Source organism: Rosa rugosa, chromosome 5, assembly GCF_958449725.1.
Source record: "Rosa rugosa chromosome 5, drRosRugo1.1, whole genome shotgun sequence".
NCBI lineage: Eukaryota > Viridiplantae > Streptophyta > Magnoliopsida > Rosales > Rosaceae > Rosa > Rosa rugosa.
Genome location: NC_084824.1, coordinates 13,100,789 through 13,153,794, shown reverse-complemented (window position 1 = coordinate 13,153,794; position 53,006 = coordinate 13,100,789). Strand labels below are relative to the sequence as shown.

Genomic DNA, 53,006 nt, shown 5'->3' with positions numbered 1-53,006 from the left:
ATTTGGAAAAGGAGTGAGGTTCTAACCAGAGATGACGGGATTACTTGAGTCATGTTCAAGGTGTCTGTGGAGATTGGTGACGAATTGGTTAAGATTGCAAGTGGTATACAGGTGAAGCTTTGCAAATTGGTTGAGTTGGACGTCAACTCTGTCGCCACCGAGTTGTCAATCGAAATCTTTCCTAGCCACGATATAACAACCAACAATGAGTAGGATGAGTAGGGATATGGTTCGCATCAGGTCGGGTTGGGAGTTTATATACTTGTTGTTGTCAATTGTAATGGAAAAAACGAAAAGGAAGTTCATATAGATTGAGTGGTCTAGTTGTGGGTCAGTTTATAGGTTAGATAGTCGGCTCAATACGAAAGACCCAAAAAAAAATTATAAAAAAAAAAAAAATTATAAAAAAAAAAAAATGATGTAAAAACAAAAACACAAATATTCAATAAACAAACCAGTGTTACAACATATATATTTAAGCAGGGGTCAATGCCCCTTGATTACTAGCCAAATCCTCTGGTCCAATTTCAATCGTTGGAGGAACACCAACCAGGTGAGTAGTCATCCCTCAAATCTGCCTCAACTCGTAAACCAGCTTCACCGAAAGTATCAACAAGTTTTGAGCTGGAAATATGGTTTATGTATCAACATCCTTGCAAAGCACTGGAATCATAATGGCAAATCGGTTGTCCTAATCCACCTTGAGTGAGTAATAAGGACACACAGCAGTCTCACTCATTGGATTGATTGCAATAATTTAGATTTTAGACTCTGTGACCGAAGCAACCTAATAAGGATAGAGTCCATGAAAAAAGAGGGTATTATGAAACGAATGACATACACCAACAGTAATTAAACTAGTGGAAATTATGAATTTCAACAAATGATCATTAAGATCCGATTTTGATAAAATCAAAGCATATCCAACTCACTCCCCGTACTAGAATTCTAGTTCTTAGAGTACTTACACAATAGGTATATTCTTTAACATGTACAAGACATGCAGTTTTCAAATAATTCAGAGCATGTACAAGATGCAAAATTGCAACTTGAACTTCCATCATGGAAAACCTAAGCAAGCAAAACCATATAACCCAGAAACCAGAAAAAAATAAGGTCAGCCCAGCTCATTATATTGCTCTGAGCAACATGCCATTTTGTCCAAAACACCCAACAAATTAATGCGACAGGTGATGAAAGCCTAGTCTCCAAATTCTATCATTTGAGGTCAAAAGCTAAGAACTTGGACAGCAAACACAGAAATCTATGCTTTTAATGGCCACACAAAGATAATGTTCAACTTTTTCATGATTATCAAAGGGATAGGGGGATTCACTTTAGGACAGTCCATATTTACTTTTTTAGTGCAACCTGGCTCCTTATTAAAAGTTTAGATTAGTCATGTCCATAATACAAAGTACAAACTAGTGGCTCAAAGATTACCTGTTGTGCCCTGTACAGAAACTTCAGGCCTTGAAGCAGGAGAGGTTCTTGACTTGATTATCTATCTGAAAATTGAATGGATTCAAGCTCCAATGTAATTCTCTCCCCGTAAACTTTAGCCAAGTTCATGTAAGCCTCTTTTATCTGCACAATATTGGGAATAACTTCATTCCACCTCAATCATAATGTAAGATAAGAGTCACTAAACAAACTGAGTGACAGAGTCTTGTAAACTCTGATAGCAGCTAAAAATGTGGTTTAGGACGGCAGTAGATAAGACTAAATAGGGATAGAGGATAGCATGACAAGGGTGAGAAGCAATCCCTTAAAAAACGCTATACAAAAGCCACCTAAAAGCGTGGCAAAAAATTGGATGGAACTTCCTGCATGCAATTCAATCATACTGCAATTGCAATAGTATCACCTGACATCCTCCCAACAATTTCCCCAGAGTTGATGTCTTGATAAAAAAGGGAAGGTGGCTTGGAATTCATGAGGCGGCTCAAAGAAAGTCTTGATTACACTTGACAAAAAACAACCATAAACCGGGAAGATTACCCCATTGACTGCTGCAACTATAGTACCGAGGTTGTTCTAGTAAGTCAGGCGGCGAAGAGAGACGTCTGGAGGCGCTTTCGATAGAGTGGAAGCACGAATATCAAGTTTCCCAGGTGTTGTTTCAAGGATACCGATTGACCATATATATGAGATTGAGAATGAGTGACAACTACTACTTGTTGTTGGAGATGAGATGATTCCTCAACATTTAGAGCAGTAATTAAAGTTATAAGCTAGCTGACTATACGCTCCATATCAGGATCCTTAATTAGCTCAAAATGTTGCCCTGCTTAGTTGAAGGGCACAACCTCTCATTACGATAAGCCACTCGGGTTGGGAATTTGATCGAACACTTGGAGGGCATAACCACATCGCTGTTTCTGGAGACGACACAGGTCTGATGACATGGGCCATGGTATAGTCGTCGGCAGCAAGGATGAACCAGGTGTTTTAGGCGTGCAAGTGTTTGAGCTCGGCCGTGGTTTTTTGGTCTGAGCTCGGCCATGGTGGATTTGAATTTGTGGGTCTTGGGCGAAAGCTTAGAGGAGACGAGGTTTTGAGGTGAAAGGAGGAAGCGACGTCGTTTTTTGGGTCTGACCTTATAGATTTGGCGGGCTAAACAAATAGCAATATCATATTCAAAAAAATAAAAGTTTTATGCTTAGAGTCAAAAGTCAAGAAAACTTTTATCTCACGATAAATACTGATGTAGGACGAGAATGGACCCGATTTAGCCAGAAAACGAACAATTCTTGGGTTCACCCCCTGTGTGAACCTGCAGGTTCACCTCTCTCCCAACCTACCAATCAGAAATAGCCACATATCTTTTGAGTGAAAAAAAATAAAACTCTAACTTAACTATTAATAAAAGAAATAATAAAAAATAAAAAATGAGTTCTAACTCAATTAGGAACGACGTTAGTTAACGCCGTTCCCAAATCCATATGGTTTTTTTTTGCGAGGACGAAGAACAGAGAAAGTCTTGAAACTGAGACGTCGCTAGGTCAATCCATACTGATTGAGCTCCACCTATGGATACCATCTCTGACGAACAGACGCTTGGACAGGAGGTAATATTAATATCAGCATATGGTTTTGATCAATTTATATGGTTCGATGAATTCATGATTGAGTTTTGATATTTGCTTATATCAACATATGGTTTCGATTAATTCATCTTTTTTTTTTTTTTTTTTGATATGTTTGGTCAATTGAATATGGTTTTGTTGATTATACATATATAGCTATATGATCGAAACCATTGAGTATAGAACGTAGTGGCAGAACAGTGCTATAGCTTAGCTCTTTGATTACGCTTATATAGTAAGAAGCTTGCCCGAACTGCTGTCTTCTTCTCTAAAGAGATAGTTAATTCAAGTCTCTGTTGCAGTAACTTTTTGTTCCTGGTCAATTGGAATATAGCTTGATCAATTCTTCTTCTTCGGTAATAGTTGATATCGTGGTCAAAATTTAAGGTTGTTGTAGGAAACAAATAAAATTTAGAATTAATATGCATTAATATTGCAGGTTACAAAGAATACAGAATGTATAAGTAATGAGTTATTAAGTGGTAGTGAAGTTGCTTTTCCAGATGAGAATGAATTCAGTTTGCAATGTAATGATGAGTTCAGTTTGCTGGGTGAGAGTGAAATCGATTTGCAAGGTGAGGAAGAAGATGATTTAGTAAGTGAAGATGAAGTTGATGTGCAACCTGAGGAGACTTTTCAATCAAGAAGTAATGATTCTTTTTTAAACTCAAATGAAGACAAAGAGAAGAAAGAAGAACTATATATCGGAATGGAGTTTAGTTCCGATGAGAGTGCATATAGAGCTTATGCTAAATATGGAGGAAAATCTGGTTTCAATGTGAGGAAACAACGCAGGACAAGAAACAAGAAGGGTTTGGTTGTTAGGTTAGTTTATTGTTGCTCAAAAGAAGGTTACCGAAAGACCAAAACAAAGGGGGAAACATCTTATTCAGTACCAGTTACAAGGGTCGGTTGTAAAGCCCATATGAGTTGTTATCGTCAAAACAACGGAAAATTAAAGATTGTGTCGTTTGAGAGGAATCGTAATCATGAGTTGATTAAAACACCTATGAAGCATATGTTAAAGATCAATAGAAGTTTCTCTAAAGCTCAAAAAGAGCATGCTGATGATGCTGAGATGTCAGGAATTTCAGCAAAAGCAACAGTTGAATTGATGAGTAGAGAAGTTGGAGGACGAGAGAATCTTGGTTTTATGGAAAAGGACTATCGGAATTACATACATCGAAAGCGAAGGGTGAATATGGAAAAGGGAGATGCTGGAGCTATATTGCAATACTTCCAAAAAATGAAAGAGGATAATTCATCTTCTTTTTATTCAATGCAGCTTGATGAGGATGATATGATCACAAATATTTTTTGGGCAGATGAGCGTTCAATAAGTGATTATGGTCTTTTTGGGGATGTCGTTTGTTTTGACACAACTTATCAAACTAATGAATATGGTAGACCATTTGCTCCATTTGTTGGGGTCAATCATCATAAGCAAACAGTGGTGTTTGGTGCAGCTCTATTATATGACGAAACCATTGAGTCCTTTAAGTGGCTTTTTGAGACTTTTCTTGGAGCGATGTCTGGAAAGCAACCAAAGACCATACTTACAGACCAATCTGCAGCAATTGCTAGTGCAATAGCAGAAGTATTTCCTGTGACTTATCATAGACTATGTATTTGGCATATTTACCAAAATGCTGCAAAGAGATTGAGTCATGTGTTTCACGGATCACAACAATTTGCTCATGATTTTGGAAAGTGTGTATATGACTATGAGGATGAAGATGATTGGTTATTAGCATGGAATAATATGCTCGAGAAGCACAATTTGAAGGAGGATAAATGGTTAAAGAATTTGTTTGATGTGAGAGAAAAATGGGCATTGGTATACGGACGACATACTTTTACTGCAGATATGATGAGTACACAACGTATTGAGAGTATGAATAATATTTTGAAAAAATACTTGAAGCCTAGTTATGACCTGTTGTGCTTCTTTGAACACTATGAGAGAGTTTTGGCTGATCGAAGATATGAAGAATTAATTGTTGACTTCAAGATGATGCAAACTTCTCCTGTGTTATCTGCTAACGTAGAGATGTTGCAACATGCATAGGAGGTGTATACCCCAGAAGCTTTTAGACTCTTCCAGCAACAATACACAAGTATTGGTGATTATGTTGCTAATAAAGTTAGCAAGTCTGAGATGCAATATGAATACAAAGTATCTTATCGTGGTGTTGCTCGAGAGCATTTGGTAAAATTTGATGCTTCAATGCAAACAATAACTTGTAGTTGCATGAAGTTTAATTTTGTTGGGATTTTATGCCGTCATGCAATGAAAGTGTTGGATAGGAAGAATGTGAGAAGAATCCCTCCTACTTGCATATTAAATCGATGGAGTAAAGAAGCTAAGGCAAGGAGCATCACTAGTTATCATGGACCAAAGACTGATGAAAATCTGAAGCAGTCGATTGGAAAGCGATACAGCCATTTGTGTCGTAATTATCGTGAGATTGCATCCTTTGCCTCAGAACATGAGGAACTAACAAGGTATGCAAATGAATATGCCATTGAGTTGCTTAAAAATTTGGAAGAAAAGAAGAAGAAACTGTTGAAAGAAGATGCATGGGTGATTCAAACATCAGATGTTGGAGCTTTAGAAGGTGAAGTATCAAATGCACGTGGAGTTAAAAGAAAAGCTACTGTTGGACGACCACGCGGTCGTCATGGTAGATTTAAAGGTGTCCTTGAAGGGAAGAGTTGTAAAGCCACATCTAAAGCATCAACATCTCTAGCAAGTAAAGCTGCAGCAAAGAAACAACTATCCTTCCAGGTATTTATTTAAAAATTTCATGAACAAACTAAGCAAATTTATCTATTAGATTTGTAACTCATTACTGTTGAGATAATACAGGACTCTATTCCTACTAGTGACAATTGCGAGCAACAAGAAGTCAATGAATATGAAGTTCTAATGCTTGATTCAGCAACTCAAGTAAGAAATTATTTCTAATCGCAACTAATATTGGCATTTCGGTCTTATTGGGTTTCGTCTTCTTCTTCTTTTTTTATCCTTGTTAAGTGGGATATACTAGTTGGATAATTTTTTTCCTATATGCTTTTGATAGGAGTCCAATCTTAGTGCTGGTACCCAAGTATCAGTTTATGGCACAGGTCTAACTTTGCAGAACGACTTTTCTTTCACTCAAATGCTCCAGGTAAATTGCCTAATTCAGTTACTATTAATTATTTTTAATCTATTTCAATCACTTAGATATTTTGAACTATATTTTGTAGGAAATTTCAATGAATCATATTTGCTCTTCACAAAGCAATGAAGGAGGCAAAGAGCAGTCTGGAAGTTGAAGATATGTAGAAAATCACTGTTTTTTTTTGTTGTTCAATATGTACCGGATTTTATTTGTAATTCCAAGATATCCATGGATTTGCTTTTGAATTGAGAAAGGAGAATCTTAAAGACCTATTACAGAATTGATATTGGGGTCTGTACGAAACTACCATAGTATTGTGTTTGTACCATTTATATTGTGTTGGTGCCATTGATATTGGGTCGGAATGGATCAAGTGATCCATTCATAAAGTACCTAAGGTTGGCAAAAGGTATTTATTCTTGCTGTCAGTATTAGTGGTTATCAAAATATAATGATCTACTGCAAACTAATATTGGTGTATCCAAGTAGACAAACTGAAATTTCTTTCTAATGCTTCCAAAACTTTCAGTGTGCTTATAAACTCAATCTTACTAAACCACAACAAAAACTTCATAGAATTGTTGGTTTTGGTTATAGCAAACAACTTCTCAGTGACTTGACAAAATATTGGTAAGCTTCTTATTCGACAGTTCATATCTAAGATGATGAGCACTGCTAGATCCCTCATCATTTCCACATGTCTTGTTCTTTGACATACTGGTCTCCGCTGCTAGCTTTTCTGCCTATTTCTCTATTTCAATACTTGATCAAAGCAAATGTATCTACCACATGCCAACTTGTTCATCGCCTCATACACACATGTGCTTCTGCCATTCTCATCACATTCATGGTTGCTAGCACGCCACTTTGATACATCTCTTGGGCTCCTGCATAATAATACATTCACAATAAAGTGATTTGAATTTGGTTCAAGTCTATTAAAACAAAAGGGTGTTGGTGAATAATGAAAAAAATTAGTCTATTGTCATCCATCAATGAAAAAATGGCCGGTATAAGGGCTCGAAATAATGATTACCTTTTGGGAGAATTTTGAACTTTTTTATCTGTGCAGAGTAACTCATTGCTCCAGCAGTCATGGTTAAAAGAATCATGATCAAACTAGCTTCTTTACCGAGAGCATTCATATTCCAAGTTTCCAACTCCAGACAGCACCAAAATTAAAAGATCGTTTAAAAGAAACATATACAAAGAGCTAAGCTATAGCACTGTTCTGCCACTACGTTCTATACTCAATGGTTTCGATCATATAGCTATATATGTATAATCAACAAAACCATATTCAATTGACCAAACATATCAAAAAAAAAAAAAAAAAAGATGAATTAATCGAAACCATATGTTGATATAAGCAAATATCAAAACTCAATCATGAATTCATCGAACCATATAAATTGATCAAAACCATATGCTGATATTAATATTACCTCCTGTCCAAGCGTCTGTTCGTCAGAGATGGTATCCATAGGTGGAGCTCAATCAGTATGGATTGACCTAGCGACGTCTCAGTTTCAAGACTTTCTCTGTTCTTCGTCCTCGCCAAAAAAAACATATGGATTTGGGAACGGCGTTAACTAACGTCGTTCCTAATTGAGTTAGAACTCATTTTTTATTTTTTATTATTTCTTTTATTAATAGTTAAGTTAGAGTTTTATTTTTTTTCACTCAAAAGATATGTGGCTATTTCTGATTGGTAGGTTGGGAGAGAGGTGGACCCAAGAATTGTTCTTGCCAAAATGTCCGTTTGAGACGCATGATACCTTTCCAGAATGGGAACGACGAGATCTTCAAGACTCACTTTTGTGAGCCCTAACAGATTTAGGCCAAAATATATCGTTTTAATTATCCGATTCGGGATTAACAGATTTTGCTAGCAACACTACCGCAAGGGAAATAAAGAAAGGAGGCCTGCCAATGGTAAATATTGAGCTGAAAGTGTATTTAATGGTAATTTGTTAAAAAAAAAAAAACGGGAGCCATCATCTCTCTCGCTCACTCCCTCCACTCCCCTCTATAAAAAGAGGGAGTGTTTCAAGTTTCAACACACAATTCAAATTTCAAAATCATTTCTTCGAGTTCCCTCCACACACACACTCTCTCTCTCTCTCCCTCCAATTTACATTTACATTCTCTCTGTTAAGGTTATTGTTTACTTTGCTCTGCTTGAGTCTGTTAAGGTTATTGATTTTACTGTGTTTTTGATTTTTGTGCTTTTGTCTTGCAGATGTCTATGGCTCGCATCGCGCACGAGGCGGTGAGGATCGCCGCCACCACGCTTCTGAGCAAAACCTCAGAAGTTACGGTGGAGGAGGCGAGGGATCGTCTCAAGCTCGTTCTGAAAAGAGACGTCGCCGGAGAAGCCGTCGCCTCGCCGGTGCCTCCGCCTCCCGCTCTAAAACTCGATCCCATCCGGATCGAGCTCGAGCTTGAGGTGAAACCGGTTGAGATCCAAATCGAACCGCTGGCCACCGGCTGTTCCATTGGCACCGTCGGCGGCGTCGTTACCGGTTGGCTACTGATTCAAGGAATGAAGGCGGTGCTTGGTGGTTGGGGAGGCCAACGCGGTCGTGGCCAAGGGGGCGTCGTGTGACCCGAAACCCGACCTGATTCTGAAGTTTCTATTTTTCTGGTTTATATTAGGGAAAAAAGAACTATATTTTTTGTTTTGTTAGAAGACTGATGTAAGCAACAAAAAAGATAATAAAAAAAATGTAAACAAATTAAAAAATATTAAATAAATGAATTGTAAATATTAAAAAATAGAAATTTCGAAGGAAATATCGAATATCGATGAAAATTTTACCAAAATAACAGTATGATCAGCTAAAAATATATTAAAAATAACATATCGGAAAGATGTTAAAATTAATATCAATGCTTGTAAAAAACGAAAATTCAAAAATAGTAAACAAAAGAAGGTAAATCCTTCAAATTGTAAATATTAAATACTGTTTCTCTTTGTTTACTTTCATAACATTACAATTCAAATGCATTGTTCTACACAATTCAATCAAGAGAAGTTTAAGACAATGTACGTTTTGGATGAATTCATAAAAAATAATAAGTCGGAGTATAATCTTCTTAATTTATTTACTCACAAAAAGTTGTTGATTCAACCATGTAAGAAGTATATAAACGAGAAGAGAAGTTTAAGACAATGTACGTGTTGGATGAATTGGATGAATTCATCAAAAATAATGGTCGGACTATCAAAAAGTTACTGATTCAACCATGTGAGAAGTATATAAACGAGAAGAAAAGTTTAAGACAATGTACGTGTTGGATGAATTCATCAAAATAATAAGTTGGAGGATAAACTTCTTAATCTATTTACTCACAAAAAGTTGTTGATTCGACCATGTAAGAAACATATAAACGAGAAGGGAAGTTTAAGACAATGTACGTGTTGGATGAATTCTTCATCAAAATTAATAAGTCGGAGTATAAACTCTTAATCTATTGCTAAAAAAAGTTTTTGATTCGACTATGTAAGAAGTGCTTAAGATCGCGGCAACCACTTTTCTCAACAAGGCTTCCGAATTGACTGTGGAGGAGGCGAGAAATGGAATCAAACACATTCTCAAAGGTGAAGCCGATCGAGAAGCCATCGAAATCATGACCGTCGTTCCAGCTATGAGGTCAAGTCGGTCCAAATTGAGTCCGTAAAGCTCCAACTACAGCTCGAGGTGAAGCCGATCCAGCTTCAAGTTTAGCCACCAGCCACCGAATGTGCCATTGGCATCGTCAGCGGCATCGTAGACTGATGGTTGGTGGTGCAGGCCGTGAAGGGGCTCTTTTCTGGTACCGAAAGTACTGGAAGCGATAGAGGCCGACGCAATCACCCGTAATCGACCTGACCCGATCCAAATGCAATTTTCTGTTTTCTGTTTTTGTTTTTTCTATTTATGTTAGACAGGAAAAGAAAAATTTGTATATTTCGTTTAGGTTTTGTCAATGTTGTCAGTTAGGCTAGTGTTAGTTTGATCTGATGTTCATGTTCTCAGTTCCGCCTTGTAATAAAAGTCGAACAAAAGAAAAAGAAAACAAATTATAAAGAAATTCAAAAATAGTAAATAAAAGAAGGTAAATCCTTCAAATTGTAAATAGTAAATACTATTTCTCTTTATTTACTTTCATAGCATTACAATTCAATTGCATTGTTTGTAAAAAAAAAAAACATAAAAAAAAATTATCTGAGAGGAGAGAAGCAGAGAGGCTTGAAGGTGGCTAGGGTTTCTTTGGATCCTTCATTTCTCGCCCGGAGGCTCCCACGCTGTGCCTGGCCATTGGCCTCGTCGGTGAGCGGTGAGGTGTTGCCGATCGGGATCAATGGATAAAACATAACATCAACAGAGGCGAACCCCAAAAGATTTGAAGTTCAGACACCATCTTGGGACTTGGGGTAGTGAAAGTGATGTGAACTATCGAACAGTTATGGACATAAGAAACTCAAAAACAAAATAGGTGGTGCAAGTATGAATGTGTATTTTCAATGTCTATACTTTGGAAGTGGGCAGAAGTGAATGGCGAGAAGCAATACATCAGGCAAACAACATGGCATCACTGAAGCTGCTACAAATGATAGATCATGACAACTCGAGTACTAACTGAAAATACACAACAGTTTTACCTGGGACTGGGCATTTAGCCCGAAAACCCGAAAATAAGCCCGGAACCGGCCCAAATGGTCCGGGCTTTTAAAAATAATTTTATAGTTTTGCAAGGCCCGGCCCGAAAGCAATATAAACGGTCCGGGCCCGGTCCTTAAAAGTCAAAAGAAAAAAAGCCCGAAGGCCCGAACTTATGTATTACTCATACGTTTTTAGTTTTTTATTATTCTCTCTTCATACGTTTTTAGTTTTTTATTCTTCTCTCTTCTTCTTCTTTCTGGACTCTCTCTTCTTCTCTCTTTTCTCTTTCTTCTTTCATTCTTCTCTCTTCTTCTTCTTTCTGGTAGGGCTGGGCATCCAAAACCGAAGTCCCGGTACCGTTCCGAAACCGTCCCGAAATCAGTCGGTACGGGCCGGGACCAAATTCTGAAATTTACTATTTGGGCCCGTCCCGTGGAAACGGGCCCGGTACCGGTACTAGCTTAGTCAAAACCGATTGATCCCGTCCCGTCCCGGTAAAATTAATTAAATTAAATCTTTAATTTTTTATATTACTTGGTTGGTTTTGATTGGGTAGTTTGTGGGAACACAAAGGAATGACCACACTTGATCAAAACATTTTGACTTAAACTAAACGGCCTAAGGCCCTAAGCCGATCGATCCCCAATTCTTTTAGTCCAGTCTCCACTCTCCAAAGTCCAAACTTCCAAAGACATCGATCGATCTCCACTCTCTTCTCTACTCTCCACTCTCCACTCTCCAATTCTTCTTCTGTTCTTCATCTAAATCCCCGATCCCCAATTTCTTTCCAATTTCCCTTCACATAGGCACAGCAAGCCCGATCCCCAATTTCTTTCCAATTTCCCTTCACACAACAAGCCCGATCCTCAATCCTTACTTTATTGTGAGGATTCAAGTCTTCAAGCACCATCCTCGACCTTACTTTCGAACATATCCGAAACAACCGAGGAGGAGCTCGATTTGGAGCAGTCCGACCCGGAATCGTGGCTTTTTTCGTCATCATCAACAATCATGGAGGCTTGGTACTCGCTAATCTATTCGATCTATGCCATATGAAATCGATTTGATTTTGAATTTGAAATCGAGGAGAATCGAAGGTGTGGAGGGAGGGTTGAAGATCTGGGGTTGAGTATCTCGTCCTCTTTCGCAAGGGTTTCCAATTTCTTTTTTAGTAGACCTCCCAGAAGGTAAAAGTGAACAAAAAGACTTGTGATTAATTGATTTCCTTTCCGAGTGTTCTGTAAGATATCTAGCTAGCTTCATGCATGACTGTGATTTTCTCTGGCAATGTACGTGTTGGATATATAACATTTACAGATTCATACATGTGAGGAAGCAAATTAGTCGTCAATGATTATGATCGTCTATTATTCAAAGGAGTATGGAGTAGTCCTGCATTTATTCATATTTCTGGCCACCTTGTATTATTTGGCTTGTTCCATCAAACATGCATATAGTGTATCTGGCCACCTAGCTGCTTCCTGGATTTGATTTATAGTTTAATTAGCTGCTTAATAATTAAGTTCTTGAATTTTATGAAGAGAGGCATTAATTTGTCTGAGTCATATATCGAAGAATTGTGTGGACACATCCTTTGCCGGAAGCATCAACTAGCTAGCTTCTTTGTAATTTCCATTGATTAATTGAAGAATTATTCAGTACAGATTTGGCACGAGTTGTATTAAGATGAGTTTTTCTTTAATCAAGATGAGTTTTTTGCCAGAAAAGAAAAAGGAATCGGGTATCCCGAATTGGGCCCGGGCCCGAACCGATCCCGGTCGGTTTCGGTACCTTCGGTACCAACCTTGAAAAACCGTAGTCCCGTCCCGTCCCGTCCCGGATAATATTTTCGGTACCGGGCTCGGTATCAGTCAGTAACCGGCCCGTCCCGGCCCGTGCCCAGCCCTACTTTCTGGACTCTCTCTTCTTCTCTCTTTTCTCTTTCTTCTTTCTTCTTTCTTCTTTCCTCTTTCTTTTCTCGTCTCTTCTTGTTCTTCCCTCCCCCTTTTTTTTTTTTCCCCTTTTTCCTTCTTTCTTTTTATCTTCTTCTTCTTCTTCTTCTTCTTCTTCTTCTCCCCAAACGCCTCCACTATCTTTTCTTTTCCCTTCTCTCCCTAGTCCTCCTTCCCCATCAGATCAATTGTAGATCAACTGTAGCTATGTTGATCAGAGGACGAATCTGATTTGTGCAAGGTCTGGTAGTTTGATTGGATAACATAGTCTGAGCTTGATTTGATAACGAAGTCCGAGCCTGAGCAAGAGGATCGAAGTTTGAGCTTGATTCCATAAACCCAGACTTTCAATGGTAGTAGATAGGTGGCTTTGGAGGGCGGAAGAATGGTTTTGTTTTGTTTTTTTGTTTTTTTTTTTCTTTTTGCCTTTTGGGCCCGAAAAAACCCGAGGACCGGCCCAGTTTTTTTTGGTCCGGGCCTTTCCAGTCCCTAAAACTTAAAAACAAAATTTGAGCCCGACCCGAAAAATTCGGGCTCGGTCCCGGGCCTTGCAAATTACGTACCGGGCTGGGACCGTGCCCAGGCCTAGTTTTACCTGTCTACATGCAAATCTACCTACATATAGGTATCCACTATCTACTACTATGACAAAAAGTGATTAACACATATAAGAAAGCATATACGATATACAAAAATAAGAGATCAGCCGTACCTTGAAAACACGAACAAGAAAAAATGCTACCAATCTAGAAAACCCCATATGAATCATCGTTAAGTGTTATGGGCAATGGAAATTTGAAGTATTTCGGAGGCAGAACCCACTGCAAAGAAATAAATTAATACAGAAGATCATAAACTAACCTAGGAGAATTTAGCTCAGGGCTTTAGTTTAATTTGGCCATATGGAACATTGTTTGTTATGTAACAGATAGATAATCGACTACAACACAGATAATATAAACATGCAAACAAGTTGTGACAAGATGTACCAAACCAATCAACTGCTGAGGAGGCATTACCTGTTGTTCAATACAACTCCAGAATCCAGATGAAAGCAGAACATAGATCAAAAATAGGCTTGCCTGACATTTTTGCTTTTGACAAATGATCGAGTAATGTATGAGTGTGTTTGGCCTTCAGACCATCTTAGGCAATTCTCACTCCTCAAACTACAAATTAACCGCAAGTGCTACCCAGTGATCAAAACCTGGAAGAGGGCTCATGCCCCCAATTATAGAACTTGTGTGAAGATCAAATCTTGCAATGTCTGCTCCGACTCAGATATCTAGAGGCAAAGGTCAATGTACAGAAAGATGCAGAGAGGCCTAGTGACCCAAACAAAAAAAGCATTCTTATTCGTCCCATTTTGAAGTACTCCATGTGTTGTTTCTTTTTCGTGTCACTGTTTGTCTTGGTTGTCACTCGGCAAGGACAAAGCCTCATGGGGACATCGGTTTGGGTCTAGGAAAAATTAAAAACGAGCAGTTGTCGCACCTTGAAAGTCTTTTTTTTTTTTTTGGCTTTATTAGTCGTATACTCGTATGTAATACCCATGAAAGATTGCATTAAAAAAAGGGCTAAATACTAGTTAGTACCCTGTGGTTTAGGTCCAAAATCAATTCAGTCCCTGGACTTCTAATTTCATCAAAAACACCCCTGCACTTTCAATTTTGATCTAATAGGTCCAATTCGTTAATATTCTATTATGGGTTCAAGTTATAGTTGGATTATTTGTTGAAAAACTATTTATTTTTAAGAGTAGGACTCACTCCTAAATTGACTATGCAGACCACCTTGACACCACATCATAAAACATAGGCCATATATGAGCCACGTTAACAAGTTAAATAACTCAATTGTCGGAAAACTAATAAATTGGACCTATTAGATCAAAATTGAAAGTGCAGGGGTGTGTTTGATGAAATTAGAAGTTCAGGAACTGAATTGATTTTGGACCTAAACCATAGGGTAGTAATTTGTATTTAGCCCTTAAAAAAATTGAGGCGTTAGCATTATGGCATGGGCTGAAGTTCTGCAAGCAGATTGGAGTGAATAAATTGGTGATTGCGGGGGATGCGGTCAATGTGATGCTGTCTTAAGGCGCGTCTGGGCTTGACTTAGGTGATAGTGGGATGATGCGGTTCTCAATTAATGTCAGAGTTTGAACTAGTTACTTGGAAACATGTAACCAAGCTGAACAACTAAATTGCTCATGAACTTGCTAGAAGGGCTTTGAACATGGTGCAAGGTATGTTTGTCAGGGAGTCGGGCCTCCTTGGTTTCATGAAATTATCGATGTAAGTAAATGATGTTTTTTTTTTTTTAAGATACGAAAAGACTATAAATTAAAGATGGAAGCCTTTAGGGCATCCTGAGTTTACAACATCAAAAAGTATGGCTCTAGAGGCCTCATTGAGGACCCTATTAGTTCACGACCATTAACATGGTTATGGCCTAAATTAGCTAAAGCATCTGCTACAAAGTTTGCTTATCTGAAAATGTGTTTAAAAGAAGATGTAAGCTTATCTGAAAATGTGTTTAAAAGAAGATGTAAGCAAATGATGCTAGTAATGGGATTTTCTATAGAGAACAGTTTCTCTCCGTTTTGATGTACTCTATTTTGAATTAATAAAATTCATTTACAAAAAAAAAAAATAGAGGTTTCTTCTCTCATTCATAATAAAGAAAGAGAAACAAAAGAAAAAAAAAAACAAGTTATCAAGTTGAAGTGCTTTTTATTTTGATCAAATTAGGGATGAATCAATAGTTGTGGTTTATGTTAATTTGACCCTTGCAATTTTTGCTATCTATGCATGTAGCTGCTGGTATTTATTTTTCGGGCCACAACTGAGAATAACGTCTCCCAAAATAGAGGGTGGGTGCTATATTGAAGGGAGGGTAGAGAAAGTGAACTCAGATCTTACAATTTGCAGATTTCGGTATGAAGTCCAAAGATAGACCACAGGCACTGGTGAGCAAAAGAACTCGCATTCCGGAGAAATTGGTGGAGATGATATCTACACTAAATTAACTATCTCTTAACCACCATCATTCCCTTTAACCACCCTCAACCTCTCTTCAGATTTCTTGTCCTAAGCCACACACTACCCTAAACCCTAAATTTGGGCATCCATGCAAGCATGTTAGCTATATTAAGCTCCATTTAATCCATGCTCTGCAGCTTCTTTTTCTTTAGACATTCTTCAGAATCAATACAGAGAAGAAAGTAAACTATGGAAAAGAAGGGAAAGGCAATAGTAGGTGGAATTTCAATCATCCTTGTGGTTGGAGCAGTAGTTGGTTGTGTAGCTGTTGTTTCACATAATCGCAGCAAAGGCAAGGATAGGCTTTCGACGAGTTCCAAGGCCGTCACTGCAATGTGTGAACCAACTGATTACAAGGATGAATGCATTGACAGCCTGGCTGACGCTGCCAAGAATCAAAGCGCCACCCCAAAAGAACTTATTCGAGCCGCCATTGATTACACAATCGATAAGGTGAAAGCGGCAATAGAGAAATCAGATGGCATTATCAAAGAAGCTAAAAATGTCAATTCCACTGGAAAAATGGCCTTCGAGGATTGCAATGACTTGTTGGAATCTTCAATCGAAAGTCTTCAATATTCGCTTTTGACACTCGTTGATACTGAAATGCAAAACATGAATAATAAAGAGGTTGATCTTAAGAACTGGTTCAGTGCTGCGATATCATTTCAGGAATCATGCATTGATGGGATTCCATACGAAGACCTTAAGAACCAAATGAACGAGGCGATGCTCCATGCTTCACAACTGACCAGCAACGCCTTAGCAATTGTGTCTTCCCTTGCTCCCATCCTAGGCAAATTCAATATCTCCATGAAAACTGACAGTAAAAGTTCAACCAGTCGTCGTCTCCTGGATGTAGAAATGGAAACGGATGAACATGGCACTTTTCCAGCATGGTTCCCAGCTGCAGATAGGAAGCTATTCGCACACCACAACAAGAACAATAACAATAGCAGCAACAACAACAACAACAACAACAACAACAACGACGACAACAACAACAACAACAACAACGGGAGAGTTACACCCAACGCAGTAGTGGCAAAAGATGGGAGTGGACAATACAAAACAATTGGTGAAGCTCTTGCTGCGTACCCAAAGGGATTCCAGGGAAGATATGTTATATATGTGAAAGCTGGGATTTACAATGAGTATGTTACTGTGGCCAAGAATCAGATCAATGTGTACATGTATGGAGATGGACCCCGGAGGACCATGATCACAGGCAGTAAAAGCTTTGCTGATGGCATCACCACCCAGGACACTGCCACATTCAGTGAGTCTCTTTTGATTATTCTCCCACTTAAAATTTCTATCCATTATGTTTTCGTTCTTGAATCACAAAACAAGTAACTCAACTATATAATTATGTTTCATAATCAGTCGTAATGGGGCATGGGTTCATTGGTAGAGCAATGGGATTTCAGAACACAGCCGGCCCCGAAAAGCATCAGGCAGTGGCACTCCGAGTCCAGTCGGAAATGTCAGCCTTCTTCAACTGCAGAATGGACGCCTACCAAGACACATTGTACGTGCAAGCATATCGCCAATTTTATCGCAACTGTGTCATATCCGGTACCGTTGACTTCATTTTTGGTGACTCATCAACAGTCATCCAGAATAGTTTACTCATTGTGAGGAAGCCTATGAACGGCCAAAAGAACATTGTGACTGCTCATGGAAGAAAAGATAAGCGGGAAACCACTGGTCTGGTTATCCAGAACTGCAGGATAGTCCCAGAACAGGCTTTGTTCCCAATGAGATTCCAGATTCAGTCATACTTGGGGCGGCCGTGGAAGATGTACTCGAGAACAGTTATCATGGAGTCCGAATTTGGGGACTTTATCCAACCAGCCGGTTGGCTAGAATGGCAAGGGACTTTTGGACTAGACACACTGTATTATGCAGAGTATGCAAATCGGGGTCCGGGTGCCGTAACCACAGGAAGGGTAAAATGGAAAGGATACCATGTGATTACGGACAGAAATGAGGCTCTTCAATTCACTCCGGGTAATTTTCTAACAGGAGACCAATGGTTGAAAGACACGGGTGTACCTTACTTCCTGGGTTTAAAAAACTAGCTCACGATCTCATTTCAACCCAAACTACTGACACCTGAAGATCAACTGTCACCTGATTTCATCGGAATACAAAGAAAAAGGTTGAACTTACTCTGAAGATAGAATAGATATTAGGAAGAGAGGATGGCGCTGTTGATCATCACCCCACCTAGTTTTTTTTATTTATTTATTTATTATTATTTAAAGAGGATCAAAGGATTTCACTCCTGCCCCCATGGTGACTCGAATCCATGGTGATCGTCACCCCACCTAGTGATAACTGAACTGAACCAGTACCCTTCCGTGCACTGCTGTATACATATAGCTCTATCTGTAGTTCTGTACAGTTTTCTGATTTGTACCCCTTAGTCTTGTACCTCTTGTATAGCATTCCTATGCACCCAATGACCAATGCTGTATATTCATTCGGCCTAATAAGTTCATGTGCATTGTTTGTTTATATCCCCATCTAAGACATGAAATGAGCACTGCATGATCCATCTCAATTAATGAAGGCAGAGCATATACACCATAGCCCTTCCCGGTATAAACCTTTGAAATTTCACAAATGAAAACACTTTGAACTTTAGTCACAAACTAAAGCTTTGAGATAAAAATGCATTGACAAACACCTCAAAACCCAACCAAAGCATATCCTTGTTCCTCTCTTGTTCATCCTTTCTTTTATCTATGTTCTCCTTTCCCCCTTTTCTTCTTTTCAAGCTCTCCAGACCAGCCCGTCCCACCAACCAAAACAACAACATATAGTAACAAAGCCAACAAGGAGAAAACAACATAAACTCCTAAACTTTAACAGCATTTAGGAATCTAATTTCAACTTCCCATAAGATATTCCTTTCTTAAGATAAGCTACAAAGGGTTTGCAGACAGCATTATTAAGTTGGGAGTTGCAATGTGATTTAAAAGAAGACCATGAAATTGGCACAATGAAGTAGCAACAGAAAAGCCAATAAGGTCAATAGTGTTGGATCAAAGATCAAAATTCTAGCTTCTCCTCAAATTAACTTTGAAAGAAAAAGTTAATAAACCAACAAACCAAGAAGCAAAAAGCCATCACATAGATCATGTAGAAATCTATAGCCAACCCACAATTCAAGCTAAACTGGCCAAAAGCAGAGGGTGATAAACAGAGTAGATACAAAGCGGACCAGAGAATCACATTGATAATCAGCTACACAAAACTGTATGGGAAAATTGAGTACACAACAACTAATGATCTATATTGTCACCGGAAAAATTCTCAGGAGCCGCATCAAATTAAGGAAAAAAAAAAAAAAACTGCAACTAAGAAAGAGACTCACACAGCTGAAACTAATGCACATGCCAAACCGATCAAGCTCCTTCCTTGACTTGATCACCTCCTTCCTCCATATCATTGGTCTGCAATTGATTATCTCGCACCCCATTGGTTCCCTCAGTCGCCATAGAAGTAGCAAGGTTGGCCAGAACTTGCATTGCACCGGGATTCGTCTCCGATTTCTGCTTCTGGTGCTCCACTCTACCCGAATTCAGCTCTCCTCCGCCTTTCGAATCCTTCTCCTCCTTTTCTTTATTCACCAGAAACGCCAGCACCTCCAGCGCCTCCCTCGCCCTCTTCTTCGCCGAGACCGCCTCCTTGACGCGGCGCTCGGCGTCGCTCCTGGCGGCGGCGGCGGCCTTTTTCATCGAATTGGCCGCGATTTTCGCCGCGGCCACGAAGGCCTTGGCGGATTCCTTCCCGAGGAGCATCGCAGCAGCGTCGGCGCCGCCGCTGTTGCGGTCGAAGTTGAAGAAGGAGAAGGCGGATTGGGAGCAGGGAGGGCACTCGAAGGAGGCGCAGTTGGCGCAGTCGTTGTGGGCGATGGAGGGGCACTTGACGCACATGACGCGGTCACGCGCCTGCGGGGGGTGGTCGAAGTCGAAGACGTCGAGGCAGACGGGGCAGAAGAGGCCGGGGTGGTTCTTGAGGACGCAGTTGGTGCAGAGACGCTGGAAGGTTCCGCGGAGGCGGATGTAGTGGAGGAGCCACCGCTCGGAGGAGCCGCAGCCGCGGCAGAGGCGCTTATCGGATTCCGGGAGGTCTCGCTTCATCGCCATCCGAGTTGCATTTGAGAATCTTGATCAGCAAAGTGAGAGTCTTGGGTAACGGTAACCCTAGGGCGAAATCCTCATCGAGGCTGAGGCAAATGAAAATTAGGGTTTCTTTGGTTGCAAATTAGGTCAAATAAATGATACAGGTTCAGACTTTGGAGACTTGTTTGGCAATGTAATACAGTCGGGGTCTGACTTTTGACCATTCTGACTTTTGACTTTTTTGGTTTCTTCTAGTTTTTCCTCTCTTTGTTTTCAAGGCTAAAGCCCAAGCACATTACCAGCTCCACAGCAGAAGCAAAGACCTTTCAGAAATGAGATTGGCATGGGTATCTCAACTTTCCGTAGTTCAAAGTTTAACGCTTTGATCCTTATCATGCACATTGGTGTCACAAAATTTCGACAAATAGTTGCGCAAACGAATTGGAATCTGTAGTTAACAGAGCAAAATTTCAAAGTCGCCACACTTATTTCAAAACATGGATTTTCAACATAATAACATTGTTGGTCAGTAATGAAATCTGAGGTTGAATGAACTTGACTCGATTATGATATTACAACCCCGGCAACTGCATTCCTATAACAAAAATAACTTTGAAAAATAATCAATTCAACAGCCTCAGACGGGTTTTATACCCTCAAAAACCGAGTTTCCTTCAAAGTGGTTGTTTTGAATTCAACTCCAGCCTAATCTGCCGCCATAAATGGATCTACTTCTCCAAGATCAGCAACCAGCGGTTCTAACTTGCTTGGATCTTCATCCTCTGGAGAAAAGTAAGTTGGAAATGGTAGCATCGAGACATCGGGTTTCTTGTAGAAAGCATCCTTGATAAACACAAAGTTCCCTTCAGCACCTGGGACCTGTAAGAATAGCCAACAACTTTAATTGAGGTATTTTCGAAAGGACCAAAACCCAACATCAAAGTACAACATACTCACTTCCCAAAAGGGTACACCAATCACCAAATGAATTTTAAACGATGGAGTTTTTAGTGCGCTACTTTTCCTATCTCTTCTGAGAAAAGGTTTCTAGCAAGTTCATTCATATACATTTTTTCCCTCCAGGATCTGAACACTTCTAAGATCGTTTATGGTCAGAAAACTATTGCTGGGAAAGATTCAATTTTGGACCATCATGTACATGCAATTGAAGTATACCGTGGATGACCTCCACCCTTTCCGATTCAATCATTCTGAAAAGTAAATTTTATGAGAGAAGCATACCTGGCCTCTCACCCATATCAAGTTCCTTGCGGGATCAATTTTGTAGATCCATACATTTTTCACCGTTCTCTGTTTTCCACCCATGCGCCCGGGCATCTTTCTGCCTTTAAAGACCTGTTCAGACAACATATATCTGTCACAATTCAAAAACTCACAAGCCAAGGGAGTTTAATGCATTGGGAAATATATTTTAATTTTGAAGAGTAGTCACGGAAAACCATTCAACAATTTCCAAACATGATAATGTGTGAATATGAAATGGAATATAAGTTATTAAACTTTCTAAGTCACACAACTTCTATTGTGTTTACTTGTATAGGGAAAAAAAACTATAGCAGGTGAAGTAAAAACATTCATCTAATTAAAATTAAGAAGCAGAACGGTCTAGCATTAAAGTTCCCAGAAGAGTTTATTGACAGATGCCGTGGGCTGTACTCTTGCTTAGTTGTGTTGCTTATTAACCACCAATACAAATACACAAACATCAAAAAAGGAAATAATAAAAAATTCAGAGACAAGATAAAGGATTACAGCAATCAAATGAAGCCATACATACCCTTCCAGCATCATCTCTCTGACCTGTAGAACCAATACTCCGGTGTGACTTAGAAGCACCATGACTTGCTGGCATTCCTCTAAAACCATACCTTTTCATCCCACCCTGGGCACAGAAAATACGCATCAGACATAATGATCATCAAACTATTCTGATTATCACTCTAGCAGAAAGAATCTTCAAAAACAAAGTTTATCAAATTCACTCAGTAAATCCTCATATAAAAGGATTCACTAGGCTTGAAGAAGAGTATACAACAACTACGAAAATGAAGCCTAACAACAGAAACGGCAGGAGCTAAAAAGATAAATAGTTCACCTGAAAACCTTTCCCTCTCGTGATTCCTGTAACATCAACATATTGGCCTGGAACAAAATGGCGAACACCAATTGACATACCAACAGGGAGAAGCGCATCTTCTGTTACAGGAAACTCCCGCAGTTTCCTCTTAAGTGGAACACCCTGAGCTCTGAAATGGCCCACTTCAGGCTTTGTCAGATGTTTTGCTTTTTTCTGCCCGCACCCAATCTAACTAGCACCACAACAGAATGTCATCCCATAGTTAAATCCTTGCTCTTGAAAATTTTCCAAGAAAAAATCAAATTGATAAACAGTGGACTAGCAACAAGACCTAGATGTAAGTACCGAAACAAAACTGTAATGATTCATAAGAAAAAACTTCGCTTCTCCACTTAATCGAATCAACCAAAGCAAAAACACACTCATACATTGATATACCCAGCTGCCTAACTAGAATTAAACTCCCAAGCTCTTGTAGATTTTTGAACTACAACTCACTGTTGATTGTCCCGACACCAAACTCTAGGGAGAAGTTGGATTAGTCATACTGAACTGAAATTGATATACCCAGCTGGCATTAAACTCCCATGCTTTTGCAGATTATAAACAGCTAGAACTCATTGTTGATTGTCCCCAAATCAAATTGTAGCAAGAAGTTAGATTAGTCTCAATGAACTGAAAAATCTAAACTTTAAGAAACTTCACACCCACTCATGAGGCTATAGCTATATTTTCATACAGTTTAGGTTAAATTTCCAAGTAACTCACACAGATTCAAAGTACTGAAAAAATCTAATCTTTATAAACTTCACCACCTATATACTTGTATTCCTACAATGAAGCTAATCAAATTCAATTAGTCATTAACAGAAACGTGAGAAAAAGCTTCACCTGTAGGGCAGAGATTCCTTCTTTCTCTGGGGTTTTGACCTGAGAGACGATATTATCATCGACCCAAAGCACGGTGATCGGAACCCTAGCACCCCATTTGTCCCAGCGCGCCGACATGCCACACTTGACGGCGATGACTCCGGTCCGCTTCGATTGGGGGGTCATAACTCCGGGCTTGGCCTCGATAACCCGGCTGCGATCTTCGGCGATCTCGGCCCCGTCCACCAAGGCCTCGGAGCTGAAGCATCGGAAGAAATGAGAATACGACGTCGTAGTAGCGTGAGCGGCGGGTATAGCGGTACAAGTAGAAGAGGAGGAAGAAGTGGCGGGGTTGAGGGAGAGGAGGCGGAGGCGGAGGCGGGAAATGAGGCCTCTCGATAAGGCGGACATGGCGGATGTGGGTGACGGAGACGGAGGCTTAAAACGACGACGGGTTTGATGGCATGGCGGATGTGGAAACCCCAACACAGGTTGCAGAGTAGGGTTTAGGACTTTAGGGAAGAGCTTAGTGAGAGAGAGTGATGGGGTATTGTGTTTCTCTGTGTTGTAGTCCACCGTGCTCCCTCGACTTGATCTCGACACGTGGGTCAATCAATTTTTATAAACGACTTGCCGTACAATCATTCCCTATAGTCTCTCGGTACTGGGTTGCATCGGTTTGGTTTTTCGATACTATCTTCTGACTCAACCGATACCGATGGTTTTTTACTTTAAAAAAAAAAAAACTGAAAATCAATCGATATGTCCGTTCGTTTTGATTTCGATAAAATCAAACAAGTGTTGTTCCATGGAAGTGACCTCTGCCTCCAGAATGCAAGTATTCTTAATGCTTAGACTAATGAACTGAGCTTTGGCCCACGACGACGACTTGGCAGTGAAGCCTTGTTCACCTGTCCAAGACTTATGCTTGGCGTGCTTTTGATCTACGAGGCGAAGGGCAAACGCTACAAATACTTTGGACACAGAAGGAATTGGTTTCCAATCAGCCAATGCCAAGTAAATAGAAAGATGAGTACCATTTCCTCTTGTCATATCCCATGTGATAGATCTGTATCCGCCATTTCTGGTCGGTCTCCAGCATTGAATGGTTCTGGCGTACAATATTCATCAGTCAACTCTGATAAATTCTCCACCTTCCAAACCTGCTTGCACATAAAGGCATCATGTATCTTCGATAAATGCTCTCTTTTGCGTTTTCTTCTTTCTTTACAGACGAAAACCTCAGCTCCAAGCACGCAGGTGTCCTCAATGAGATATCCAATCGAGGCATCAGTAAATTCTCGAACGGGCATAAGCTTATCAAAGCTGGGCCGGCGAAGCATCACCCAATGAAAAGCAACTTTCCTTTGCAAAAGCATCTTCAACAACCAAGTACGTACTTGCCCTTTTCCTGATCAAGGAAAAAAAAAAAAAAAAAAATCTGAAATCGACATGTTGGATTAATAAGAGGATTGTTAGTCCCAAATTAATTCTTAGTTGCTGAATTCAATATATAATCTCAACATATATATAAACAGAAACTAATGGAAAGATAATAATGCGCGGTGACAGCGAGACTGAGAGTATCGTTCTAATGTACGAACAAGATTACAGTAATGTTTGAATCCTAACATATGAGTGCATTAATATTTGAATCCTAATATAAACTTATTGCATATAAACGGAAGCACTGACTTGATTCTTGAGAGAGGCTTGCAAAACAATGTCCTAAGACAGAATTTCGTCCCCATACATGTGTTGTGATTTGCTTGAACCTCTGTCCTGCAGAATACAAATCTCGTTTCAAGGCGTTGCATAGATGTCTTGAAACCTAGCGAACTTCGTTGAAGAAAAAGATGTCATTTTGCAATGAACTTTGACGTCCTTTTTATAAAGATGTCAAGAAAACTGATCCTTAGTGAAAAAGATACAACCCTAACTTTTAAGTTAATTACGACTCTATTTCGAAAGTGTTTTTAGTACCATTTGGTAAAAGGAGTTAGAAATTCTTTTGAATTGTAAATCACTTCTTGTAAGAAGAATCCCCTTTGATCGAACAGAGTTTGAAGCCCAAAAAGCTTAAGGTGGAGGCTGCCCCCAAGGCTAGGAAGAAGAGGGCATTTAAGTTAGTTGTTGCAATTCCTCCGGATAAGGTGGGGAACATGGACACAAGCAAAGGTAAAGACTTGGTTGTTAGCACTCTTGAGAGTGCCCTAAAATAGGGTATTTTCTAGGAATATGAATAAATCAGGGACAGCTCTTGATTGCTTTTGGAGGTTTCCTTGGTAGTGTCAACTGTCAAGTTACTTTGTTACTTGAAGCTTTCACTCTAAAGTTGCTAGAGTCCTCTACTTTAGGTTTTTATTTCATGGCTCAATATTATCGTAGATCTGTTCGGGTGAGTCATTTTGTAATGTTTTATTTTTTATTATTAATGAATGACACCCCATTTGATCAAAAAGAGTTCAAAAAAGTAATAATAAGTAGTTACATATAATATTTTAATTCTAGCTGTTTGATTAGATTTTATCATTTTTTTTCGATGTAATTGATTGGTTTTCCGTTTCAAAAAATCTACCTCAACTCCACCGACCATGAACACTTTGGTCAGTCCACTTAAATAAACGACTGGTCGTACCAGCATATCTCTCTGTTTCTCCACCGCGAAGAAAGCAGAGACCATTTTCAACCATGGAGCTCTACTCCGCTCACCACCACTATCTCCTTCGTCATCAGGACCCAATACCCAGATTACTCCTCCGCACTGTACGGGTATTCCACAGCACTCTGCCTCCACATAGATGTCACCGTCGGATTCGACGACGGCGGTGTCTCTCAACAACGACGGCGGCCCTGATGGAACAGACGGGAGGGAAAATGGTGGTGGAGCTGGTCGGAGCTTTCAACGAGCTCACAGAAAGGATGGGCATGCTCTCCAGCAGCGGGTCCCACTTACTCTTCAAAGCTCTCAAGCTGTCGATTCCCTTACTCCACGCCTTGCCTATAACCCCGGACGGTCGTTCTTCACTCTCCAAGGCCTTGGCTTTCGCCTTAATTCTCGCAGACCTTCAGGTAAGTCTCCCATTGTAACTTTTAGATCTTCAATTTGATATCTTTCTTTCGATCAGCCAATTTATGGGATGTCAATTAATTTTTGGGTGCAGATGGATGCGGAGGTGATTTCAGCTGGGATGCTCAGACCAGTTCTGGAGGCCGGAGCGATTTCGATACTCGAGGTTCGAAACCAGATTGGTACCGGCACTGCTCATTTGTTACACGAGAGCTTGCGTGTGATGAAAATCCCAACTAAAGTTGATGTCTTGGATGATGATAGTGCTGCTGCATTGAGAAAATTCTGCTTGACATATTATGATATGAGGGCTGTGATTTTGGACTTGGTTCTCAGGCTTGATATAATGAGGCACCTCGATTATCTTCCGAGGTATCAGCAGCAGTTGGTAGCTCTGGAGGTGATGAAGATTCATGCACCTTTAGCTCATGCTGTTGGGGCTAATTGGTTGTCATTGGAGCTTGAGGATTTGTCATTTCAGTACTTGTTTCCGAATTCGTATTTGTATGTGGATACATGGTTGAGGAGTCATGAGACTGGAAGTAGGCCTTTGGTGGATGTGTACAAGGAGCAGCTTTTACATTCGTTGAAAGAGGATCCCTTGTTGGCGGGGCTGGTTGTGGATGTGTCAGTGAATGGGAGATATAAGAGTCGGTATAGCACCATGAAGAAGCTGTTGAAGGATGGTAGGAAGCCGGAACAGGTAAATGACGTGCTGGGGTTGCGAGTCATATTGGAGCCGAGGTCTGGAGAAGATGAGGCAGAAATGGGGGAAAGAGCATGTTATAGGACTCGTGAAGTTGTTCTGTCATTGTGGAAAGAGATGCCTCACAGGACAAAGGATTACATTGCTAGGCCTAAGGCGAATGGGTATAGGAGTTTGCATATGGCAGTTGATGTGAGTGACGGTGGCAAGAGTAGACCTTTAATGGAAATACAAATAAGGACTCAGGAGATGGATATGTTGGCAGATGCTGGGACAGCATCCCACTCTTTGTACAAGAGTGGTCTAACAGACCCTGAAGAGGTTTGTTGAAATATGCACTTGATACCCATTAATTTGAAGGTTTTTTCTTCTGATTAAACATGTGAATCCATTTTGAGTTTAACTTGTTATATCAGAGACTTATATGATTACTTGATGATCAGGCAAAGCGGCTCAAGGCCATAATGATGGCTGCGGCTGAACTTGCAGCATTTCGCCTTAAAGATCTTCCATCGGCCCATCATGAAGGCATAGAGACTGAGCAAAGTAAGAGTGATAGAGTGTTCCGCCTTCTTGACAAGAATGGTGATGGAAGAATCAATATTGAGGAACTTAAGGAAGTGATGGAAGAGCTCGGTGCTCCAGGGGAAGATGCATGCGAGATGATGCAACTCCTTGATGCTAATAGCGATGGTTCTCTTAGCTCAGATGAATTTGATTTGTTTCAGAAACAGGTAAGTTAAAGACTGATGTCTTTCATATTGCGTAACAATGACGGTCACATTGATAGACTACTTTGGCAATATGACCATCTTCATGACTAAAATTTAGCTTTTTGCCACACTTATTGAAAGCATGGATTCTGGTTGCAGGTCGAGTTTATGCGTAATTTTGAGGACAGAGATGAGCAGTACAAAACTGAATTGAATGAGAAACTTCAGATTGCAGAAAACAACAGCTTGATCCAGGTATATTCTGAAGATCTTAGCGGCAGCATTGCAAACTAGATTTACTTGCATCTTATAGTTATCACATTCACTATGTATATAAGTTATTACAACTGTAAATATCAAAAATCTCATCTACTATATCATTGTTGAGAGCCTGAGAGGTCTAATGTCTGATTTCTAAATTGTACTCAAGATGTCATGTATCTGTAAAAATCTGTAGTTAGCCATTTAACATGGCATCTCATTTATGATTATAATAAAGAATGTATTACCTTTACTTCTGTAAAAATCGAAGGCTTTGCTGAATGAGAAGTATATTTAATGGTTGTTGCCTAACCAGAAGGGAGAACTATTATTAGATGGAAACCAGTTACATGATGAGTATCCTGAATTCCTGATATATTGATTACACACTTTTGATTTGGAAATGCTGAAGAAGAGTTAAAACAGGAAGCGATGCCTGAATAGTGCAGAGATAGAGTTACCCTCCTTATCACAATTTGTAACATTAACCGGACATAGAGATTATTATACAATGTGAAAAATGGCGAAGAGTAATGTAGTCTTTCTTGATCTGGAATAGCCTGAAATCACAAGGGAAGGGATGCCTCATGCACAGACTTGAGCTAGCCGAGTTAAACGGTGGGGTAATCCAAAACGCAGGTTTGGCATCCTAGGAGTCAGGACCAAATAATATGAGAAACATTTTCTGTGGTACTCGTTTCATCGTCTAAATTGAAATGCCCATAACATTGTCAAGCTGATAGTATATGGAGTTTGGCTGACACCCTGAAGATTCAGAAGCCAAAAGAGATATTGAATCGTACCCTAGTAAAAGAGCCTCGTCCCCAATACTTTTTACCTCAAACCTGCTGCATAAGCAAATCACGTCCTGTTTCAATGAGCACCACCTTCAAAACCTTGAAGCTTTGGGTAGTTCCCAGCTGTTTTTTTTTTTTTTTTTGCTTCTGAACGTTCAGACATGCCATAGGTCTCCCGTTGTTGATTCCACAAGATATGAATTACGAGTGCATAAGCCCAGATATGTGAACTCAAACTCTGGTAATGGTGCATATAGGTGTGAAGAAGAGTAGTTGTTATTAAACATCGAATGACCTAATGCTTCCCTCAGCATGACATAGGTAGAGTTCGCTCTTAAAATATGACATCTGAAGGAAAAAAATGTACTGGGATGCCGGTCCAACTTTGTTGTTCCTGATCCTGCTCTTATAGAAATTGGCTACAACAACACAACCACTCCGGTCCAAAGCAGGATCTGCAGACAAGATAATCTTCTCAAGATAATATCTGGTTTTCAAGGAAGGGAGAAGAATGTGAGCAACTGATTTTTGAAAAGGGTTAACAAGAGCGATGGTCCTTCGATGTTGGTCTAGTGTGGCCAACCAACCATGGCTACAGCCAATAAGTAGCCTGTTCGTTTGTTCCATAAGGCACTACTGGTGACACAAGATTGTTGATGTAGACTGATGCTGTACAGTGAACTAGGCAAAATTTTTCCGTTAGTTGAAGTATTATGAACTTGTTTGAAACCTGAAGCCTGAAGGGATCAAGAGCATGGGAAGTACCTTATTAAGCCGCAAGCGCTGTGTAGTATGATAGTCCGGTGCCAAATTATGTTCCCGCCATATGGACAGTAGTAATATGCAATCTGCAATAGTATCTGGGCAACCCTATTTTATAATTTCTGGTATTCAAAGCTATCTGAATAGTTGCTTAAGGGTCACCCTACTGGGGCTACTGTTTGCTTTAAATAGTATTGTATTAGGAATCACTGAAGATTGAGCTTCAAACCAAAATGAAGAATGTTTTGAATATGAAATTCAATTGAATAGAAACTTTGTTTTCAAGAAGGAATCAGCTACGTAATTTGATGATTTAATAATGAAACTTTCCGTGCATGAAGAAAAGAATTATTCAATTTTCAGACTCGTAGTTTGGCCCATGGCTTTAGTTTATTGAACCCCCGGACCACTTTAGCTTTAAGAATGCTAGTAACGACATAGTTTGTATGCTTCTTTAGTTCTTTTGGTGCAATACCATGTGTGCTTGGTTTTGCTTCTAAAGCAAGAATAAAAGATTGTACACACTGAAACTTCAGAATTTCATTCTGATTTTCAGTGAAGTATAAAAAGAACAGATTGAGTTAGTTGTCTCAAGCCAGTAGAATTGTTGAGAAAACCAGAAGATCATAATGGCTGGCACCGGATGGATTATTCAAGTTAATGAAGATCTCAAGAACATGGAAGGTCTTTCAACAGAGAAGCATCACTGGAATAAGGGGTCAATCTACAAATTACCAGCCAGCCTCACAGACATGAACAAGAAGGCCTACAAGCCTCAAATAGTCTCCTTCGGGCCTTACCATTATGATCCTTCAAATCCAATGGAGGAGCACAAGCATCGCGCGCTGCTTCATTTCCTCAAAAGATGTGGAAAGTCTGTTGAGCTGTTTGTAGATGCATTGGCTGAAGTAGAGAATGATTTGAAGGACTCATATACTCTGCTTCATTCTGTGCCGAAAGAAGTTACAGACATATTCCTGCAACTGATGATTTTAGATGGCTGTTTCATGCTAGAAATTTTAAGGACTGCTGCTCATGTACTGGAAGATTATGCTCCTAATGATCCCATCTTCGGCAATCATGGTAGGCTCCATGTCGTGCCATACATCAAGCGTGACATGTTAATGCTTGAGAATCAGTTGCCAATGCTTGTTCTTGAAAAGCTGGTGGCAGTTGAACATGATAAAGCTAAGGTAAAGTATGTCATGAGTCTTGAGTAATTGATTAGTTAGTCTGTCAAAAGTTTTATTGTAAGTTAGCAGTAATGACTACATTATTTTGGACAGGATGAAGGGTTTGTGACCAAGCTCATACTCAAGTTCCTCTGCTCCTGCAATGTTTCTCCAAACATGGGAAAGTGTGTGCATGTATTGGATGTGTACAGGAAGAGTCTGCTTCAGCATGAGCCTGATCACAAATATATTCGCCACAAAATAAGGTCAATGGAGCGTGATGATGAGATTATCTGGTCCGCAACAGAGCTCAACGAAGCAGGAATCAGGTTCAAGAAAAGTGCAACTACAAGCCTCAAAGACATCACATTCGCCCGGGGAGTGCTGAGGCTCCCTGTTGTTCTTGTGGATGACACCACTGAGTCCATGTTTTTAAATCTGATGGCATTTGAGAGATTCCATGTAGGAGCAGGAAATGAGGTGACATCTTATTTACTCTTCATGGACAACATCATAGACAATGCTAGGGATGTCGCCCTCTTACATTCGAAAGGGATCATCCAGAATGCTTTGGGGAGTGACAAAGCAGTGGCTAATCTGTTCAATTCACTCTCTAATGATGTGACACAGGACCCAGATAGCAGCCTTCAAATTGTGCATAAGAGGGTGTATCACTACTGCAGAAAGCCGTGGAATAGGTGGCGCGCCAATCTTATTCACACTTACTTCAGAAATCCATGGGCTGTTATCTCTTTCGTTGCTGGTGTCTTCCTCTTTGTGTTCACTATAGCTCAGACTGGATATTCCATATATCCCTATTACCGTCCACCCAATGATTCTTCTCCTTCCACTGTCATTCTCGTTCCGGCTCCTCCTCCTCCAAATCATTCATCATCCGACTCCACCTCCCCATCAACACTTGTGATTTCTTTCATCCTTGTTACCATGGGATGCATGCTTACCAATTGATGGATTCACACATTCAGTAAATTGTCTGTGGGGTTTCGCGTTGTTTTCTTCAGTGATTTCTTTCCTCTCATTTGTATTGATTTCTTTTTGTTTGTTTGATTCACCGCAATCTTGAGACTTCACCTCCTGTTGGAACAAATTCCTCACCACAACAATGGTTTATACCAGCATTTGAAAGTTGAAACGTGAACTTGTTCATGCAGTCTCTCTACCTAATCCTATATATTAAAATTGCTTAGACTTTTATAGCTATTAAAACGTGAAGAGAATGACATACATCACAAGCTAGCCGGGGGCCGGGGCTAGCGTGAGGGATAATGCATGTGGCACCAAATTAAAGCAATATTCGATATAATCTTATAAATAAAAATCCTTCCTATTTACAGATACCAAAGATACTTTCCTAGACCAACACCTAATTTATGCATGGATGCATGGATGCATTTACCTGAGATAAGAGATATTCTCTTTTCTAGGATACTTCAAGGTTTTGTATGGGAATGCCAACACACCATAAATAGTTCTTGTACCTACATGAAGAATATATAGAAATTTTCTAATTAAATGGAGAACAATTATGTGAGTCTCAAGTACCAGACGGTGCGCTTAGCTAAAGTAGGCAGCGACCATTATAGAAGAAAGCTAGCTTGCAGCTGTTTTCTTTTTGTTTTTCTTAACAACTGAAGCTTGCGGCTGTTAGAACAGCAGCAACAGGAAGCAGATGTAGATAACAATGCTACATCAATTATTTTAAGGTAACAAAGGTCACAAAACTTCATGTAGCAATATAACACTTCTAGCTTGCTATGTCAAGCAAGAGATTGGGACCGTCACCAATCTGAACTACCATAACATTTTAACGTTTTAGAACCTGTTGATTCTGACTCACAATGAATCCTGGCATTGCATATTTGATAATCAGTCCACTTGGGGATGATGGTCAGATCTTTCAGTTTCTAAGCAAGGTAAAAGTCCTTGGGACAGTTTGAGGGGCTGATTCTTTCACAAGAAATCTTCTTGCATTCTGATTGTATTTCAAATTTTATCCAGTCTTACATGGTATATAACACTTAAAAATCTGAACACATGAATTTACACAAATTGTAATACAATGTACATCTCTCCTGGACTTCAATACCTCGCTGGCCAACAATTCTTGGCTAGATGGAACACCTAGATCATTTGATAGTTTTTAACACAATTGCACATACCCAAAAGTTGATGTCGGTGCCTGAAATCTGAGAGGAGAGAGCGAGGGATAAGGTTCTAGCTAGAGAGTAGTAATGGAGTATATATATACCTGTCTATATGCAGAAGGATCTCCATATGATTTTCTTAATTCAACTACGTAAATGCTGGGCTTAACTCAAACATCTGACAATTCCTATGAGATCACCACTAAAGTAACAAATATGTTACTTGAGAAACAAGTAGACACTACAACATGCACAAGTTTCTGTCACTCGGAATTAGTTTAAATGAAATACCTCTGCTGCAACTGAGAGACTACCCAGATTTCTCTGCCCCTTGTTCTCTTGCATCACCTTTAACTGAAATGTTGAACATAAACATAACAATATTTTAGCGGAATATTGCAGCAAAAACAACACAAAATACACAAGTTTGTATATATGATCAACAGATCGTCCAAAAACAGCTATTTCTGGGTTCTGTGTGAAGGGAAGATAGCGTGTTACAAACAATACTTACCCTTCCACTTTTCTTCTGGACACCACATCCCATCTCTGCTACAATTTCTTCAATCCTCTCAAGCAAATCTTTTGCAGAGTGGTTGGAAGTAAATCTGATTTTCCTCTCAGACTACAGAATGCAGATATCAACTAATTCAGTAAACGTACGTTGTTGTTCCTGATCCTGCTCTTCACTTAATTTCATGGAAGCCAACCACTCGCTCTTATAGAACTTGGCTTCAACAACACAACTATTCAGGTCCAAAGCAGGATCTGCAGACAAGACAACCTTCTCGAGATAATATCTGGTTTTCAACGAAGGGAGGAGAATGGGAGCAACTGATTTTTGAAAAGGGTTAACATGAGCGGATGGTCCTTCGATGTTCTTCTAGTGTAGCCAACCAACCATGGCTACAGCCAATAAGTAGCCTGGTGACTCAAGATTGTTGATGTAGGCTCTTCTTTCGGAGATGCTGTACAGTGAACTTGGCAAGATTTTTTCTTTTGGTTGAAGTATTATGAACTTCTTTGAAACCAGAAGGGATCAAGAGCATGGGAAGTACCTTATTAAGCTGCCAGCGCTGTGTAGTGTAATAGTCCGGTGCCAAATTCTATTCCCGTCATATGGACAGTAATAATGTGCAATCTGCAATAGTATCTGGGCAACTCTTTTTTTATAATTTCTGCAGCAGTAAGGGTCACTACTGGGGCTGGTGTTTGCTTTAATAGTATTCATGGGTTAGGAATCAGTGAAGATTGAGCTTCAAACCAAAATGAAAAATGTTATGAATATGTAATTCAATTGAATAGAAAATTTGTTTTTAAGAAGGCAGGAATCAGCTACGTACCTTGATGATTTAATAATGAAACTTACCTTGCATGAAGAAAGGAATTTTCACACTCGTAGTAACCCCCTGACAACTTTACCTTTAAGAATGCTAGTAATGACATAGTTTGTATGCTTATTTTGGGGGAGTAGCATATCTGCTTGGATTTGCTTCTAAAGCAAGAATAAAATATTGTACACACTGAAACAGTGAAACTTCAGAATTTGATTCCGATTTTCAGGGAAGTATAAAAAGAACAAATTTAGTTGTCTCAAGCCAGTAGAATTGTTGAGAAAACCAGAAGAACATAATGGCTGGCACCGGATGGATTATTCAAGTTAATGAAGATCTCAAGAACATGGAAGGTCTTTCAACAGAGAAGCATCACTGGAATAAGGGGTCAATCTACAAATTACCAGCTAGCCTCACAGACATGAACAAGAAGGCCTACAAGCCTCAAACAGTCTCCTTCGGGCCTTACCATTATGATCCTTCAAATCCAATGGAGGAGCACAAGCACCGCGCGCTGCTTCATTTCCTCAAAAGATGTGGAAAGTCTGTTGAGTTGTTTGTAGATGCATTGGCTGAAGTAGAGAATGATTTGAAGGACTCATATACTCTGCTTCATTCTGTGCCGAAAGAAGTCACAGACATATTCCTGCAACTGATGATTTTAGATGGCTGTTTCATGCTGGAAATCCTAAGGACTGCTGCTCATGTACTGGACGATTATGCTCCTAATGATCCCATCTTCGGCAATCATGGTAGGCTCCATGTCGTGCCATACATCAATCGTGACATGTTAATGCTTGAGAATCAGTTGCCAATGCTTGTTCTTGAAAAGCTGGTGGCAGTTGAGCATGATAAAGCTAAGGTAAAGTATGTCAACGATGAGTCTAGAGTAATTGATTAGTTGGTCTGTCGAAATATTTCTTATAATTTAGCAGTAATGGCTACATTATTTTGGACAGGATGAAGGGTTTGTGACCAAGCTCATACTCAAGTTCCTCTGCTCCTGCAATGTTTCTCCAAACATGGGAAAGTGTGTGCATGTATTGGACGTGTACAGGAAAAGTCTGCTTCAGCATGAGCCTGATCACAAATATATTCGCCACAATATAAGGTTAATGGAGCGTGACGATGAGATCATCTGGTCTGCAACGGCGCTCAATGAAGCAGGAATCAGGTTCAAGAAAAGTGCAACTACAAGCCTCAAAGACATCACATTCGCCCGGGGAGTGCTGAGGCTCCCTGTTGTTGTTGTGGATGACACCACCGAGTCCATGTTCTTGAATCTGATGGCATTTGAAAGATTCCATGTAGGAGCAGGAAATGAGGTAACTTCTTATTTAATCTTCATGGACAACATCATAGACAATGCTAGGGATGTCTCCCTCTTACACTCGAAAGGGATCATCCATAATAGTCTGGGGAGTGACAAAGCAGTGGCTAATCTGTTCAATTCACTCTCTAAGGATGTGACACAAGACCCGGATAGCAGCCTTCAAATTGTGCATAAGAGGGTGTATCACTACTGCAGAAAGCCGTGGAATAGGTGGCGCGCCAATCTTATTCACACTTACTTCAGAAATCCATGGGCTGTTATCTCGTTCGTTGCTGCTGTCTTCCTCTTTGTGTTCACTATAGCTCAGACAGGATATTCCATATATCCCTATTACTTTCCACCAAATGATTCTTCTTCTTCCACTGTCATTCTTGTTCCGGCAGCTCCTCCTCCTCCAAACCATTCATCATCCGACTCCACCTGCCCATCAACACTAGTGATTTCTTTCATTCTTGTTTCCATGGTATGCATGCTTACCAATTGATGGATTCAATAAACTGTCTGTGGGGTTTCGCGTTGTTTTGTTCAGTGATTTCCTTCCTCTCATTTGTATTGATTTCTTTTTGTTTGTTTCTTGATTAACCGCAATCTTGAGACTTCACCTCCTGTTGGAATAAATTCATCACCACAACAATGGTTAATACCAGCATTTGAAAGTTGAAACAAGAACTTGTTCATTTATGCAGTCTCTTTTACCATAACTATTCCTATATATACTAAACTTGGTTAATGTTGTAGTATATATGACTCATGTTGTAGTATGTATGAGTCATAGTATAAATGTCTATATCATGTAATAAGTACTTGAGTGTATAGATAGGTACTTGAGTGTATAAACATAGGTACTTGAGTGTATGAAGACTTGTGTGACATGCTTTATACCAAGAGGCAACAAACATGGCAGATTTCATCATTGAATGCCAGTATGTGGAGCTGCAGCCCTCAATCAACAAGAGAAGATTGTTATCATTTTGAGTTTCTCTTAGAGCATTCACACTAGCTTTGTATTTCTATATAAACCCTCCATTGTGAGATGAATAAACACATGAATTCTCTCTGAATCTCTCTCTCTCTCTCTGTCAATTTTGATTGTCCTTAAACACGTTATCAGCACGAAGTTGCTCTAGAATTAGAATCGAAAATTGACAAGAGTAGAGTTCATCATCAATCGAAGTCATTTTTCCACACCTACAAAAAACCTCCAAACCCTAGCTCATATCAAAGCCCTTGATCCAAGAAGCCCAGAACCGGTTTTAGAACCGCCAAAACCGGCCGGAAACCGCCTGAACCGGCTACCGGAAGTTTTGGACCGCTGCCGAGCTGCTGCCGAAGTGCTGCCGAGCGCCTGCGCGCATCTGCCGAGCGCCTGCGCGCACCTGCCGAGGGCCTGCGCAGCAGCTACCGAGCACCTGCCGAGCACCTGCCGAGCCATCTGTCGAGCAAGTTTCCGACACTTCCTCCGGCCACTGTTCCGGCAATCCTCCGGCCACTGCTCCGGCCACTTTTCCGGCCACCCTCCGGCCATTTTCCGGACACTTTTCCGGCGACTTTCCGGACACTTTTCCGGCGACTTTCCGGACACTTTTCCAGCGACTTTCGGACACTTTTAAGTAATTTTCCGACAATACTATTTCGATGTATTTATTAATAAAAGTTCCTGTTTTTGCTTATCAGGAAACTGCGAATTGTGGGGTACATAAAGGCCAATGACTATTTCGAGGTATTTCTTACTAAAAGTTCCTGCCTTTGAGTTTTTCACTTCTTTTACCTCTCTTGCTTTTTCCCGGAAAATTGCAATCAAAAAGCAGAATTGTGGATATTCACGCTAAACGAACTAAGAGCGTTTGTAATCAATGAACTAAGAGTGTTCATAATAATCGGACTAAGAGCGTCCGCAAAACATCAATTTATGGACTAAAAGTGGAATCGTGGGGATTCACGCTATACGAACTAAGAGCGTTCGTAATCAATGTACTAAGAGTGTTCATAATAATCGGACTAAGAGCGTCCGCAAACATCATTGTTTTCATCTAATCCAAATATTCTTGGAAATTGATTTCTTGGTAGCATAGCTCAGAAATCTTATTATCTTAGTTTTCGTGGAAGTTTAAACTCCGAAACTAATATATCTTATCTTCCTATTTTTCAGGATGTCGAATGAACCTAGACTCGACTTTCCAATGCTTGACTCAACAGGCTCGGAATACCATGGCTGGGTAACCGACGTTGAGAACCATCTCACTACGAGAGGGATGTTGCCCATAATACAGGCACCTGACCAGGGCCTTGTGTTCCAACGAACACCCACAAAGCATGCTGCTCAAGTAATTATCTTGATGTGACGCTATATGGATCAATTGAAGCATTGGTTCAAGCAATGCCATGCAAGTACTCAATTAGCTGCGAGCTACAAAGAGTATAGGCAATTCAGGGAGCAAGAATCCAACCTTGCCGAAGATGAAGATGGTGAAGATGTCAATCTCACCATAGAGGACTTCAAAGCTGAACAAGTGCACGGGGATGCCGCAGACTTTGATTAGAATAGTCCTTTTCTATTTTCCAATAAACGGCAAATGTGCCTTAGTCAATAAATGACAATTGTATTCAATCTTTCTCATGTGGCGCATCAAATGAAGTATGATGTCTAGGAAAGTAATTGAGATCGGGGTACTTAAGCGAGCCTCGCTCCACCAACATCTCTCTCTACTTTCCTGGTCATATTTCATTAGAGTTACCAAACGGATTGATTGACTACGATTTGTCTTATTTTGATTTTACTTTTGGAATAGACTTTGGAAAACTTTGATGTAATCATTGGCTATTAATAAAGTGTCGCATTATTATTCAATGTCATGGACATGTGTTAATTTCCGAACTTTAAAGATATAAGAGCCAATGTTTTTCATGTGAAAACACATTGTAAGAATGGACAAGAGTTCCTTTGCATCGCCTCTAATGACTACGGACATAAACGAGTATTAGAGAAACTTATGTGTCGCTCTAGTGGGTTGCATGCAACCACTATTCGAGTCATTGAATCAAACCATGTCATAAGAGATGACTTATAGGATTCTGACACATATAAGCTTTGGAAAGACCGTTTGGGATATCCAGGTCGTGATATGATGTTCCGTATATTAAAGACTTCACGGACATCCATTCCTCAAAACGAAAAGAAGTATGAACCAAAGATTGGTCCAAAAAGTTACTTCGTTTTGCAAAGCTTGCTCTTTAGCAAAGATAGGATCGAGACCATCCTATGCAAAGGACACTAAAAATAATATACCATTCTTGCAAAGAATCCTTGCAAAGAATCCAAGGTGATATTTGTGGACCTATTCAACCAACCTGCGGATGATTAAATATCTCATGATGTTGGTTGACACGCAAACACACTAATCACGTGTTGTGCCATTGTCCATCTATAAAAGCTACGTATGCTATACTCCTAGCACAAATCATATGACAATGGGCTCACCCCCCAGATTCATCCTTCAGTCAAATAGATTTGACTATGCTAGAAAGTTTACATCGAAGACTTTCGATGGTTATTGCAAAGGGACTGATGTTAGACATCACATTCCCATATACACTCCCAAAAGGTCTCGCAGACATAACTACGATGGTAGTTCAGATATTGGTGATGCACACCAATCTTCTTATATCCGCTTGGGGAGATGCAATATCGCATACAACTATGCTAATTTCTCTACGACCTACCGCCACTCAATGTATATCCGCGTTACAGCTAGTGACTGGGTACAAATATTTTGTACTTACGCACATTCGAGTGAGCCATTTATGTGCCAATTGCGCTGCAAACAGCGCCTATGGTAGGTCCTTACCAATAAGTGAGCAACTTAGTTGGATTTGAGACTCCAACAATCGTTCGCCACTTAATGCCCTTGCAAGGCGATCTCCTTTCCGTTTGATTTACAGATGTCACTTTGATGAGACAGTCTTCCCATCGTTAGGGGGAGATAAGAACTCGAATGTTCAGCAGGAACGACAGGAATTGTCGTGGTCTGTCCCCACTATGTCTCATCTCGATCCCTATTCGAATGTTCAGCAGGAACGACAGGAATTGTCGTGGTCTGTCCCCACTATGTCTCATCTCGATCCCTATTAAAAGTGACGAGATCACACATTTGCTGCAAAAATGCCTGCAAGGAAGGATGTCCCTACAAATAGGACGTAGCGCCACCCTACACAGAGGTAGGCAAGGCGCCAACGCCATAGAAAGTGGCACTCTGGCGTTATAGGCCAAGGCCCCAGCTAAGATGCATGGGAAGCCTGTGGATTCGAAGGATACTTTGGCACAATCCTTGGATCATCGACACTCAACATCCGTCTTATGAGTATCTTCCGGATTATGGTTATCGTTGGGGGACGCCTCAACGTCAGAACCTATTTCTGAGAATATAGAGCTCTATGAAAATGACACTAGTGTACATAAGACGTGGAATAGAAACTCCATCATAATTGATGATGTATTTGCGCATTTTGATGCACATGAGTTTGTTGAGATCGATGATATCGAACCACGCTCCGTTGAAGCATGAATACCAACGTAGAGAAATTTGGCCTAAATGGAAAGATGCGATCCAGGTTAAGTAAGATTCTCTAAACGAAGAGGAAGGTCGTTGAGCCAGTGATGCCAACACCTTCTTACATAAAACCTATTGACTAATGGGTCTTCGTTAGAAAGAGTGTTGAGAAAAAGAGATGACAATCTCACCTTATGGCGCAAGGCTTCTCACAAAACGCCCTGGAATTGACTACGATGAGACATATTCTCTCGTAATGGATGTCATTGCACTCCACTACCCTGTCAGTTTGGTAGTTTCCAAATAACTGAACATGCAGCTTATAAATGTGGTCACTACGTATCTCTATGGGGATCTAGATACGGAATATACATGAAAGTTCATAAGTGAAACTTTAGTTACCCAAATCAAGTGGCTCTAGACCACGGAGCGCGTTTGCAATAGAGTTGAAACGCTCACTAAAAGTGACTACTTGATTGGGAAGGGATATGCCCACGCGTTTCCATAACAAGTTTCGGATTCTATCGCGGTTTTCATGTTGGACATGATCTTCATTAGAAGCCCTTAAAGAGTTAAGGGAAACCGCTGAACACTTGAAATCCGAGTTTGAGATGAAGGATTTTTGGGAACACGATTATGCCTCAGTTTGGAACTTGAGCACCGTGTTGATAGATGCTTAGGCATTTTGACAAAGGTCAAGCCTTCAAGCACCCCATTATCGTTCGTAGTCTTGATCCTAAAAAGGATCATCTTCGTCTGAAGGATGATCAGACGAAGATGTGCAAGAGGCAGAAGTGCGAATAGGCGCATTATTGTAATTAGCTCAATGCACAAGACTGGACATCTCGTTTTGACATAAACTTGTTAGCTAAAAGGTATAGCTCTGCGCCAACGCGACGCCATTGGATTGGTGTAAAAGATATCTTTCGATACTTGAGATGTACGATCGATATGGGCTTATTCTATCCCTACAATAGATGATGGAATCAGACCCATCACACACCAGAGACGCCGCCAAACGCTGGCCCGCGTTTTCTATTCCTACCCCAAAATGACATAAGTGTTTTTGGAAGGTTTTGCTGATATTGGGTATCTGTTGACCCATACAAAGGCCTTCCCAGACTGGTAAAGTGTTCACCATGGGTAAGACCGCGATATCTTGAAGGTTTACAGAATAGACCTTAGTCGCTATATCTTCGAACAATGCAGAGATTATTGCTCTTCACGAAGTAGTTCGTGAATGTATATGGACTGGATCCATAGTTACGCATGTTCGAACAGTTGTAGTTTGAAGTCTACCACAGATGAGCCTACAAGCATTTAAGATAATGCTGCTTATTTTGAAACAAATGAAGCAAGGCTGCATCAAAAGCGACAACATCAAGCATAAAATCAGCAATAAAAGACTCTCCTCAAAGATCAATCAGAGGGGGAGATGTCTACATATATGGTCTCGAAACGTGAAGAGTGTGTTGTGCTCTTTTTCCCTTTCGACCGAGGTTATTTTTATCCCACATGGTTTTCATTACTCGGCAAAGGTTTTTAATGAGGCAACGAGAGAAGCACCACGTTTGGGAGACACAAAGGAGATGTTGAAATCAGGGGGAGTATCCAGAAGCATACCCACTTGACCATCGTGTACTCTTTTTGTCCTTCGTCCAGGGTTATTTTGTCCCACTGGGTTTTGTTACCTGGCAAGGTTTTAACGAGGCACATCTTTAGCATGGTCGCCCCATTTATACTACATCCTGAAGATGTTTTGATTCAACATATATGCATTTGCTCATCTTTTCCCTTTGACCACGGGTTTTTTCCCACTGGGTTTACCGGGCAAAGTTTTGGTGTAGCAACTCTAAAATGCATCCCTCTCGTAGACATATTACCTACTTATGATGCTGATAAGAAGACTCCACTTATCTCCGAAGCTGTGATATTACTACTCCACACTCAACGCGCGTTGTGCTCTTTTTCTCCTTCGACCAAGGTTGTTTTTTCCCACAGGGTTTTATTACTTGGCAAGGTTTTTAACGAGGCAACTTCGAAGCGCACGCATAGACAATACTATTAACATGAAATATCCAAGGGGGAGTGTTGTAGTATATATGACTCATGTTGTAGTATGTATGAGTCATAGTATAAATGTCTATATCATGTAATAAGTACTTGAGTGTATAGATAGGTACTTGAGTGTATAAACATAGGTACTTGAGTGTATGAAGACTTGTGTGACATGCTTTATACCAAGAGGCAACAAACATGGCAGATTTCATCATTGAATGCCAGTATGTGGAGCTGCAGCCCTCAATCAACAAGAGAAGATTGTTATCATTTTGAGTTTCTCTTAGAGCATTCACACTAGCTTTGTATTTCTATATAAACCCTCCATTGTGAGATGAATAAACACATGAATTCTCTCTGAATCTCTCTCTCTCTGTCAATTTTGATTGTCCTTAAACAGTTAAACTTTTATACCTATTAAAGCGTGAAGAGAATGACATACATCACAAGCTAGCTGGGGCTAGTCTGTATCCAGACATATTCATCAGTGAGGGATGATGCATCTGACACTAAAGCAATATTCTAATCGTATAAATAATAAATATATCTTGAAATCCTTCCTAATTACAGACAAGCAATTTCAAATCTCTCCATGTTTTTTTTTTTCCCATGCAAGCCTGATTAGTAAAACGTTAGGCCTATACCACTGTATGTACGGAAGCTCCAATACATACATGGAAGAGAGTGATAGGGAGAGAGACTTTGATGCCGCCTCTACAAAAAGACCAAACTCCAAATTGTCTCTTCGTCTCCAAATGCAACAAAACTAGTCCAACTCTTAAACTTGTATAACCCAAGCAACTAGCCTCCGTCAGTTCATTTTCCAATTCCAATTAAGGTGAGCTGCAAGAGGTGATGTAGATTATCAGATTGCAATACACTACTAGATAACTGACACACAAGATGTAGAAAAAGGAACTTACAATGTTATTCCGAGGCTTGCCCCAATAGAATCCATGGAGAATTACTGGCAAGAGATTGCAAGCTACAAGAACAAAAATTGCAAATGCTTGCTTTCCCATCCACAATAGCCTATTTATAGGGTTTAGAAAACATGTGGCAAAAGAAAACCAAAGCAAACATAATCTATCCTAAATATGGGAAATGAAGAATATATAGAAATTCTCTAATTAAATGGAGAAAAATTATGTGATGGCCGGACCTCTCACAGGGGAATAGAATTAAGCGACTCTCAAGTACCAGATGGTGCGCTTAGCTAAAGTAGGCAGCGGCCATTATAGAAGAAAGATTGGCAGCTGTTTTCTTTTAGTTTTTCATTTTAACAATTGAAGCTTGCAGCTGGTTAGAACAGCAGCAACAGGAAGCAGCTGTAGATAACAATGCTACATAAATTTTATTAAGATAGCAAAGGTTGCAAAACTTGATGTAGCAGTCATATTACACTTCTAGCTTGCCATGTCGAGCAAGAGTTTGAGACCATGAAATCTGAACTACCCCATCAACATAACATTTTAACGTTTTAGAACCTGTTGATTCTGACTCAACGATGAATCTTGGCATTGTAATCAGTCCACTTGGGGATGATGGTCAGATCTTTCAGTTTCTAAGCCAGGTAAAAGTCCTTGGGACAGTTTGAGGGGCTGATTCTTTCACAAGAAAATCTTCTTGCATTCTGAATGTATTTCAAATTATATCCAGTCTTATATGGTAACACTTAAATTTGAACAAATGAATTTACACAAATTGTAATACTATGTACATCTCTCCTGAGGTTTATATGCTATGCCGTTTGACTCTGCAAAGAACTGGACTTCAATACCTCGCTGGCCAACAATTCTTGGCTAGATGGAACACCTAAATCATTTGATAGCTTTTTACACAACTGCACATACCCAAAAGTTGATGTCAGTGCCTGAAATCTGAGGAGAGAAAGCGAGAAATAAGGTTATAGAGTAGGAATAATGGAGTATATACCTGTCTATATGCAGAAGGATCTCCGTATGATTTTCTTAATTCAACTACGTATAATGTGGGGCTTAACTCAAACACCTGATGCAATCACAGAGACAACTATGAGTCACCACTAAAGTAACAAATCTGTTACTTGAGAAACAAGTAAACATTACAACACAAGTTTCTGTCACTCGGAATTAGTTTAAATGAAATACCTCTGCTGCAACTGAGAGACTACCCAGATTTCTCTGCCCCTTGTTCTCTTGCATCACCTTTAACTGAAATGTTGAACATAAACATAACAATATTTTAGCTGAATATTGCAGCAAAAACAACACAAAATACACCAGTTTGTATATATCAACATATCGTCCAAAAACAGCTATTTCTGGGTTCTGTGTGAAGGGAAGATAGCATGTTACAAAACAATACTTACCCTTCCATTTTTCTTCTGGACACCATATCCCATCTCTGTTACAATTTCTTCAATCCTCTCAAGCAAATCTTTTGCAGAGTGGTTGGAAGTAAATCTGATCTTCCTCTCAGACACATCCTAAATTAATCAGACAGAATGCAGATATCAACTTCGGTAAATATTCAAGGCCTATTAATACAAAGAAATCACTTTAGAAATGTACTGTGAGATTAGCTTTACACTTACCTCTTTCTCAAAGAAGCCAGAGAGGTCTAGACATGAGGACATTCCAATCAACTGAAAGGCATTGATAAGGGTGGGTGAGTGCTGCAAATCTGGACTCTTCTCCCCTTCAGATGGCTGATACAGAAACAAACAATTGTCTCAGCTATAGCAGATAACAAAACTAATATGCACAAAGAGTGGGCACTGAGCATAAAATGCTAGTTCATACCGCTTCATTTATTGACAAATCTTTGGTATCAACATTTATATCTTCCTCTTCTTCGTCGGGTTTTGCAGGAAAGTAATCCTGCTTGAACCATTCATCTGACTTGATGTCTGTCATGTTTATTCTAGTGAGAGGATTGGGATCGAGAACCCTTCTTATCAAGTTTTGAGCACCAGGTGATAACCATTTGGGTATCTGAACATCCCCCTTCAATATCTGAAATCCATCCAAAAACGTTAACTTCACTTTGACGTATATCAAATAATACAAGATTTTTTGTTACAAGGCAATATAACTGAAGGAAAGACCAAAGAGAATTTGCCAATACCTTTTGATAGAGAACTGCAAGATTCCTATCATCGAACGGGAGATACCCCGTTAGAATGACATATAAGATGACACCACATGACCATATATCAGAGGCGCCACCATCATACCCTCTATTAGCGAGGATCTCAGGAGCAACGTAATTTGGGCTTCCACAGGTTGTATGCAGCAACCCATCTTCCTGTTATTTCAGGCAGAATGAAAGGGTTAAGTTACAGGACTCGAAAATGTTTCACTTAAATGCTTGGATTGGAAGGGAAGAGTAATGTACCCTAAAATGCTGGGGCAAAGCACTAAGGCCAAAGTCAGATATCTTTATGTTTCCTTTGGAATCAACAAGAATATTCTCCAGCTGCCATCAAAACATACAATATTAGATGTGAGCAAATTAGAAACCTAGATGACATTGAATGTCATGCAGAAAGTAGAAAGTAGAAAGTACCTTAAGGTCCCGATGGAAAACGCCTTGGTTGTGGCAGTAGCTCACACCATCAATTAACTGTTGGAAAAGCTTTCTACCTTCAGATTCTGTAACTCTTCCCTTTTGTGCCTGTTAACATAAAAAACTTATTAGCATAATCAACTTCCTGCCTCTGAATATAAAATATCAAAGTAAGAGCTCCTTACAATTTTGTCAAACAATTCCCCGCCAGTAACATATTCTAGGACCATGTAAATCTTGGTTTTGCTTGCCACAACCTGCATCGTTTCCATGGTAAGTACAATCAGCAGAATTAGTAGAAGCATTGTTGGCCACGGCTTTGATGTTTAAAAACTAGTTTAAAGCATTCTATCGAAATCAAAGGTAGAAATAGAATCTATTCAACATGTAAAATTATGTTAATGGTTGGAATACTTCTTGTGCTTTCTCAATTATATATACAACCAAGCTTTTGGACAAACTATTGGAGCTAAGTTTCAACTGCATAGACTGGTTTAAGTGATTAATCCCATGCAAATTTGAATGGCATCGGTCGACCAATGGGAAAACATTCAAAAGGAATAATGTTTAAATACAATTACTTGAAACAAGTGGATATCTGTTCCACCTTGCAAAGGGCAAAGCAATTGCCACTTAATAAAAAAGACCAGTTCTACTTTTCTAAAAATCCAGTCATCCATAAAATCACAGCATCATTCTAGTATTTATTTTCTGTTAAGAACTTTTTTGTAATATTTCCTTTCATATTAGTCCTAGAAAGACATATCCAAGAACTAATATATATTGCTGTTAATATATCCTTCGCTAAATTTAGTTTAAACTCTTTGCCAAAAAAAAAAAAAAAAAAAAAAATATTTAGTTTAAACTATACACTGAAAACAACATATCATATATGCAAGTTGAGGCAATCATGCTTGGATTTTAATGTCAGGGAAGGTACTGGTGGACATAACCATAGCGTTGATGATCTTATCCAACAGAATGGGGGCAGAGGTTTCTTTCAAGGACCCATTATGACACGTGGTTCACTTGGTCTGGTTGATTGAAACAGGGCCCCAAGAAAATAATTCAGTGGCCCAGCTCGTCACTATAATTTAATATTTATAACCAAGAACCAAAAAAACGAATCTGCTGAGGGTAGTTACACATGGATATCGAGCTGAGATCTATGGCCAGTTCAGAGCAGTCATCTGATTGGCGGTGAAGCTTGTATTAGGTGGAGTATCATAAGAATGGAGATCAGTAATTGGTAAAGTAGCTGATATAGTGATATGACTAAAACCTATTTAAGAAGCTAATTGACTATAATTACGGTACCCCACTCATGCCTACCAAAGATTATGTCAAAACGTAACTGTATCGATTAGTGGTGAAAACTCGGCATGTGCTTCACAGATAAAGAACAATAATGCTCAACAGGAAACCCCTGATTGGCGTTGATGCTGTTTATAGACCCCATTAATTAAGAAATTGGGATCATTATCGTATGAGAAATTAGTGGATAAACACAAAGATTATGCTGATGATGATTGAGGATGATGAATCAGAAAATAATGGACATAAAACAAGACGTGTTGGGACAGATCAAGTACAGCATATACACAGCATAATACCTCGTGTAATCGGACGACGTTTGGATGTTTTAGAAGCTTCAAAGTGCCAATCTCCCTCTTTATCTGCAATACAGAATATTGTTAATGTTGAACCAATAATCACACAAAAACAGGAACCGAAATTGAAGTTGGATCATGTTAAACCGTACAAAATGAATGCCAATTCTCAGTTTCTTGTTACAGAAAATGTCCGATTTTGTGTTGCAATTAATAAACGCCATGAATGCTAAATGCCAGTTTTTTTTTTTTTTTTGACCAGAGCCAAATGCCAGTTTCAGTTTCTTATTTGTTTATACATCAACTCATATGCAGCCAAATGGTATTTAAAAAAAAAAAACACAGCTTGCACTTGCAACCAAAACCATTTAGAACATCAAAACAAATAAGCACCACCCAGAAAACGCATCAAGGCATTGACACAAGACCAAAACTTTCCAGCTCTAAAAAACAAAGAAAGATTAAAACTTTCGAACCAAAAGATCAAGATGAAAACAAAAGAGTAAGAAACTTAACCAAAAAAAAACCCCATTAGTGAAAGATTGAAGCTTTTTGCATTCTTCAACACTACCCAGAAACCCCATCAATGAAAGATTTGAAACTTTTCAAAGAAAAAGATCAAAACTTTGAGCAAATAGATTGAAAAAAAAAACCTGGTCGGCGATGTTGTGGTCGTTAATTCTCTTCTTCTCTAGAATCTTAACGGCAAATGGTTGGCCGGTGACGACGTCCTTAGCAAACTTGACTTTGCCAAAATTGCCCTCGCCGAGAGTCTTTCCCAACTCGTATTTTCCCAGTCGCATTCCCTTTTCACTGTAATCACTGCTCTTCTCTTCCCTTTTCTTTATCATCACCATGAAATTCAAAACCCACCTCCAAATTTCCAAAGCTCTCTACTTTTGGTGTCTATGAAGGCCTTGAGATAGTACGAGGACTAAGATTTATATGAGTCCTATGTCTTATATAAGGGAGTAATATATGTGATTATGTACCTCGTGACTGGTCTTAGATTGAATGGGTTGAACCGGGAGAAGGGATCAAAAAAATTTAAACGAAAATCCAAAAGTCCAAGTCCAGATGGGCAGAGAAGGGAGACGTGTCTGGGGCTTTATCTCAGCGTTGCTTCTCAATATGAAATTGGATCTGATTATTATAATTTATAACCGATTCAATGCCACTTATATAAACACAGCTGGAGCATATATATGCATGTTTAGGAAATTGGATTAAATGGATTGGTTGAACAATAGACACGTTAAACGTGCGTGGAGAGAAACTGAAATAAAAAGTTGCTAGAAGCCTCCTTGAAGTGTAACTGAGCATTTCTTTTTACCGTGATTATCCTTATCGTTGAAATTTTTTTTTGAAGATTTACGATAAATTGTTTATTTTTTTTTTTTACTTTTTTGTGTGTGTGTGTTGAAGTTTGGCCATTGTAGCATTTTAATCTTCCCACCTTTTGAACCTTATAATTTTTTTTTTTTGACGAAAGGAGGTCAGCCCATTATATAGATTCAGCAAGCAGTACAAAAACGAAACACCCCTAAGGGGTCGACAGAAAGAATCGTTTCTCAGAGTACCCTGAGACTCTTATTCTAAAACAAGAACAGGAAGCCACTATACCCCCAGTACACCCACCTTTTAGACAGTTCACGCACTTTAATTCCAAACAAAAATCAGTAATCTCCGAAGCAAGATAAAAAACCCTCAGAGATTATGAAATTTGCGACCTAACAAAATGAAATAATAATTCGAGGTTGTCGTCCTGGATCCCAAATCTTTATAATAAATCCACCGGGATCCCAAATGCGAATCCAGAATAGAAGAAGCCCACATTCTGCAGCCTTAGACAACTCATTAGGGCCCAAGCCCAAGTCAGAAAAGTAGAGCCAAGCCCAAACCCAATTAGGGTTTACCATTGTAGCCAACGCATTAGTGACTCTGGTCGTGCCGCCATCGCCGCACCCACCTGCCACCATGCCTCCGGTCAACCTGCCCCAAGGAACCAGACAACTCCCTACTCCAACGCCACCAGATGACAAGTGTGAACCAGTCGATCTAGCCAAACCAACGACCCTGACTTCCATAGCAATAGCCAACCCAGACAGAGAGATGTCGCCTGCATCAACAGCTTGGGGAGACACATAGCCCCCGGAAGAGTAAGCCTCTGGCTGCCCTTCATCTTCCCCACAACTCTGGTAGCCTTGCATCTTCTCCACATGTCGGACCAAGTGAAAGTGCCTTCGTCGCCATCCCTGGAGAAAGGACTCCAACCAAACTCGATCCAAATCCGGCTCAATTGAAACCGTGAAAAGTACTGGGTCCCAGATCCTCCAACCACCAGTTCAGTTGGCCGCCGAATGGAACTCAGCCTCAAGCCCTGTTGTGAAACAAATTGAGACGAAGGGAAAGCCCCCGATCTCACCTTCAAGGAGAAAAAAAGAAAAAACGGGAAGGAAGGCCTGGACCGTACCCGAAAACTGCGACACCAAGGGATGGGCCGGAATTTTTCTCCATCGGAGATGGAGGCAGGTTTGAACCTTATAATTTAATTCTCAAGTTAAGTACAAGTGAATCAATTAAGGACCATCAAATTCGCTTTCATTTTTAGCTTTATGTCATTATTATTTTTTTTCTTGGATAATGAAAATTCTTCATTAAGGGACAAGCCCCGAAGAGCCCAGCACATACTGAGGCCCAAATCATAGAATAAAAATGGGTTTCTAATCCACCTATGTCCAGCTCGGACATAAAATACAGGAAATTAAGAAAAACCAATAGAACAATACCAAAAGACAAAGCACCACCGCTTGCAGTTTATAGTTCCATTTAAGGTGGGCAAGGTAAGCCATCGTTCTTCAAAACTTGAATCATGGATGGTGGTTGACAGGACCCGCCCCGGATTTCACCATGAAATCCGAAGTGACCCTGCGGGGCCCACCTTAGAAGAAATTCTACCAAAAATTTGGCGGAACTTCCCCTAAAATGGGCTACCCAAACCTGTAGAAAACATTTACACTTCTCAATCAATTCATCCTTATACTCCTGGAGCCACCCTGCTCCCCAAATCAACATCAGCCTCCAATTCAAAAAACACACATCTCAACTCGAATAGCATAAATCCCATAGGTAATCAGAGCAATTCTAACAGAAAGGTATAAGAGGAAAACCTAATTCAAAGGCAGATGCGGAAGCCATGCTGTTGACTATGCCTCAACTCCGTGTACGCCCGACCTCAACCAATTCGCCTGCAAACTGGGCATTTGAAACCGAAGGGCCCAGGGGAAAGTACATAAAATACGTTAGCGTGAGTGGACAAAAATAAACAATTTTTAAACCAAATGGATTTTATACTTTCCCACATTTATTTCCTTAAAAACTCTCGATGCATGCAACGATTTAGAAAACAAATCACGAGAAGCTCCGCTCAAGAAAAAAAAAACCGACTAGCCCCGCTAGTCACAAACAACTGAGAGGAAAGATCGAAACTCCGATACTCAATAGGATAAGACCAGCTCCGCTGGTTACATGGAAATCAGACTAGGCCCCGCTAGTCGAGAAATGATAGGATATGGGAAAGAGATATCACCATACGGGAAATGGAGCCTCCCAGGCTCTACCTACCCTCAACTGCCACTCACACATAGATTGTGCGAGGAGGAGAACTAATAACCTCAACTGCCACCCACGTGAGGAGGAGAATAAATCACCTCTACTGCCACTCACCAACACAAAGTAGGTGAGGAGGAGAACAAGCTACCTCAACTGCCACTCACCAACACAAAGTCAGTGAGGAGAAGACCTAATCACATAACCCGCGTATGGTGAGGAAAAATCATCGAAAACCAGTAAATCCATGTAGCTTCCCCACATTTCTCATGAGATAGAAACCATGTATTCAACGACGTGACCCCGCACGCCAAGATTACTCTCAATCTCAAAATGGATAAGTGAGAAATAGGAATAAATCGACGGCGTGTCCCACACGCCCAAATATTCTCAAATCCGTAACCAAAACCGGAATTTAGTATAAGCAAATCTCAATTCCAAAAAAATCTCTCAAAAACTCCAAGAAACAAACCAAATCCAAAAAGAATCATTAATTAGGCATTCCCAATGCCAAAACCGAAAGTCAATAAATAAATGAGAAATCCAACTCCATCGAAAACTCATCTCGAAAATCTTCCAGGAGCTTAACTCGGTGATTAGGGATATACTTAATTCCGGAAATTTACCTCGGAAATAAGGAATTCATCAAATAATATTATAAATCAAAACCATGATATAATTCGAAATCAATTTCCGAAAATTAATTCATTTCCTCAAAAAGTAATATGAATAATCACTAGAGAATTATTTTAAGAAAATAAATGCATGCATCGATATTTAAAACAAAAGTCCACTCACAGTACTATTCCGACGATCATGCATTCGTGTTCCGTCATCGAGCAATAGCTCGGTACGTCGTCCTGTACACAATTATATTCCGTGAATAATTCTTCAATAATATTCATTCATCGATAAATAAATTCTAAAGTGAATTCGAAAGAAATTCGGCGATCGAATTCACGTAAATCACCAACCGATAATTTATATTCAATTCATAACTCCTCAAATTTTCAATCAAACTTCATGTATAAACATTCTACAACCAATGTACGATTTATTAGGCCAAAGCATTAATTAAAACTCATCCCTACGCGCTACCACGCGCCACCCACAGTGGCGGCGCGTGGGCTGATAGAAGCATTTTAATGTGATATTTTAATAGTTAATTCCTCACATTTTGCTTAGTTAATTCCTTAACGAATCGATTTTTAATTCAATTTTTATTTTTAGGTACATTGGAGTAGATGATGATGAAATAAGTGTTAGGTCCATAAAATGATGGAGAAAAATGGAAATGCACTAAAAAGGTCAACTTTACACATTTTCCTACTCCGGCTAGGAGAAACCAAGCCAAGCAAGGAAGAAGGAGCGACCACCTGACCAAATGAACTTCAAATGAGCTGAAACCTTCCAGATCCATTCTAGACATCCTAAGAAACATTTCTTATGAAGAGTGCAAGAGCCAAAAAGAAGTGGAAGGCCTTCAAACAGTCAGCCCAATTTTCTGCAGAAGCAAAACTGGAAAACTGGACCTGTAAGGAGTCCAGCAGAAATTCCGGCCCAAACACATGGAGATAAATTCTGAAAATTTTACAGAATGATCTACACTCATGATGGATCATTTCATATGAAGAAGTCACGGGCAAAATCTGAAGTCTTGGTGGAGAATTAATTGAAGGAAAAATGAGTAGAAAGTGACTCAAACCTAACAAATTCCATTAGTGTTTAAATATTCAAACCTAACAAATTCCATTAGTGTTTAAATGCTCAAACCTAATAAATTCCATTAGTGTTTAAATGCTCAAACCTAACATATCATCATTTGTTTAAATCCAAATAGTTTTGCTTGGTAGCCTATAAATAGAGGCTACAACAAAGAAGAAAAGACATTCCTTCATCCATTCCATCTTCTTTGTCTCTCCATTTCCTTTCCATTTTCCTTTCCATCCTCTAGTTTCAAGTTTAGTCATCTCCACGAGTTCAAGCAAGGCCAAAGAAGAAGAAGAGAAGCCGTGAGCACTTCCATCCATAGCCATCCTTGAAGCTTGCTTTCGAGTTTCAAGAATCCACAACGTGAATCATCCATCTCATCTTCATCCACGGTGTAATCCTATTCTCCTTTGTAACCTTTGCTTTGAATTTCGTTGGTTATGAACTAGTTGACATATATGTTTGAACAAAGTATTATTTCTGGAATTTTTATGATTAATTGAGAATTTTCAGATTCATATATTGTGATTCGAGAGTTGCTTATGTGGGTTTGTTTAATTAAATTTGCGTTATAGATAACTTTTGTATTTTAATCTTATGTGGTT

At 39.7% G+C, this 53,006-nt stretch overlaps 8 protein-coding genes and 2 long non-coding RNA genes across 10 annotated transcripts; 5 read left to right on the top strand and 5 right to left on the bottom strand.

The window, feature by feature from the left end:
- Window positions 1-460: 460 nt before the first annotated feature.
- On the bottom strand, window positions 461-2,604 carry LOC133712777 (uncharacterized). Its single transcript, XR_009847605.1, has 3 exons — window positions 1,868-2,604; window positions 1,444-1,587; window positions 461-787 (listed from the first exon to the last, which is right to left on the bottom strand). It is a non-coding gene; the product is annotated as an uncharacterized LOC133712777 (long non-coding RNA).
- A 428-nt stretch (window positions 2,605-3,032) lies between these two features.
- LOC133711217 (protein FAR1-RELATED SEQUENCE 5-like) lies at window positions 3,033-6,410 on the top strand. The gene is made up of 6 exons (XM_062137373.1): window positions 3,033-3,071; window positions 3,529-4,926; window positions 5,158-5,877; window positions 5,959-6,039; window positions 6,173-6,262; window positions 6,342-6,410. The coding sequence occupies exons 1-6, from the start codon at window positions 3,033-3,035 to the stop codon at window positions 6,408-6,410; spliced, it is 2,397 nt and encodes a 798-aa protein (XP_061993357.1).
- A 9,600-nt stretch (window positions 6,411-16,010) lies between these two features.
- LOC133709796 (pectinesterase-like) lies at window positions 16,011-18,424 on the top strand. Its single transcript, XM_062135680.1, has 2 exons — window positions 16,011-17,180; window positions 17,288-18,424. The coding sequence occupies exons 1-2, from the start codon at window positions 16,091-16,093 to the stop codon at window positions 17,983-17,985; spliced, it is 1,788 nt and encodes a 595-aa protein (XP_061991664.1). The 5' UTR covers window positions 16,011-16,090; the 3' UTR covers window positions 17,986-18,424.
- A 600-nt stretch (window positions 18,425-19,024) lies between these two features.
- LOC133709906 (uncharacterized) lies at window positions 19,025-20,221 on the bottom strand. Its single transcript, XM_062135856.1, has one exon. It carries the CDS (start codon window positions 20,059-20,061, stop codon window positions 19,318-19,320), a length of 744 nt encoding a protein of 247 aa, XP_061991840.1. The 5' UTR covers window positions 20,062-20,221; the 3' UTR covers window positions 19,025-19,317.
- Window positions 20,222-20,505: 284 nt separating this feature from the next.
- Window positions 20,506-23,547, bottom strand: LOC133709905 (large ribosomal subunit protein uL3m). Its single transcript, XM_062135854.1, has 5 exons — window positions 23,027-23,547; window positions 22,154-22,363; window positions 21,836-21,940; window positions 21,280-21,393; window positions 20,506-20,916 (listed from the first exon to the last, which is right to left on the bottom strand). Exons 1-5 carry the CDS (start codon window positions 23,414-23,416, stop codon window positions 20,743-20,745), a joined length of 993 nt encoding a protein of 330 aa, XP_061991838.1. The 5' UTR covers window positions 23,417-23,547; the 3' UTR covers window positions 20,506-20,742.
- A 2,092-nt stretch (window positions 23,548-25,639) lies between these two features.
- On the top strand, window positions 25,640-28,008 carry LOC133709797 (probable GTP diphosphokinase CRSH, chloroplastic). Its single transcript, XM_062135681.1, has 4 exons — window positions 25,640-26,077; window positions 26,170-27,102; window positions 27,225-27,515; window positions 27,654-28,008. The coding sequence occupies exons 1-4, from the start codon at window positions 25,697-25,699 to the stop codon at window positions 27,786-27,788; spliced, it is 1,740 nt and encodes a 579-aa protein (XP_061991665.1). The 5' UTR covers window positions 25,640-25,696; the 3' UTR covers window positions 27,789-28,008.
- A 1,784-nt stretch (window positions 28,009-29,792) lies between these two features.
- Window positions 29,793-31,810, top strand: LOC133712839 (UPF0481 protein At3g47200-like). Its single transcript, XM_062138960.1, has 2 exons — window positions 29,793-30,507; window positions 30,601-31,810. The coding sequence occupies exons 1-2, from the start codon at window positions 29,944-29,946 to the stop codon at window positions 31,453-31,455; spliced, it is 1,419 nt and encodes a 472-aa protein (XP_061994944.1). The 5' UTR covers window positions 29,793-29,943; the 3' UTR covers window positions 31,456-31,810.
- A 695-nt stretch (window positions 31,811-32,505) lies between these two features.
- Window positions 32,506-33,813, bottom strand: LOC133708384 (uncharacterized). Its single transcript, XR_009845797.1, has 3 exons — window positions 33,166-33,813; window positions 32,943-33,005; window positions 32,506-32,693 (listed from the first exon to the last, which is right to left on the bottom strand). It is a non-coding gene; the product is annotated as an uncharacterized LOC133708384 (long non-coding RNA).
- Window positions 33,814-34,229: 416 nt separating this feature from the next.
- Window positions 34,230-36,652, top strand: LOC133712944 (UPF0481 protein At3g47200-like). The gene is made up of 2 exons (XM_062139055.1): window positions 34,230-34,847; window positions 34,945-36,652. Exons 1-2 carry the CDS (start codon window positions 34,284-34,286, stop codon window positions 35,800-35,802), a joined length of 1,422 nt encoding a protein of 473 aa, XP_061995039.1. The 5' UTR covers window positions 34,230-34,283; the 3' UTR covers window positions 35,803-36,652.
- A 6,873-nt stretch (window positions 36,653-43,525) lies between these two features.
- LOC133710377 (CBL-interacting serine/threonine-protein kinase 1) lies at window positions 43,526-48,244 on the bottom strand. The gene is made up of 12 exons (XM_062136434.1): window positions 47,736-48,244; window positions 47,086-47,148; window positions 45,658-45,729; window positions 45,473-45,580; window positions 45,302-45,382; window positions 45,032-45,211; window positions 44,707-44,919; window positions 44,499-44,612; window positions 44,274-44,390; window positions 44,053-44,115; window positions 43,859-43,933; window positions 43,526-43,766 (listed from the first exon to the last, which is right to left on the bottom strand). Exons 1-12 carry the CDS (start codon window positions 47,937-47,939, stop codon window positions 43,665-43,667), a joined length of 1,392 nt encoding a protein of 463 aa, XP_061992418.1. The 5' UTR covers window positions 47,940-48,244; the 3' UTR covers window positions 43,526-43,664.
- Window positions 48,245-53,006: the final 4,762 nt, after the last annotated feature.

What these genes read in the sequence shown, in the direction of transcription:
- LOC133709906 (XM_062135856.1), bottom strand. Translation starts at nt 20,061, where the DNA reads ATGGCGATGAAGCGAGACCTCCCGGAATCCGATAAGCGCCTCTGCCGC.
- LOC133709796 (XM_062135680.1), top strand. Translation starts at nt 16,091, where the DNA reads ATGGAAAAGAAGGGAAAGGCAATAGTAGGTGGAATTTCAATCATCCTT. An exon ending in CCAGGACACTGCCACATTCA is followed by an intron (nt 17,181 to 17,287) that starts GTGAGTCTCTTT and finishes TTTCATAATCAG; the next exon opens with TCGTAATGGGGCATGGGTTC.
- LOC133712944 (XM_062139055.1), top strand. Translation starts at nt 34,284, where the DNA reads ATGGCTGGCACCGGATGGATTATTCAAGTTAATGAAGATCTCAAGAAC. An exon ending in TTGAGCATGATAAAGCTAAG is followed by an intron (nt 34,848 to 34,944) that starts GTAAAGTATGTC and finishes TATTTTGGACAG; the next exon opens with GATGAAGGGTTTGTGACCAA.
- LOC133712839 (XM_062138960.1), top strand. Translation starts at nt 29,944, where the DNA reads ATGGCTGGCACCGGATGGATTATTCAAGTTAATGAAGATCTCAAGAAC. An exon ending in TTGAACATGATAAAGCTAAG is followed by an intron (nt 30,508 to 30,600) that starts GTAAAGTATGTC and finishes TATTTTGGACAG; the next exon opens with GATGAAGGGTTTGTGACCAA.
- LOC133710377 (XM_062136434.1), bottom strand. Translation starts at nt 47,939, where the DNA reads ATGGTGATGATAAAGAAAAGGGAAGAGAAGAGCAGTGATTACAGTGAA. An exon ending in ACGTCGTCCGATTACACGAG is followed by an intron (nt 45,730 to 47,085) that starts GTATTATGCTGT and finishes GAAACGATGCAG; the next exon opens with GTTGTGGCAAGCAAAACCAA. An exon ending in GTCTCTCAGTTGCAGCAGAG is followed by an intron (nt 43,934 to 44,052) that starts GTATTTCATTTA and finishes TGATTGCATCAG; the next exon opens with GTGTTTGAGTTAAGCCCCAC.
- LOC133709905 (XM_062135854.1), bottom strand. Translation starts at nt 23,416, where the DNA reads ATGTCCGCCTTATCGAGAGGCCTCATTTCCCGCCTCCGCCTCCGCCTC. An exon ending in AAGGAATCTCTGCCCTACAG is followed by an intron (nt 22,364 to 23,026) that starts GTGAAGCTTTTT and finishes GGTGCTAGTTAG; the next exon opens with ATTGGGTGCGGGCAGAAAAA. An exon ending in CGAGAGGGAAAGGTTTTCAG is followed by an intron (nt 21,941 to 22,153) that starts GTGAACTATTTA and finishes TTCTGTGCCCAG; the next exon opens with GGTGGGATGAAAAGGTATGG.
- LOC133709797 (XM_062135681.1), top strand. Translation starts at nt 25,697, where the DNA reads ATGGAGCTCTACTCCGCTCACCACCACTATCTCCTTCGTCATCAGGAC. An exon ending in GTCTAACAGACCCTGAAGAG is followed by an intron (nt 27,103 to 27,224) that starts GTTTGTTGAAAT and finishes CTTGATGATCAG; the next exon opens with GCAAAGCGGCTCAAGGCCAT. An exon ending in TTGATTTGTTTCAGAAACAG is followed by an intron (nt 27,516 to 27,653) that starts GTAAGTTAAAGA and finishes TTCTGGTTGCAG; the next exon opens with GTCGAGTTTATGCGTAATTT.
- LOC133711217 (XM_062137373.1), top strand. Translation starts at nt 3,033, where the DNA reads ATGGATACCATCTCTGACGAACAGACGCTTGGACAGGAG. An exon ending in TGAGAGAAAAATGGGCATTG is followed by an intron (nt 4,927 to 5,157) that starts GTATACGGACGA and finishes CAACATGCATAG; the next exon opens with GAGGTGTATACCCCAGAAGC. An exon ending in CTTTCACTCAAATGCTCCAG is followed by an intron (nt 6,263 to 6,341) that starts GTAAATTGCCTA and finishes TATATTTTGTAG; the next exon opens with GAAATTTCAATGAATCATAT.